This window comes from Bos grunniens, chromosome 2 (genome assembly GCF_055505025.1).
Source record: "Bos grunniens cultivar Pamir isolate PY7600 chromosome 2, Bosgru_T2T1.0, whole genome shotgun sequence".
NCBI lineage: Eukaryota > Metazoa > Chordata > Mammalia > Artiodactyla > Bovidae > Bos > Bos grunniens.
The window spans coordinates 22,522,098-22,594,186 of NC_141166.1; the positions used below are offsets into that span (position 1 = coordinate 22,522,098).

General features: G+C 38.7%; 1 long non-coding RNA gene across 1 annotated transcript; it reads left to right on the plus strand.

Moving 5' to 3' along the window:
* Positions 1 to 23,181: 23,181 nt before the first annotated feature.
* LOC147377753 (uncharacterized) lies at positions 23,182 to 47,225 on the plus strand. Its single transcript, XR_015150829.1, has 2 exons — positions 23,182 to 23,946; positions 46,602 to 47,225. It is a non-coding gene; the product is annotated as an uncharacterized LOC147377753 (long non-coding RNA).
* Positions 47,226 to 72,089: the final 24,864 nt, after the last annotated feature.

The following is a 72,089-nucleotide window of genomic DNA, read 5'->3' on the forward strand; positions in this document are numbered from 1 at the left end:
TTTTAAGCCAACTTTTTCACTCTCCTCTTTCACTTTCATCAAGAGGCTCTTTAGTTCTTCTTCACTTTCTGCCATAAGGGTGGTGTCATCTGCATATCTGAGGGTATTGATATTTCTCCCGGCAATCTTGATTCCCCCTTGTGCTTCATCCAGCCCGGCGTTTTTTATGATGTACTCTGCATATAAGTTAAATAAGCAGGGTGACAATATACAGCCTTGTACTCCTTTTCCTATTTGGAATCAGTCTGTTATTCCATGTCCAGTTCTAACTGTTGCTTCCTGACCTGCATACAGGTTTCTCAAGAGGCAGGTCAGGTGGTGTGGTATTCCCATCTCTTTCAGAATTGTCCACAGTGAATTGTGATCCATACAGTTAAAGGCTTTGGCGTAGTCAATAAAGCAGAAGTAGATGTTTTTCTGGAACTCTCTTGCTTTTTTGATGATCCAGTGGATGTTGGCAATTTGATCTCTGGTTCCTCTGCCTTTTCTAAAACCAGCTTGACCATCTGGAAGTTCACGGTTCACGTATTGCTGAAGCCTGGCTTGGAAAATTTTGAGCATTATTTTACTAGCGTGTGAAATGAGCGCAATTGTGCGGTAGTTTGAGCATTCTTGGCATTGCCTTTCTTTGGCATCGGAATGAAAACTGACGTTTTCCAGTCCTGTGGCCACTGCTGAGTTTTCCAAATTTGCTGGCATATTGAGTGCAGCACTTTCACAGCATCATCTTTTAGGATTTGAAATAGCTCAACTGGAATTCCATCACCTCCACTAGCTTTGTTCATAGTGATGCTTCCTAAGGCCCACTTGACTTCACATTCCAAGATGTCTGGCTCTAGGTGAGTGATCACACCATCGTGGTTATCTGGGTCATAGGACTTTTTTTGTATAGTTCTTCTGTGTATTATTGCCACCTCTTCTTAATATCTTTTGCTTCTGTTAAGTCCATACAATTTCTGTCCTTTATCGAGCCCATCTTTGCATGAAATATTCCCTTGGTATGTTTAATTTTCTTGAAGATATCTCTAGTCTTTCCTATCCTGTTGTTTTCCTCTATTTCTTTGCATTGAATGCTGAGGAAGGCTTTCTTATCTCTCCTTACTATTCTTTGGAACTCTGCATTCAAATGTGTATATCTTTCCTTTTTTCCTTTGCTTTTCACTTCCCTTCTTTCACAACTATTTGTAAGGCCTCCTCAGACAGACATTTTGCTTTTTTGCATTTCTTTTTCCTTGGGATGGTCTTGATCCCTGTCTTCTGTACAATGTCACGAACCTCCATCCATAGTTCATCAGGCACTCTATCAGATCTAGTCCCTTAAATCTATTTCTCACTTCCACTGTATAGTCATAAGGGATTTGATTTAGGTCATATCTGAATGGTCTAGGGGTTTTCCCCACTTTCTTCAATTTCAGTCTGAATTTGGCAATAAAGAGTTCATGATCCGAGCCACAGTCAGCTCCCAGTCTTGGTTTTGCTGACTGTATAGAGCTTCTCCATTGCAAATAGATGTAGAAACAGGGGAAACAGTGTCAGACTTTATTTCCTTTGGCTCCAAAATCACTGTAAGATGGTGACTGCAGCCATGAAATTAAAAGATGCTTGCTCCTTGGAAGAAAAGTTATGAACAACCTAGACAGCATATTAAAAAGCAGAGACATTACTTTGCCAACAAATCTCCGAATAGTCAAAGTTATGGTTTTCTAGTAGTTATGTTATGGATGTGAGAGTTTGAACTTAAAGAAAGCTGAGCGCTGAAGAACTGATGCTTTTGAACTGTGGTATTGGAGAAGACTCTTGAGAGTCTCTTGGACTGCAAGGTGATCAGTCAATGTTAAAGAAAATCAGCCCTGACTATTCATTGGAAGGACTCATGCTGGAGCTGAAGCTCTAATACCTTGGCTACCTGATGTGAAGAACTGACTCATTGGAAAGGTTCTGATGCTGGGAAAGTTTGAAGGCAGGAGGAGAACAGGCTGACAGAGGATGAAATAGTTGGATGGCATCACTGATTCAATGAATATGAGTTTGAGTAAGCTCCAGGATTTGGTGGTGGACAGGGAAGCCTGGCATGCTCTGTACATGGGGTCGCAAAGATTCGGACACGACTGAGTGACTGAACTGAATTGATTCTATTATTTTTGATATGATGGTAAATGGTATTGTTTCCTTAATTCCTTTCTCTGATTTTTTAGTGTATATAACTATAACATATTTCTCTGTATTAATTTTGTATCTGCAACTTTACTTAATTCATTAATAAAATATGATAGTTCCGGTAACATCTTTGCTTGCTTTTGTGTGCAGTAACATGTCATCTGCAAATAGTAATAGGTTGTGTTTTCTTTTTCAATTGGGATTCTTTCTATTCCTGTTTCTTCTGGTTGCTATAGACTCCCCAAACTATGCTGAATAAACGTGGTCAGGGTGGGCATCTTTGTATTATTTCTGATCTTAGAGGAAGTATTTTCAGCTTTTCACCATTGAGTAAGATGTTAGCTGTGTTTGTCATATATTTCATTTATTATGCTGAGGTATGTTCTCTTTGTGCCTGCTTCCTGGAGAATTTTTATCATAAATGGGTGTTGAATTCTATGAAAATCTTTTTCTGCATCTATTGGGAGAATTATATGATTTTTTTTTTCTGAATTTTGTCAGTGTTGTGTATCACCTTCATTGTTTTGTACATATTGATAAATCTTTGTACCCCTGGGATAAATCCCACTTGATCACGGTATAAGTAAGATCCTTTTAATATATTGTTCAAGTTGGTTTGCTAGTATTTTGTTGAAGATTTTGCATCTATATTCATCAGTAGTATTGGTTTGTAATTTTCCTTTTAGTTATTTCTTAGTCTTGTTATCAGGGTGATGCTGGCCTCATAGATGAAATTTGAAAGTGTTCCTTCTTCTTCAGAATTTTAGACTAGTTTCAGAAGGATAGATGTTAACTCTTCTTTAGTTGTTTGGTAGAAATCACCTGTGAAGCCATCTGGTCCTGGACTTCTGTTAGTTGGGAGTTTTACATTATTGGTTCAATTTCATTACTGGTAACTGGTCTGTTTATATTTTCTAAATCTTCTTGGTTTAGTCTTAGGAAAGTGTACCTTTCTAACAATTTGCCCATTTCTTCTAGGTTGTCCATTTTTTTAGAGTATAGGTGTTGACTCTAATTTCTTTTTCATTTCTGATTTTATTGATTTGAGCCTTCTTTTTTCTTCATGTGTCTTGCTAAAGGTTTATCAATTTTATTTTTCAAAGAATCAGCTTTTAGTTTCATTGAACTTTTTATTTCTACCTATATTTATATTTGAAATGATAAGAAACGTACCTCCAGATTTTTTAAGACCAGAAATTTCCCACAATTTCAAAAAAGAAATTAAGAAAAATATAATTTAATATTTACTTAAAGAAAAGATTGAAAAATAGCTATCCCTGTATAGTTCAAGGATATACAACTTCATGGTGGCCTTTATTTCATTAAACACAGATATAAAGGTGCAAAATTATATACAAATAGAATATGGTAATGATAAGTCAAATAAATGGTATTGTAAAGAAGAATAGGGATTTGAAGGAGAGAATTAATGTGGGCTACACAGTTAAATGGGCTTCCACGGCTCAGACGGTAAAGAATCTGGCTGCAATGCAGGAGACCAGGGTTTCATCTCTGAGTCAGGAAGATCCCCTGGAGAAGGGAATGGCAACCCACTCCAGTATTCTTGCCTGGATGAGCCTATGGCCAGAAGAGTCTGATGGGCTATAGTCCATGGTGTCACAAAGAGTCAGACACAACCGAGTGACTAACATATGCACACACACACACACACACACACAGAGTTAAATAAAATATTGCTGAATCAATGAATGTGAGCCAGACTGGCTGGGTGGATGGGGTTTAGAATGCACTTGAATGAAATGAAATCAGGCTTTTCAGGCAAGAACAAATCTGAAAGGCAGGGCCTGACTGGGAATTTGACAAAAGCAAATTAGTTGGAGTAGCAGTTTTATGTATCTGAGGAAAGAGACAAAGATCAGCGTAAACTTTATACTGAACATACAGACTCCTGTGATATAGCCACAATTCCATTTAATTTTACATTCTACTATCCCTTTACAATTCTATAGAGGATTTCTATAGAAATTTGTCATCTGGCTGAGCTGAGATGACAAAGCTAAAAAAATCTCATGAAACCTTAAGTCACTGAACAGAATCCTGATTCAGAAGTCAGAATGTTCAGAAACATTTAGTACACAAAACTCCAAATTTGATTGAAAGAAATCCTCTTTCCTTTTCACATTGGGAATTGTAGACAGGAGGTAAAGGGAGGGGATGTGGTCTTCATTGCTCCAGCCTTCCCCGTCTTACTAAGTGTGTTTTCTGGTTCCAAGCCCTGATCCAGCATCAGAAGTGGGTGGGAACCAGCGGGGAATAGAGACAAGAGATGAGTCTCATCTGATTCATGGTTGCTGGATGGATCAGGTTATCTTGGCTTGGCAGGTGTTCCAAGATGCCTCTTACCTTGGAAATATCTACCTGGGATATTCAGAGACTCCCACAGGAAACATGTGACTGGTACCATGTTGCAGACTATCACTTCTACCTTGAGCCTAGTGACTGACCACCCCTCACAGATTCTGGTTACATGTCTGATTACATCACTCCTCCAGTTGTTCATAGGATACTCATTTTTAGAGTTATCAATAACTCAGAATGGTTCATAACTTTGCTTTCACAAGCCTAGGTTTCCACGGACCAAAAGGAATTCCAGGGATCTGTGTTAAGGGTCCGTTATTAGGTAAGATATGTATTTGGAATATGTCATAATATCTGACATATTTGGGCTTCCCTTGTGGCTCAGGTGTTGTAGAATCCACCTGCAATGCAGGAGACTTGAGTTCGATCTCTGGGTTGGGAAGATCACCTGGCAAAGGGAAAGGCTACCCACTCCAGTATTCTGGCCTAGAGAGTTCCACAGACTGTATAGTCCTCAGGGTCGCAAATGCTGGACACAACTGAGTGACTTTCACTCACTCACTCTCTCACTGACATACTTAAAACACATCTTACATGGCTTTATTTTAAATGTCAATGTTCTTAGATATTATTGTTGCATCTAAATCTTTGAAAGTAGGAAAAATAATTCTTGAAAATGCATGGGTTCATTATAGTGATCTGAAGAGCTCTATGCCTACATATTGAGGAACATTGCAAACCTTAGGAGAACGTCTTAGTGCTTTTGCCTAATGGATTCGCTTGTATAGGACACAAGTTCTTAAGTATTTTGGTGCCATGGACTCTGCAGTATGGTAAAGCCTACAGACTCAGAAAAAAATGTTTTAAAATGCACAAAATAAAATACAAATGATTGCAAAAGGAAATCAATTTTATTGAAATGCAGTTATCAAATTATTAAGAAGTGACATAATAATGTATGCATTTCTTTGTTACATAACAACAGATAGTGGCAGGTCCAGGAATATTATATTGAAATAGTGGTAGGTATAAACAGTATTTCAAAGTGTTTCTAAAACTGAAATGTGATTGATAATATTTGTATTTTCTGTTGGTGACACAGACAAAAGTATTGCAAATGTTGCTATGGCTTGTTTCATAAATTAATAGTTAAGTAAAGTGTTAAGTTTCAGTAAAAGAATAGGGAAAATAAAGGTTTCCGAATTCTTTCCCCAATTAAAAGCAATCTATTTGCATTTTGTCACCACCTCGTTCAGTGAAATATTTCCAGTTGCTCTATTGAGGATGGTTAGCCTGTAGAATTCAATGAAAGATGCACCCTTTCCTTGAATCACTCCCTCTGTTGATTCGTAACATCACTGCTTTCTTTCTGGGAGATTGTTACATATTTTTTATGGCACTCAATTGGTCCCTGGCTTCCCTCATCAGCATGGGCTTTCCAGGTGGCACTAGTGGTAAAAGAATCTGCCTGCGGTTCAAGAGAATTGCAGGAGACGCAGGTTCAATCCCTCAGTTGTGGAGATTTCCTGGATTAGGAAATGGCAACCCACTCCAGTATTCTTGCCTGAAAAATTTCATGGACAGAGGAGCTTGGTGGGCTACAGTCCCTCGTCAGCAAGGTGGGGTCCCTAGCTATTGAAAAATATCATTTCGCAGAAAGGTAGTTTTTTTTTCTCAGAATTTTCTTGTACTTTGGGTACTCATTCACACTGGATGTGACTTTTAAAACAGCAGGAAGGATTCTATCAGAACCAACAGTTTCCCTCTTGCCTAATAAGATGATGACGGCATCACAAATAAAACACCCCCCCTTCTTCTGGAAACGCAGTCCTCCTGAGGGATTTCCACTTTGCCTCTTCAGCAGTGTGAAATGACCCAGGAAAAGACTTAATAAGTGGATGTCAGCCACAGAGTAAGCAGAAAAAAATGATAAATGGATCACTGGGCCACCCTATCTCAGTGCAGTTTGGCTGAGGACTATGCATTTGATTCTATAGTTTTTCTGTGTTAACTATGGTCAGGGATTCCCAGGTAGTTTCAGCCTGAGGCTATTACTTCTAATCATTGAGACTGATGAAAGGTCGTGGTATTTTTACAGCTTAGCTGTGACATGCAATATATCACTTTGCTTCCGTCAAAGAAAATATTATACACTTCATTGACAAAAGGTTGGGTACTTAGTTTTTCCTCCCCACACTGTCTACAATGTATTTGCTTGGATTTACCAATAATTTTACATTTAAAATGTTTCAGAAAATTACCTGGTGCTAAAATGAGATTATTCAAGTATAAGACAAATGTTTCAGGATCATTAGGAAATTAATTTCATGAAATGATTGACACAGAAGAGGTGTTACATATAGCCTTGCACCTTTGAACACAACACCATAGATTCCTTGTGAAAAACTGCTTTTCATGTTAAAATAGCAGAATTTTTTAGAGTAAAAATCAACTGTTTAGAAAGTTGTACATTCAAAACATTTCATGGTGATTATTTTTTTCCTGCTTATGCTTAACATATTGCTAGCAATGACTATTTGTGTAAGAGCTGGCACCCTAGTCATCAGTGCTTGGAAATTTTTTTTAATTAGCAAGATATTTCATTACTATTTGGACAAATAAAGAAAATCTGTAATAGAATATCTTATTTATGATAAAGAAAATGTACAATAAAACTGAAGAAATCAGTACCAAAAAGTATTCAGAGGGAAATTCAGTGTGCCAAATTCTATGTAAATTAAACTATCCAGTGATATAGAAAATATGTGAACTAAGCCCGTAAACTAAGAATTCACTCAAAGTCTTAAAGATTTCAAGTAAAACTGACAATAAGGATAAAAGTAAAGGTAAATATATTCTTTAAAAGAAGTAGTTTAATAAACCTTAGAATTATTTATTTATGAAAATATAGACACCTTAAATTTTAATATAAAAAATCAGCTGTAAGTAAAAACATAATAATTTATTTAATAAGAAATAGAATGCTATAATGGAAGCGTCTAGTACCTGTTAAATGGCACCCCACTCCAGTACTCTTGCCTGGAAAATCCCATGGATAGAAGAGCCTGGTGGGCTGCAGTCCATGGGGTCGCTGAGGGTCGGACACGACTGAACGACTTCACTTTCACTTTTCACTTTCATGCATTGGAGAAGGAAATGGCAACCCACTCCAGTGTTCTTGCCTGGAGAATCCCAGGGACGGGGGAGCCTGGTGGGCTGCTGTCTATGGGGTTGCACAGAGTCGGACACGACTGAAGCGACTTAGCAGCAGAAGTACCTGTTAGAAGGGTGGACTTGGATGGGCTGCTGGCTAGAATCTCCTGAGTCAATCTGGAGGAACTACAGAAGCTCATGGAAGACATGGGTAAGGAAGACTAGCAAAAATTGAGAAAAAAAAACAAAAACACAAAACATCTTGAGAACACAGACTACCAAGAAACGACATGGAGGGGAGGGCCTTGATGTGTTTGTAGCCAGAGCACAGGGTAATAGGAGGCTGGTCAGGGAGAAAAGGTTGGAGGAAAATTTTCAGTTCTGCTTTTACCTTCCAATGGATTGCCTTGACATAATTCCCATCTGTTTCTCTGCCGTGAGAGATGTCAGGACAGCCCAGGCCACTGGAGATATTGAGCAGCAGGACTGCAATTGATGAAGAGTCTGACTTACTGCAACCCTTGGACATTTGCCTCCTCAGTCCTCTTTCTCCAAACCCTCAAACAGGATTTATAAACCAAACAGGATGCCTCTTTCCAAACTGCTTATTCAAAATAGCTTAAAAACAAATCTATGACTAGAAGACTTGTATGGAAGAGTTAACATGATTCTTGGGGGCCTGGGTCTCTCTGCTCTGGGGCCCATCCCCTCTCTATATATAAAATGGAGAAGCATAGCTTCCTAAAACAAAGGCTTAGCCTTTGAGCTTATCCTAATATGTGTTGGTAGAAAGAACAATTGGTACTCTTAGCTGCTTGTGTTCCAAAACTCCTAAGAGTTAGTGCATAAATAAACTGTGGTACATCCAGATGATGGAATATTATTCAGCACTAAAAATAAATGAGCTATCAGGCCATGAAAAGACATGGAGAAAACATACATACATATTACTAAGTGAAAAAAAAAATCCGAAAAGCCTTCATATTATATTGTTGCTGTTCAGTCACTAAGTCATGTCTGACTCTTTGTAACCCCATGGAGTGCAGCATGCCAGGCTTCCCTGTCCTTCACTATGTCCCAGAGTTTGCTCAAATTCATGTCTATTGAGTTGTGATGCTATCCAACCATCTCATCCTCTGTCGCCCCCTTCTCTTCTTGCCCTCAATCTATCCCAGCATCAGGGTCTTTTGTAATGAATTGACTCTGCGCATCAGGTGGCCAAAGTAATGGAGTTTCAGCTCCAGCATCAGTCCTTCCAGTGAATATACAGGGTTGATTTCCTTTAGGATTGACTGGTTTGATCTCCTTGCAGTGCAAGGGACTCTCAAGAGTCTTCTCCAACACCACGTAATTGCAGTTGCATAACATTTTGAGACAGGCAAAGCTTGGAGAAGTGGTAATCAAGGTTGGGCTAGGGAAGGGATGAATAGATGGAGCACAGTGGAATTTTAGGGTAATGAAACTATTCTGCACAATACTACAGAATACAAAGCACAAATAAATATATGTGTAAAGAAATCAAGTACAATAAAATGCTAATTATAGAATTCAGTTGGTGGGCATTTGAATGGTCATTCTGAAATTCTTTCAACTTTTTTGTATTTTGGCAAACTTTCACCATGAAGTGTTGCAGAGAGAGAGAGAGAACTAACAGAAAAGGACAGAAAAACTACTCCTACCTTATTTTGTGTGGCCCTTGTAATAGGTTGGAATCAAAGACATGAACCAAATATGAAGAACTAAGATGTATGGTTATTCATTTTGTGTGTGTGTGTTTAATGATTTTTTTATTTTATTTTTTTAAATTTTATTTTATTTTTAAACTTTACATAATTGTATTAGTTTTGTTATTCATTTTTATTAAGCTATTAGCTTTTAATAAGTAAACTCTATTTTTTAGAGTAGCTTTGAGCTCATAGCCAGATTAAGCCTGAAGTGCAAAGCGATCTTATATACACAAACTTCCCTGTGATGAATGTCTCAGACCAGAGAAATACCTTTGTTAAAACTGATGAATCTACAATGACACATCTCTATGATCAGGGCCATAGTTTACACTGGGATTCACTTTTGGTGTTGTATGTGTCACTATACAATTGCCAGAACACTAAAAGTGTACAATTAACATTTTACGGGTTATCACACATGTATTTATTTGTGATTCTTATTTTTTAACGCATTTCAAATTAAGTTAGTACATGTCATTGTGTACATAGTATTGTTGTTGTTGTTTAGTTGCTAAGTTGTGTCCAACTCTTTGCAACCCAGTGGACTGCAGCCTGCTAGACTTCTCTGGCAGTGGGATTTCTCAAGCAAGAGCACCAGAGTGGGTTGCCATTTCCTTCTTCATCATTAGTATATACGTCATTAACTAGACTTCAGTGCTTATTTATGGTTATTCTTTTTCTTTTTTGGTAATATTTATGTACAATGAAATATCAAATCTTACGTGATCATCTGATGACCATTTAGTAAACAGCACATGACCGTATCTCCAGAGAGTTCACTAATATTCTTTCTCAGTATATCTTCATCCTCATGCCCACCATAAATTAGTTTTATTTGTTTGAGACAACACTGAGTAAAGATGGAATATTTGAGTGTGTAAATTTTTGTGTAAGTCATTGACTCAGCACTCAATTTGTGAGATTCAGCCATGTTAGAATATCTATTAGTGGTTTATTCTTCTTTATTGTCTAGAATCACAGTATAGAAATCCAGTGTAGAAACATAATGAAAACTGTTAGCCGCTCAGTCAGGTCCAACTCTTTGTGATTCCATGGACTGTAGCCCGCCAGGGAAGAATACTAGTGTGGGTAGCCAGTCCCTTCTGCAGGGGATCTTCCCAACCCAAGAAACAAATCCGGGTCCCCTGCATTGCATGCAGATTCTTTACCACCTGAGCCATAGAAACAGATTATAATTTATTCATTCTTTCTCCTGAGCTCGATATGTAGGCTATTTCCTTTTTTGAGTTATTATTAATAAAGTTGCAGTGAGCAATTTTGTGCAAGTCTTTTTTGGATGTATGTTCCTTTGGAATCACTGGGTTGTAATCTGTTTCTGAAGAAGGTAGAAAAGATTTTTCTAAAATTTTTCTAAAATTGTAGCATGTTACCATACCATCACAGTATATTAAAGTTACAATTGCTACACATTCTTGGCGGCATTTAACATTATCTATCTTTTTGATTTTAGATATTTTAGTGGATATATGGTTGTATTATATTTAAATTTGAGTTTTCCTGATGTCTAATGAAATTCAGTGCTTTTTAATATACTTATTGTCCACTTGTGCATATTATCCTTTGTGAAGCATATGTTTTAATTTTTCCCTTTTTCTATTGGGTAGCTATCTTTTTATGATTGTCTTATAGGAGTTGTGTGTATATGTGTGTGTGTGTGTGTGTATAATATATTCTTATTACCAGGCCTAAGTCAGTCATATGAATTGTAAATATTTTCTCATAGTCTACAGCTCGCTTTTCCTTTACTTAAAAATGTCTTTGGATGAGCTGAAGATATCAATTTTTATGAAACATTGTTTATAATATTTTCCTTTTTTAGAGTTTTAGAGAAACTTTTGCCTATTTTCAAATCACAAAAAAAATCTTATGTTTTCCCTTAAAAGCTTTATAGTTTTAGCTTTTATGTTTAGGTCTGGGATGTATCTCCATTAATCCAAACATCCATTAATATGTGTGGTGAGCTAGAAAGAAGGTGAACGTGGCATCACTCAGTCGTGTCTGACTTTGTGCGACCCCATGGACTGAAACCTACCATGCTCCTCCATCCATGGGATTTTCCAGCTAAGAGTACTGGTGTAGGTTGCAATTTCCTCCTCCAGAGGATCTTCCCAACCCAGGGATTGAACCCAGGTCTTCCATATTGTAGGCAGACGCTTTACAGTCTGAGCTACCAGGGAAGTCATGTTTATTTTTTGATTTGAATACCTAGTTGTTCCAGTACCATTTGTTGAAAAACTTTTCCTTTTCTTGCTAGCATGCCTTTTCACCTTTGTTAAATATTAAATGATCACATAGTATGACTATTTCTGGGCTCTCTATTTTATTGATCTAATTATTGACCTTTTGCTAGTACATATGGTCTAAATTACTATGTTCTTATAGTAACTCTTTTTCTTTTATTTTTTTATTGTTTGGCTTGTATGAAGAATTATTTTTTTAATTTTATTTTACTTTTAAACTTTACAATATTGTATTAGTTCTTAAACACAGAATAACAGACTTTTAAGTTGACTTTTAGTCAAAATAGACATGTGGAAAAGTAATATGACAACCAAGTTCACTTAATATAAATAATTTTTATAATTTAAAAGTTGGATGGCAAATAAAATGAACAAAAGGTGTTAGTCAATAAATCAGAAAAAATTACACACATATAACCAATATTTATGACTACTTTAAATTATAGTAAAAATGATTCAGATAGCACTTCACTAGTCTATAATAGCAGCCTTTTAAGTGATTGTATTAGGAGCTGATAGACTCAGATCAGATCAGTTGCTCAGTCATGTCCGACTCTTTGCGAACCCACGATTCACAGCACGCCAGGCCTCCCTGTCCATCACCAACTCCCGGACTTCACTCAGACTCACATCCATCGAGTCAGTGATGCCATCCAGCCATCTCATCCTCTGTCGTCCCCTTCTCTTCCTGCCCCCAATCCCTCCCAGCATCAGGGTCTTTTCCAATGAGTCAACTCTTCGCATGAGGTGGCCAAAGTACTGGAGTTTCAGCTTTAGTATCATTCTTTCCAAAGAAATCCCAGGGCTGATCTCCTTCAGAATGGACTGGTTGGATCTCCTTGCAGTCCAAGGGACTCTCAAGAGTCTTCTCCAAAACCAAAGTTCAAAAGCACCAATTCTTCGGTGCTCAGCCTTCTTCACAGTTCAACTCTCACATCCATACATGACCACAGGAAAAACCATAGCCTTGACTAGATCAACCTTTGTTGGCAAAGTAATGTCTCTGCTTTTGAATATGCTATCTAGGTTGGTCATAACTTTCCTTCCAAGGAGTAAGCGTCTTTTAATTTCATGGCTGCAGTCACCATCTGTAGTGATTTTGGCGCCCCCCAAAATAAAGTTTGACACTGTTTCCACTGTTTCCTCATCTATTTCCCATGAAGTGGTGGGACCGGATGCCATGATCTTCCTTTTCTGAATGTTGAGCTTTAAGCCAAGTTTTGCACTCTCCACTTTCACTTTCATCAAGAGGCTTTTGAGTTCCTCTTCTCTTTCTGCCATAAGGGTGGTGTCATCTGCATATCTGAGGTTATTGATATTTCTCCCAGCAATCTTGATTCCAGCCGGTGTTTCTTCCAGTCCAGTGTTTCTCATGATGTACTCTGCATATAAGTTAAATAAACAGTATGACAATATACAGCCTTGACGAACTCCTTTTCCTATTTGGAACCAGTCTGTTGTTCCATGTCCAGTTCTAACTGTTGCTTCCTGATCTGCATACAAATTTCTCAAGAGGCAGATCAGGTGGTCTGGTATTCCCATCTCTTTCAGAATTTTCCACAGTTTATTGTGATCCACACAGTCAAAGGCTTTGGCATAGTCAATAAAGCAGAAATAGATGTTTTTCTGGAACTCTCTTGCTTTTTCTATGATCCAGTGGATTTTGGCAATTTGATCTCTGATTCCTCTGCCTTTTCTAAAACCAGCTTGAACATCAGGAAGTTCACATATTGCTGAAGCCTGGCTTGGAGAATTTTGAGCATTACTTTACTAGCGTGTGAGATGAGTGCAATTGTGCAGTAGTTTGAGCATTCTTTGGCCTTGCCTTTCTTTGGGATTGGAATGAAAACTGACCTTTTCCAGTTCTGTGGCCACTGCTGAGTTTTCCAAATTTGCTGGCATATTGAGTGCAGCCCTTTCACAGCATCATCTTCCAGGATTTGAAATAGCTCAACTGGAATTCCATCACCTCCACTAGCTTTGTTCGTAGTGATGCTTTCTAAGGCCCATTTGACTTCACATTCCAGGATGTCTGGCTCTAGGTCCATGATCACACCATCGTGATTATTTGGGTTGTGAAGATCTTTTTTGTACAGTTCTTCTGTGTATTTCTTGCCATCTCTTCTTACTATCTTCTGCTTCTGTTAGGTCCGTACCATTTCTGTCCTTTATCGAGCTCATCTTTGCATGAAATGTTCCTTTGGTATCTCTGATTTTCTTGAAGAGATCCCTGGTCTTTCCCATTCTGTTGTTTTCCTCTATTTCTTTGCATTGATCGCTGAAGAAGTCTTTCTTATCTCTTCTTGCTATTCTTTGGAACTCTGCATTCAGATGTTTATATCTTTCCTTTTCTCCTTTGCTTTTTGCTTCCCTTCTTTTCACAGCTATTTGTAAGACCTCCCCAGACAGTCATTTTGCTTTTTTGCATTTCTTTTCTATGGGAATGGTCTTGATCCCTGTCTCCTGTACAATGTCATGAACCTCAGTCCATAGTTCATCAGGCACTCTATCTATCAGATCTAGTCCCTTAAATCTATTTCTCATTTCTACTGTATAATTATAAGGGATTTGATTTAGGTCATACCTGAATGGTCTAGTGGTTTTCCCTACTTTCTTCAATTTCAGTCTGAATTTGGCAATAAGGAGTTCATGGTCTGAGGCACAGTCAGCTCCTGGTCTTGCTTTTGCTGACTGTATAGAGCTTCTCCATCTTTGGCTGCAAAGAATATAATCAATCTGATTTCGGTGTTGACCATCTGGTGATGTCCATGTATAGAGTCTTCTCTTGTGTTGTTGGAAGAGGGTGTTTGTTATGAGCAGTGCATTTTCTTGGCAAAACTCTATTAGTCTTTGCCCTGCTTCATTCCGTATTCCAAGGTCAAATTTGCCTGTTACTCCAGGTGTTTCTTGACTTCCTACTTTTGCATTCCAGTCCCCTATACTGAAAAGGACATCTAGCTGATAGTCTAGCTGATAGACTACCTATATCTAATTTGGCCAATGGTCATTTATCTGGATACAGTATTGGAATATGTATATAAGACTGAAAAAATAATTTTGTCTTTTGACCCAGTAACTTACCTTTTGGATCCCTTGCTAGAGGTGGAAAGCAATTAATATACTCAAATATTAATACTCAAGAAATTTTCTTACAATTTTGGTACATGAAGTAATTTCAAATTTTATTATGTAATGAAAAACCTCAGGCTTTTGAGATATGTTCATAAATATAGGGAAATAATTAATATATGAAAAAAGGCAGGATTATACATGTATGTATAATGCAATCCTGGTTTTCTAAAATAAAACGTTTACACATGCAGGGCAAAAACAGTACTGGAAAGGAATATTTCAACAATTTGACTATTATTTATTTAACACCAGTACTTCTAAACAGTAAGATTTAAAGTAAGCTTTGTTATCTCCTTTATACTTTTCTGTCCCTTCTGTATTTTATAATGGGTATTTATTTTTATAATTTAGTAAGATAAATCCTCTTTTAAAAAGTTAATAAGGAGTAACACAATACTGTGAAATACACATTCTCAGAATATGTCTGAAATATAGAATGAGTAATTACTTACAGGTGAGAGAACTGCAGTGCATTGGAAATAGAAAGATCCAGCATTAGAGGGCTTTGCAAGGAAGAGCTTAGTTGAATACATAGGCTCTTGTCTCTTTGTCTGGGCTCTTCTACTCTTCAACAGTGTATCTTTGGATAATTTCCAGATGACTAGACTATTCAATCAGCTGGGATGGTCATACCCAGTAACAAATGGTTAACAGTTCCTCAAAACTCCTTACTCTTCTATTTGATGGCACAGAAGAGCAAAAGCTAATGATATCCATACCTACAAATTTGTTTCACCTTCAGGTAACAGTTTTACTGTGTGTGGGGCATTGTTGCATATGTGTATATTTATTTACTGCTTACTCTATATGAGGCATTTATGTAAGAGCTTAGGGGCTTATGAGCACAGGTAGAACCAATAAATAGAACTTTTTCAAGAATGACCATGGTGAGGTGCTTCAGCAGCCCCAGGAGGTGCTTCCAGTCTGCATGTCTGCTCTCAGAGCATCAGTTCACCAGCTGGATCTGAAATTTTAGCCGCCTCTTATTGCCAAGTGTGATGTAGTATATGCCATTGAAGAGAATTAGAAATAGCATTTAATTAAATGCAAATTGTTTCAGCAAGGTCTTCCCTGGTGACTCAGCGGTGAAAAATCCACCTGGGATGCAGAAGATGCAGGAGTCTCAGGTTCAATCCTTGGGTCAGGAAGATCCCTGGAGTAGGAAATGGCAACCCATTCCAGTATTCTTGCCTAGAGAATCCACGTGGACAGAGGAGCCTGGCAGACTACAGTGCATGGGGTTACAAAGAGTTTGACATGACTGAAGCGACAGAGCACACACACACAAATTGTTTTATCAATAAGCATTCACTTAAAATGCCCTATAAACAAAGCATATTTGACTCATTTCCCATCAATTCACAGAGCGCCTTGGTGGATAACCCATATTTTTCAAATTAGTGACCTGGACATATAATTAGGAGGGTGGAAAGTGCATAAATATATCAGAGACTTCCTTGTAACTGGGCTGATTTCTATCAGATAGATGCTTCTTTATTCTAGAAACCTAATTGGTATGCCTGTTTTATAAGCATAAGCATGTGCATTTTAACTATAAAATAAATAAATATTTTGGGAAAAAGTGCCCAGGGGTAGCACGGATTTTCCTGGCAAGAATACTGGAATGGGTTGTCGTTTCCTCCTCCAGGGAAACTTCCAAACCCAGTGATGTCTCCTGCTTTGCAGGTGGATTCCTTATAGCTAAGCCAGCACGGAAGCCCTGACAAGGTAAGTGAAACAAAATTTGGCTAACCTCTTCTCATTGCATGGAAGGTACTAAATTGTAGTAAGACTAGACTGAGGAGAAAACTATTGCAAAATAAGAAAATCAACTTGATCTTAGTTTTAGTGATTGGCTAACAATGAGAAACAGAAAACAAAGATCATGGCATCTGGTCCCATCACTTCATGGCAAATAGATGGAGAAGCAGTGGAAACAGTGGCAGACTTTATTTTTTTGGCTCCAAAATCATTGTAGATGGTAGTGACTGCAGCCATGAAATAAAAAGATGCTTACTCCTTGGAAGAAAAGTTATGACCAATATAAACAGCATATTAAAAAGCAGAGACATTACTTTGTCAACAAAGGTCTGTCTAGTCAAGGCTATGGTTTTTCCAGTAGTCATGTATGGATGTGCATGCAGAAGAATTGATTCTTTTGAACTGTGGTGTTGGAGAAAACTCTTGAGAGTCCCTTGGACTGCAAGGAGATCCAACCAGTCCATCCTAAAGGAAATCAGTCCTGAATGTTCATTGGAAGGACTGATTCTGAAGCTGAAACTCCAATACTTTGGCCACCTGATGCAAAGAGCTGACTCATTTGAAAAGACCCTGATGCTGGGAAAGATGGAAGGCAGGAGGATAAGGGGATGACAGAGGATGAGATGGTTGGATAGCATCACAGGCTCAATGGACATGAGTTTGAGTAAACTCCGGGAGTTGGTGATGGACAGGGAGGCCTGGTGTGTCGCAAAGAGTGGGACATGACCAAGCAACTGAACTGACCTGAACAATGAGAATATCATGAACAGTACAAAGTATATAATACTAGTGAGATCTCATTTATAGTTTAGCAAACAACTTCCAGTGAAAACAATTCGTTTATTTTCTAACGCAGAATGGAATATATTAGGCAACGTATCCTTGAATGACTGTGTTTCTCAAATCTTCTCATGCAAAGTATCATGTATTAAATCCTGTATTAAACCCATGTGGCTTGAACAGTCAGATCCCACTCATCAGTTGGAGAACCTGGAGTTATCACTTTCCTTGAAATGTTCACATGCTCATTTGGTGCTGAGATCTTGGCAAAATCCAAAGCAGTGACCTTCAACACTGACACTCTTTTATGTTTTCATCCTATTTTCACCCTGGGGTTGACTTGTTCACTCCTCTCTCATCCCCTGCTAGAGCATCCCCTGCTCTCCTGATTTTGCAGACAGCATCTCTTTCCCACTTGGTCATACCATCTGTCTCCACATTACAGTTTACTCTGCATGAATACCAGGTAGCAGACGTGATTTTGCCCAATAGCAAGTACAGTGGAAAGTCTTTCACAGGCGCCCCACAATCTGTGAACATATGATCAGTCTAGGATAACACATTGTGCTAAAAATATACCAGAGAACTGTTCATGTGGTGATAAACAAGGAACCTGACTCAAGGCAGGATACGTGCATATGCCACGAGCCTCTGAAATGTGTTTCCATGTGCCCCCAGATGAGGATGGTTTGTCAAAGGGAGACAGCAGGATAAACTAATGTTTGTTTCTTTATTGTAAATGTTAACATGCATTTATCAGTGTCGGCATCATGTGTTTGGCCTAAAACTCAAACTGCAAGTTAAATGAGTGGGAATCTAGAAGTACTTGTCATGATGTGGTTGGTTGATAAACAGAAATTTGTATAATTTCCATGATAACTTCTGAAACTGCCCCTTGACCTTAGAGGGGATATCCCAGTAGGTCTGAAAGAACACCTTTCAGAGAAAGGATTGTGTCTCCTATGGTTTATGCTGCATCGTTCAACCTTTATTTATCTATGCGTGCATGCTGCATGTTAAGCTGCTCCAGTTGTGTCTGACTCTGCAACCCCATGGACTGTAGCCTGCCAGGATCATCTATCCACGGAATTCTCCTGGCCAGAATACAGGAGTGGGTTGCCATGCTTTCCTCCAGTGGATCTTTCTGACCCAGGGATTGAACCCAAGTGTCCTCCACTTCAGGCACCACCTGGGAAGCCCTTATTTATCTACTGTTCAGTCGCCAAGTCGTGTCTCACTCTTTGCAACTCATAGACTGCAGCATGCCAGGCTTCCCTGTCCCTCACCATCTCCTGGAATGGAAGTTCATATGCATTGAATCGGTGATGCCATCCATCGTTTTTTATCTATTTTGTCTCTTTAGTAGAACTTGACATTATTCCCCATATGTTAACTGCATAGAGATCTTTTGCAGAGTGATTGACAGTTTATGTAGAGAAGACTTGCACAGATTTTTAATTTCATTTTATTACTGGATACCAAGGACTGCTTTTTTGAAACTTAGAACTTGTAACTTGCTTTAATTAATCTAGTAATCAATATCTATTTTTATTTTTACAGCAACAATGGTCCTTATCTCATGTCATGCTGCTTCCCTACCTCTGATTTCCGTTTCTGGTTTCTTGGAGAGGATAAGGAGGGGCAATTTGCTTTCTTCTTAAGTTGGTCAAATGACCATGTCTGGGTTCAAATTGCACAATGTGGACCGGGATCCAAATTCTGGGTCTGCACTCAGTGCAGCCATTTCAATGCTTACACGAATCATAAAGCTTTCGGACCCCGGATGGTGCACCTACTCTCCTGTAAGCACTGGAACAGTGAGATGTAGTAGAGGGGTGGTACCCTGGGGCTCAGAAGGCTGCTCTTCACACTTGGCCTTCTCCTCTGTAACTGTGTGGCTTTGAACCACTGATTAAAATTCTTTGTGTCTTCCTGTAAAATTTGGAAAATAATATGTATTTCATTGAGCTAGTTTGCATTAAAATGCCTGGTTCGTAAACTTTCTTATTAGAATTTGTGATCTGTGGATGTGCCGGAGCTGATGGGTGTTTGTGAACCATTTCACACTGTATGCAAAATTAATTATGTTTGTGGACTTTCCCAGGAAAAGGGTCCATAGTTTCACCAATATCTCAGGGCATCCTGTGGCCCTAAACAGTTTGGGAACCATTGATAAGATGCCCCTTATAATTTTTCTATGAATTTCACTTTCAGAAAAAAAAAAAAAAACATTAAATCTTTAAAGTGATAATTGCCCCGGTTTACATGTGCTTTGGACATTTGCTTCCTTTTATTCTTGCTTTTTTTGTTTTGTCCAATAGCTGCTGCCCAGAGAAATATGGACTCAAATAGTAATTCAGATGGTAGAAAATCTGCCTGCAATGAAGGAGATCTGGGTTCCATCCCTGGGTGGGAAAGATCCCCTGGAGAAAGGAATATCTATCCACCTCAGTATTCTTGCCTGGAGAATTCCATCGACAGAGGAGCCTGATGAGCTACAGTCCATGGGGTCGCAAAGAGTTGGGTATGACTGAGGTACTAATACTTTTACTTTTTGCTTTCAAAGAAATACAAGTGCCTTCTGTGGACATTGTATGTACAGCATCACCCCCAGGAGACTGCAATGTGGTCAGTCAGATTCCTTTAACAAATTATTTGGCTCTCATGTCAGCATATAATCTGTTTTACCAATTGACAGTAACCCTTTATTTGCCTGACTAATGAAGCACAAACGACAGCTGAGGACTTTCCTCTTTCACACCCCACCTCCTAAGAAAGGGGTGACAGAGAGGCACATAGTAAGATAGAAGTCTGACCAATTTCTGGGATACACACTATTTTAATGACTTTCTTTTTAAATTATATTTGGCCTTTAATCAGCTATTTCAACATATAGAAGAACGGGAACACTATGGATCTGTTATTTTTACAGGACTAAATATAAGATTTCAAATAATTATGCTGTAGTCACTAGAGTGAAGGCTGTGTTGATCCAACTAAGGGACCCAAAGAACAGTAGTTTTGCAAAATAGAACTTTGCTTTTTATCTTCTATGGCATAGGGAAGGAAGGACTTCCTGTTTCCAGAAGTCATCACCTGAAGGGTAGGGTGGTTCTGACATCCTCAATGCATAGCTTTCAAAGGAGCATTCTCATTCTCATTTTCAGCAAGCAGCAAAAAAAAGTGAGGAGCAATTCCAGAGCAAATGTTTTCTAAGCAAATGAGGCAGAAGTTCCATATTTCACTTCCACTCATCCTCCATTGAAGGGGTTTAATAACCTGTGTATATGTTAGTTTCTCAGTTGTGCCCGGCTCTTCGTGACCCCATGGACTATAGCCCGCCAGGCTCCTCTGTCCACGGGATTCTCCAGGCAAGAATACTGGAGTGGGTTGAAATTTCCTATTCCAGAGGTTCTTCCCAACCCAAGGATTGAACTAGAGTCTCTTGCATTGTAGGCAGACTTCACCATCTGAGCCACCAGAGAAGTCCAGGTGGCTACACCTAAATACCCCAAACAGGAAGATGTGGTATACTTGAGTAGTTGTGCACTCAGGTATGGCCTGTTATTCTGGAAGAGAAGAACAATTTTTTCTTAACAAGTAGCAGTTTCTGTTGTATGGGTAGAATTAGGATTTAGACACATGCATCAAAGCTAGGCAAAACCAGCAGCTTTGGGGATCCGATGAATGAATTCTTTGTTTCTCTTTCTTCTGGAGGCACTCAATAATGTTGAGTACTTTCAATTCAAAATAGTCTCATTGTCTGAGAATAATGGGAGAACCACCAAAGGAAATGAACTGAACAGAGGTTTGGGTTTCAGCAGGATAGACAAAACAGGATGATCAGGATCCAGAGATAAGTCAGACCTGTTTGGACAAGATAGGTGATCATGAAGGATCCAAGCACAAGGTAATAGAGAGCATAAGATAGGGCACTGGCAACAGGCAGCAGGGATACAGGCGTGAAGACCAAGGCTGAGGTGTACATTGCTGTAGCTCCTTTAGGATCTCAGAAGGGCACACCAGGACTGGAGCTGAGAACTAGAGCAACTGGCAGAAACTCAGTTGAGGAAAGTCATGCCCAGCTACTGAACCCTGACTCACGGCCACCAAGAATAAAACACGAGTTCATTTACTGCAATCAGGATGAAAAGAAAACCTAGATCAGCTACAGAGGATTATAATAAGGTATGATCCAGCTAAACATGTAAGTTCTTGTTAAGCATTATTCCTAGAGGCTTCAAGAAGTCCCACAGGCTAAGGTAAGTTATGTCTCCAGGTCTCATTGAAATAAACACAGCTGCAGATTTAAGGAGCTATGAGAGGCCAAGGAGTTAAACCATCTCAGGTTCTTGAATAAAACAATAACATTGAATCTTTGGATTGTTTTGAAGAGTGAATGATTGCTTTTTAGACAGGAAGGCAAAGGTTATAAATTAGAAAATGAATCAAAAGTGAAAAAGATTTCTAAGCAAAAAATGGTGTTGAAATAACTAGATACATGCAAAAATGAAGCTAGACATAGAGTTTACACCTTTCATAAAAAGTAACTCAAAAATGGATCACAGATCGAAATTGAAAAAGCAAAGCCATAAAACTCCTGGAAGAGAGATAAAGAGAAAACCTAGATGAACTTGGATACGGCGATAACTTTTTATATACAACACCAAGAGCATGATTCAGGAGATAGATAATGGATAAATTGGACTTCATCTAAATTAAAAACTCTGTTCTGTAAAAGATAACCTCAAAGAGTGAGAAAGGAAGACACAGACTTGGGGAAAATACTTGCAAAAGACATATTTGATAAAGGACTGTTTCCCAAAATATACAAAGACTTCTTAAAACTCCACAAGAAAATTAAAAATCTGATTTTAAAAACGGCGAAAGACCTTAATATACCTCATCAAAGAAGATATATAGATAGCAAATATGAAGAGCTGTCCCGTGTTGCATGTCACCAGGAAAACGCAAATTTAAAAAACAGTGAGGTAGCTCTGGATACTTTTTAGAATAGCCAAAATCCAAAACACTGACAACAGCGAATACTAGTGAAGCTGTAGAGAAAAGAAACTTTCACTTATTGCTGGTGGGAACGTAAAATGGCAGTTTGGCAGTTTCTTACAGAACTAAACAAACTCTTACTATATGATCCAGAAATTGGGCTTTTTGGTATTTACCCAAATTAATTAAAAAAAAAACAAACAAACTTAAGTCCCCATGAAAACTGCACACGGATATTTATAGCAGCCTTATTCATTCTTGCCAAACTTGAAAGTAACCAAGGACTTCCTTGGTGGTTCAGTGGTTAAGGATCTATCTTCCAAAGAAGAGGATGTGAGTTCAGTCTCTGATCAGGGAACTAAGATCCCATATGCTATGGGATATCTAAGCCTGTGAGCCTCAACTACATCCTTGAGCCCATGCATTCTGGAACCTGCAAACTACAACAAAAGGTCTCATGTGCAGCAACTAAAACCTGACACATTCAGAAATTAATAAATACATAAATACCAAAAAAGGAAACTACCCAAGAAGGTGAGTAGGTGATCAAATAAATAAATAATGGTATATGAATATGATGGAATATTATTGCTGTTTTTCAGTTGCTAAGTCATGTCCAGCTCTTTGTGACCCCAAAGGACTGCAGCACACCAGGTTTCCTTGCCCTTCACTCTCTCCCAGAGATTGCTCAAGTTCATGTTCATTGAGTTGGTGACGCTATCTATGGAATTTGATAAGGTGATGCTACCTATGGAATATTATTCAGTACTAAAAATATGAGCTCTCAAGCCACAAAGAGATATGGAGGAAACAATTACTACCAACTGAAAGAAGTTGATCTGGGAAGGCTACATAATGTATATTCCACTGACATGCCATTCTAGAAAAAGTAAAACTATAGACACATTAAAAAGATGAGAGGCTTCCAGGGTTAGCGCAGGGAAGAATTAATAGGCAAGGAACAGGATTTTTAGGGGAATTAAAATATTCTGTATGATACCATCATGGTGGGTCCATGTCATTATACATTTCTCCAAACCCGTAGAATGTACAAAGTCAGTAGGAAGCTATCATGTAAACTCTGGCCTCTGAGTGATTATATGGTATTAACATAGGTTCATCAGTTGTATCAAATGTAACACTCTGCTTTGGAACTTGATAATTGGAGATAATTGGGGAAGTTTTCACTGTTGAAGTTAAAACAAGTTAAAAAAAATAAAGTGATCCAGGGAAAAACAAACAAACCAAAAACCCATGTAAAGAGGGTGATGAGGAGCCCCAGCCAGAAACTTCCTCAGATTGACTACCCAACCACCTGCTGGCTCCCAGTCACCTTCCACCAGGAGTTCTCTTTCACTGCTGTTTGGAATAGAAAGTCAGTGTACAGTCATCTTCTTACACTTCTGTTAGCAAAGGAAGCAGAGTCATTTGCTTACCTATTTCTAAACCCTAGAGACTATAGATAAAGAGACTGGAAAGAAACACACCTGACTTCTTCTCCCTTCTCTGTTCATACCTGTGAAGGTGGTCCCTGGTGACTCCTGCCTTCTGATATTCACATGCATGCAAGCTTAGTCCGCTTCAGTCATGTATGACTCTTTGTGACCATATGGACGGTAGCCCACCAGGCTCCTCTCTGTGGGATTCTCCAGGTAAGAATTTTGGAGTGGGTTGCCATGCCCTTCATCACATTTAAATGTATTCCTCCTCCCTTGAACAGAGGCTAGTCCTGGGAATGCTGCAAGTGAATCAAACACGACTGGAGTGCAGGATGAAACTCTCAAGGTTAGGTCTCAGAAAGACTGTGGCACCTGTCCTCAGCTTCCTTTCTCATTCCCTTGCTGCTTTGTTAGGGGGGAAACAGCTGCAGGGCCTTGATTTGCCCTGTGGGGAGGAACAGGTGGCAAGGGCCTGATCTCTGTCACCAATGGCCAAGAGCCGAGAGAACAGGCTTGGAGTGGACCCTTCCGACAGTCCCTGCTGGCATTCAAACAGGCATCCTATGAAGCCACACCCAGACCCTGACCCTCAGAAACTGAAATGGGAAGTGTTCACTATTTTAAGCCACCAAGTTTTGGGAAATGTTTCTTCACGGTGATAAATTACTAACACACACTTGAAAGGTGTACATCAATGATTCTCAAGCAAGGCAGAGAGAGAAATGCCCTGTTTATAAAAAGGTGCAAAGGCAAAGAAGGCTGGTGGCCTAGCAAAATCCACAACCATCTCCTCCAGGGCAGGGATGTAGCTGATAAGCTGGGGATCTTAATAAGTCCAGATCCACCACATCATCAGGAAAGAGAGGCTAAAGGAAAAGCTTTGTGAGGTTCCTGTTTTTATCCATTGTTATCTTGTTTCTCCTCTTAAAGCTCATGTGAAGTGTAGGAGAATATAAGCAGTTTAATATTTTGAACCGACTCTCAAAAGATCAAAAAGGTGGAGGACAGAGACAGAAACAAACAGAATTTGTGTAAGGAAAACAGAGAGCTGGAGAAAAAAGGGAAAGTGAAAGAGGAGATCATAATCTGGGTAAATGTTGCCCTGTTTTAGCAAGCTTAAATGCTTCATAAATTGTTTCTGCCAAACCCTAAACTCAAGGCTATTAACTTAGGGTACGTAAGGCACTTCAAAGGTTTTTGAATTCTTTAACATTTTCCACAAAAATCCAATGCTTACATACCCACCTGTTTTTTTGGGACTGGTGACCCCTCAAAAGTTTAAGAACCACTTTTCTAGAGTTACTTAGGTCAAATGATTAGGGGCATTTTGATTTCATCTTGTTCTTAATAGTTTTTTACTTCCTTAAAAGTCTTCCTTAAGAGGTATGACCTAAGGGAAATCTTATAAAAGCCAGATTAAAAATGTACGTTTAAATGTGTGTTTAAACAATGCTTGATCTGTCTCTCTGTTGCTCTCTTACATTATAAACTTGAATCAAACAGAAATCATATCTTTCTTGGATACCTTCTTTTATCAGACTCATTAGAAAAGACCCTGATGCTGGGAAAGATTGAAGGCAGGAGAAGAAGGGGACGACAGAAGAGGGGATTGTTGGATGGCATCACAAAGCCAAGGGATGTGAGACTGAGCAAACTCTGGGAGATGGTGAAGGACAGGAAAGCCTGGCATTCTGCAGTCCATATCGTCGCATAGAGTCAGACATGACTGAGAAAGTGAAAAACAGTAACCCCAAACTAGGTCACATGCAGGATGGAGCGTAACAAAATGTGATTGGTTTCCACTGATGAAATGTCTAATCAAGTTCTTCCAGGAATTAATGGAAGTACTAGAAATAAAAATTGTGTTTTCTATTCCACTGCCTAGTTAATAAATTCTGACAGACACATGTAATTATCTTAGATGCAGGAAGACAAAACAATGGATGAGAGGAAACAATTGATAAGACGGTATTGATTTAAATCAGGAGGCTAATCTCATATGATGGATGTATTGTACATAAAAGCAAGAGGTGAATATGATCATTCTTTTATTCTAATGGAAAGGTATCTATTTAAGAGGAGGGACAAGTATGGTGATTTAAGTCATGTCTTCTGTGCATGTTGCATGTAATGTTGCTACTCCTAATCTAGCTTTTGTTCCACTGGCCTGAACATCTTCCAAGCTGACCTGACAAGGCCCAGAACAAATAGGACTATTGGTACTATTTCACTACCAGATTGATGCTAGTCTCCTTTCTCCTAGAGTAATTAAAGGACACATTTGTTGGTGATTATCAAGTAAGTAATATGAAAATTAACCAGCATTATTACTTTAAGATTCCTGAAGAAGATAATAAGAAAGGAAATAAACACCTGGATGGTGTTTCCTTGTATGGGAATTTTAATTAAAATCCAAGGAAACAAATTGGATACTAATGATTTTCTATGAGTGAATTTTTTTTAAAGTAACTTTTATAAATGAAAGAGTTGTGCCACTTTGTTTCGGTAGGATGAGTTAAAGTTGAAAGGCTTGGAGCTAAGAGAGACCTAGAGAGATCATGAGGTATCAGATTTGGAATCCTGATCTATCTATGTCCATAACATGATTCTGGATGTCAGCAACAGGAATTCAGTTTGATCACGGTTCCAGTGATTCTCTAAGCATTCTACCTGTAAAATTTGACACAGAGAAATGACAGGGAAATGGAGAAATCAGGATGATTTTGTTTTCTTAATCTTCTGCATGCCAGTAGCTAAGGTTGACTACTAAAAGAATCATGGTAAAAAGGAAGATCCTGTTTGCACAATGAGCTTTACGAAAGGAAGAGCGCCTGTAGCTCGGCTCTGAGGTTTTGACACAAAGTACATCCCGTTGGAAAGAAACAGGCTTTCTTACTTCTGACAAGAATTCACTGTGACTCAGCTGGAGCTGAGAGGACCAAAGAAGACACGGGGCTTCTTGGTATCTTGCATATGTGAGGATGACCTTTGTCGTTGTTCGGGTGCTCTGTCATGTCCGACTCTTTGTGACCCCATGGACCCCAGCACATCAGACTTCCTTATTCTTCACTATCTCCCAGAGTTTGCTCAAACTCAGCATCCCCTGGGTTTGTGATGCCATCCAACCATCTCATCCTCTGTCATCCCCTTCTCATGCCCTCAGTCTTTCCCCTGGGAGACGGCACTCCTGGCAGAAGAGCAGTGAGCACGATGTCACCTCCAGCCACATCCTGGCAAAACACAACCTTTACGTGGATGGCAGGCAGTGGATGTCCAGCTTGGAAAAGCAAGAGGGGCCTTTCTCTCAAGCATATGTGAAACTCTCCAGGGAGTGGAAGAAGCGGGGCAGGCAAGGATGAGATCTCAGGAGATGATCTCACAGAGAGCCCCAATAACTGGCAGTTTGTGCTGTCTCAAGGCAGAAGAGCTGGGCTCTGAGACCCCCTCACTTATTTGTCAAGTCAGGAGCCTCCTGGCACTTGGTTAGCAGGTGCACCAGCTCATCAAGGTGACTTGAGGGGCTCAGAATAGAGCCTTACTGGGGTTTGCTATGTCCTCTGACCCAGAAACAGCTGGGGTTGACCTCAGAGAGAGTAATATGGGTGCTGAGGGCCTGTGAGTCTGTGGTCAGGGACAGGTGAACATATGTGACCGCAGTGTGAGTGCCAATACGACCTCATTTATATTTGCAGAGCGGTGAGCCTGGATGGATTCCATATCAGTCAAAGAGTTTCAGAGCTGGAAGAGACCTTTTGGGTCACATAGTGAGAATTTTCCTGTTCCTTTTTGTAGCAAAGATCCCAAGGCACTAAGTAAAATACGTGATTTATCAAAGCCAGATAGCTCAGTATTCGCAAAGCCAGGATTAAAATTCATGTTTTCTGATTTTAGCCCAGCTTTTTTTTTTTCAATTATACATGATACATTATTATATAAGACACATTATAATATGGAAGCATTTATAATTTGAGGATTTTGTGTGAAAATGCTATGTTCTCCATACAGTATGATGAGCTTTGGCACCAGGGACTTATGAATCCTATATTTTGTCTATCTGTTCATATTTTATATTATTTAATATTATCCTGAATATGAACTATTTTAATATCCATCTATATATATCTGTCTAGCACCCTCATCCTATAACACCAGCAACTTGAGTTTTGCATTTTCCCGTTGTCATATCAGAAGAAAGAATACAATATTCCCTTGTTCCCCTAGGTCTGGCTTTCCTGGAATAAATCCATTTTACTTTCCTGGAAAATTGGGCAGCCCATCTCTGACCATCTGGCCCATTGATTTCTTGAGATCTGATAGAAATTGTTGCACAGTTCATCAACTTTTACTTCCTTCAAAAGCAGAAGGTGACATACTGATTATGTAATTTTATCTGGAAGATAGAGAGAAAAAATGATGCTATAGGTTGATCATGGAAAGGCTATAATGCAGGGATGATTTCAAGTATTTATGCCAATGGGATGCTTCATGAGCATAGGTGCTCTGTGCAGGGAAGAGTGATGGCAGACCTGAGGCCAAGGAGGAAAGGGCATGGAGGCAGGAAGGGCAAGAGTCATCCTACTGAGTAACCCTGACTGCAGAAATACATTCCTCTCAAGGTGTATCTGGTTTTTCCCTTCCCCAGTTATCAAATGGGCAGAGAGGGTGCTCTCTGTACTGTCCAGACTATCCTTAGGCTGCATGCAAAGCAAATATACAGAATCACAAAAAGTAGGTTTCAGATAAAGGACAATTATTCAAATGCCAGATCTGTCACTGGCTCTATGACATTATCATTAAGATATGTTTTATATATAATGTTGTTATTCAGTCACTAAGTCCTGTCCTACTCTTTGCGACCCCATAAACGGCAGCACACCAGCCTTCTCTGCCTTTCACTATCTCCCAGGGTTTGTTCAAACTCATGTCCATTGAATCAGTGATGCCATCCAACCATTTCATCCTCTGTCGTCCCCTTCTCCTCCTGCCCTCAATCTTTCCCAGCATCAGGGTCTTCTCCAATGAGTTGGCTCTTTGCATCAAGTGTCCAAAGTATTGGAGCTTCAGCTTCAGCATCAGTCCTTCCAATGAATATTCAAGGTTGATTTCCTTTAGAATTGACTGGTTTGATCTCCTTGCAGTCCAAAGGACTCTCAAGAATCTGCCGCAGCACCACAGTTCAAAAGTGTCCATTCTTTGGTGCACAGCCTTGTTTACGGTCCATACACACAAACTCTGCCAGAACATTTCACACCATACACATTGCACACATGTTTATAGGTAGAACTACATATTTGACTTGTGAAAACCTGGGAACCATTTGAATATTTGAAATTAGAATATAGTATCATATGATATTGCTTATGTGTGGAATCTTCTTTCTTTCCAGAGTCACCCTTTTTTGTACTGGGGTGCTGGATTCATCTTTTTCTTTTACTTCTTTTCCCCCTTTTAGGTTGTCACATCTAAGGTCTTCTTTTTATTATTAAAGTATGGAGAAAAAAATTCTGCCCCTAATAATCATCTTTGTTGAATCAACAAAAATTTAGATCCTCAGTACATTTTATTAGGATAGATTGTTCTATAATATTTCATAGAAATGATTACAATTAAATAAAATGTTGGAGCTTGAAATAGACACATTTAGTTATCTGAAAAATATGATTTTGTGGCACACTTTGATTCTACACCATGGCAGATAAATAACACTGTAAATGTATTAAAATGTCTACTGTTGCTTTAGAAATTATGAAATTTTTTAAAAATACCATTAGAAGAAAATAAAGATATATATTCAAGAAGTAAATATCACAAGGAGAATGAGAGAGTTTAAAAGGTTCTCACTTCTTAGTTCAGCCAAAGAGACTCAAGTTTGTGGAGAGGTGGCCATTCTCCAGCATTCTGGCAAGAATACCTTGGACAGCGAATACCAGTGTAGGGCAGGCACTTTTTATTAGAATGAGAACCAACTGAAAAGGTCTCAGAGAAGTCCTGGGGTGTTGGGATGGTTTATGGTAACCTCCAAAGAAATTGAGAAGGTTCCACTTATTCGGGTTATAGGCTGGTCTGGTATTTAAGTTGTGCTTAAATCAGGTGCTTGTGCTTAGTCACTCAATCATGTTTGACTCTCTGCAACCCCATGGCTCCTCTGTCTCTGGGGATTCTCCAGGCAAGAATATTGGAATGGGTTGTCATTGTCTCCTCCAGGGGATCCTCCCAACCCAGGGATTTAACCCAGGTCTCCTACATTGCAGGCAGATTTTTTACCATCTGAGCCACCAGGGAAGCCCAACCAGGTGCTTTGCTTGATAATTTACATTTAAGTGATTCAGACAAGTAATAAATAATAAAATAAATAAATGAATTTAGAGTATGATTAATCCTCTAAAGGAAATAAATATAATGATATGATAGAGTGATTTGTTTGATTAACAAGTGCTTCTTTCAATGAGATAATAATCTTTCCGAGGAGGAAGAGGTATTGGAGCTAAGACTTGAAGGAGAAGTTAGTCATGGGAAGAGTGAGGGAAAGATCATTTCAGAAAAAAGGATAATACACATTACATACTGTATTGTTAGGTGAGTGTACTCAAGCACTTTTTTTTGTTTTTACACTTTCAGTTCTGGGCAGTTTGAAATCATGGTAAACTTTCTATTGATCCCTTGGTAAGAAGTCTAATATCTCCTTGAAGGTACACTTCCAGATATAGAATTACTGGATTATCCCTCACTAAACTGCTTATCCCTTACTTTACTGTATAATCCCTTATTAGAGCCGAATCCTATTCTCTGAGCAGCCAGCCCAGCACCTGGACATTGTAAGGGTGCAGGGCTGGTTGACTAAATAAATTAATGAATGGAAATTCATAGGGATGTTACCCATCTGATAAAGATTGGTGGCTTGTGGAAAACTCAAGGACTCTGAGAAGGTGTATTTAGGCTGCCATGGTCCACTGCTAGAAGTGCGTGTCATCCAACCACAGATCAAAACCCAAAGGTATCATTATGCTAATTCTCTTTAATAAATCTCACTCAAGATACATTATTGTATAGAAAAATAGCTTGGCAAAACCCATACCAAATGTTAATGACAAATATCACTGGGTTAGGAGATGTTTTTGGTGATTTATATAAACTTTTTCATTGGAACATAATTGCCATACAATATAGTGTTCGTGTCTTCTGTATGATGAAGTGAATCAGCTATATGTTTACATATATCCCCTCCTTCTTGGGCTTCCCTTTACCCCCACCACCCATCCTGCCCCTCCCATACTGCCCCTCTAGGTCATTATGGAGAACCAAGCGGAGCTCCCTGTGCTATACAGCAGCTTCCCACTAGCTACCTATTTTTATCCATTCCTGATTTTGTATATTTATGCATATATTAAACTTTAAAAGATATCACTTCTGTGTTAGAAAATGATCTGTGTATTGAGTGTCTCACTAATTCCTGAAACTACTTATGGAAAAACTTCTCCTGATTTCCCCTTATTCTCTCCATTTCTGAATAATTGATTACTCTTAGGAGTTTCCACTGTACATGTAACATGCAATTCTGAGATGACAATGACTAAGTTTATTGTAGCCGTGCATTGGTTTGTGTCCCTCATTAAATTACGAAACTTTTCAGTCCAAGGTGTAGGTTTTATTGTGTTTTTACTCCAGTGTATACCGCAAGGCCAGGAATCACTGAGGTCTCAATAAATCAAAATGAGAATAATGAAAATAAAATTCTCTATAGAATCAGATTACTTATATTTATGCTCTTCACTGAGCCCCTCACTATATGCACTGTTCTTTATCCCCAGTATTGCAACAACCTTCTACCTATTTTCACTGACTCTTCCTCCTCCAGCCTAATTACCATTTGTAACTCTTTAGTATTTTTGTACAATATGGGAGGGCTTTAGAGTTGGAAACTTGAATTTTAGCTGTAACATTTATTGACCTTGTGATCATTAGCAAATTTATTAACCTCTATGAGTCAGAAGACTATGACTTAAGTGGGAATTTAACTCTAAACTGTACTTACCAAAGTGAAAGACAAATATATATTGGTTCTGTGATCAGATTATTCCAATTCTTACTTTAAATACTTTATAATTCTCATTGTTGCCTAATTTTTTATCATTTTCATTTTCTATGTCAAAACTCATGATAAAACTTCTAAAGTTCTCTGTCATAATTTTCATCTGAGTGAGAGCCTTCTTCATGAGAAGCCCTGTCCTTCAGTTCTGCCTAAAACCAAATGGATAAATCTATCTAATTTTAGGATTTAACTGGCAGACCCACCTGAGCAATAGACTAAAACTATGTCTCCAATCTGATCTTTTACCAGTAATGAAAGTGATTTTGGTCCTTTTAAAAATTTTTTCACCTTTTTCAGAAATGAGGTAAGGTATTAGTATTATTTATTTAAAGCTTTTTGAAGACTCCAACAAGAGCTGGTGGGTTTTTCATTTACCTGGACTGATGATACATATTTAGATACTTTATCTTCCCATAGATAATAATTATTTGAAGCACTGTTTAAAACCAACAAGCAGATTTCCAAGTCCAATTCAGACCTATGAATCAGATTTTCTGTTGTTAGTTGCTCAGTTGTGTCTGACTCTTCGTTACCCTGTGGACTGTAGCCCCCTGGGCTCATCTGTCCATGGAATTATCAAGCCAAGAGTATTGGAGTGAGTAGCCATTTGCTTCTCCAAGATTCCAGGGAATCTTCCTAACCCAGGGATCAAACCAGGGTCTCTCACATTGCAGGAAGATACTTTACCATCTAAGCCAACAAAGAATTAGATTTTCTAGGAGAGGCCACGTAGTCTGTTATTTAGAATATACTCTAGGACAGCCCTGTTTTCAGGGAAGGTTTTGAAAACACTGGCATATATAATATGCACACCAGAATAAATCAATAAAGATTCCTATAAGGAAAAAGAAAGGAAAATGCCAAGAACTGTGAAGGGTCTCAGAATGTATCCTATTTGCCAGCTAACAAGTCCACCTTCTTGGGAGCTGGCAGAAAACACAAGACTACTGGGTCAGAGACAAAAGCCATTTATTACTCAGTGCAATAGCAGTGGCAAAAGTATCAGAATTTTCTTCTGCTGGTTCCTACAATTTGCAAAGGGAGCTATGGGTTGCCTGCATAGGCAGTAGAATATATTGCAGAAGAATTCTGAGCTTGCTCCAGTAGACGTTGTCTCTGTCTTCCTAAGCTGTAGGTTCCCCATCCAAGGATCGAACCCAGGCCCTCAAGAGCAAAAGTGTGAAGTCCTAACCACTGGATCACTAGGGAATTCTGAACCCTCTGCTCTTAAGATGTGTAGAAACACATGACACCCACAGAGAATTGTCTGTGGGCAGACTATGATCAAGTTGCACTGTTATCCTTCAAGCAAGAGGAATAGTTTAAATAAAAGTTTAGAGAGAGGAAAGGATGGAAAATATAAGTACAACAGCCACAAATGCTTGAGTTTGCAGGGGTCTGGGGAAGATATACATCATGTTTAAGTTCAGAAATTGAATAATTTTTGTACAGAGCTTCTGATGACTGAATTTGGTTCCTACTGCTCTGACCTCCAACAATAAAAAAAACTACCATAGAAGTTAAGGCCAAGGTAAGCTACCTGCGAAGTCCATGACCAAAATAAGTCTCTATGCTCAGGCTTGAAGGATTTGTAGATCTGCATTAATTGCCTGGCAACTCAGTGCATCAGATGCAGTATGCCTGGAGTTAAACTATTATATAAAGCTTCAGAAATAAAATGATGAATGATGGGATGATATCAGAAAATGAGTAAGACCAATAGCAATAGAAATATGTAATTGCAATGTTTACCAAATTAAATGTATTAACTCTTAGAAAATAATCATTTTTAAATAGCTCCATGATAAAAAACAGATGCCTGGGCCTTTGATATTTCATTTTATTTTCTAGCAAAGAAACAATAGTGTAGATAAATTATCTAAATGTGTTTTGATATCTAATACTCTGAAGTGTTTTTTTGTTTTTTTTTTTTTACTTAGAAACCTAAATGCTTCCAGTTTTGTTTCATTGGTAACTTTCTTTTTCATCTCTGTTTACTTCACATTTTATCTTGCCACTACTCTGTGCCAAAAGTATTGCACATACACATTAATACATACCATCTGGAACATCCTTCTTGAGAAGAGAAGAATGTGAGGGCTGATGGATTCAATACAGCCTCCATCCAACATCTATAACACCCTCTCCCTGCAAAGAGACTTGTGGGGTATAGCAGGTCTCCTTAGATTTAATCTGAGTGCCACTCACCATCTGCCTTTTTCACAATGAAGGACTAGTCAGATTCAGAAGGGTTCTTGGATATTTCAGGAAGTGGTGAGATTTCCACCAGACTTTGGAAGCTGAGTAGCATTGGAACTGAAGGGAAGCTTTGTCACAATCTGTGAAATGGGAAGGAAGATGTAATAGCAAAGAAGCACTGCTCAGCCATAGAGAAGTGATATTGACTGAATTTTTCTATCACTAGCAAAGGCTTAAATACAATTGGATATATCCTGTGAAGGACATAATATCTCAATTAGGTGTATATATACATACATCTCTTCATGTATTTAATTATCTTTTAAAAAGATAGCTCTTGCAAGGTCTGTTATAAATACAATTGTACTCCAAAGCACAGGTTAAGAAGGAAATACAGGTTTGTATATTCCTGATAATGACAAAAGTAGTAGATTAAGAGCAGGGCCATATGGATTAAACTTAGTAGCCGAGAAAATCTTGTGTTAATAGAGGAATTGGCATTATAAAAATGAAAATCTTTGTCCAACATTGAGGAAGGACTACAAGACTAACAAATGTTTTATTCATCAGAGAAATCTATACTCCAATTAATATTTGTATAATTTTTCTTTAATAATTTTACAAATGGTTAAACAGATTATCTTTAGTGAGTAATTTTCAGAAGTAAGAAAATATAAAAGAAAGTCTTTATTTTTTCCCCACATATTTACTTGGATGTAGTTTCATAAAGTAACTGAATATGCACATTATTTTGACAAATTTAGACTGAAAAAAATATGTTCTGAAGTCTAAACCTAGGCCCCTGACCAGTGCTGATTGATGAAGAGGGCTATTTTACAGTCAAAATTATAGGCTCATTCTGTGGAACCTAGTTTTTAGTCATTTTACCTGTCTTCGATTAGGATTTAAGTTTTGGCAGGAAGATCCTTTTATTCATATGCACAAGCACTCAAACATTCCATTACTGATGAGGCAAGTATGAAAATAGTATAATTGGGACTCTTATTGGGGAAACGCTTAATTCCATGTCATAGATGGTCCCATCTCCGATCTTAAAAGGGCTGAGAAGAAACTGTCGGATTGACAAAATGGGAAAAGGCCAAGGAAGGAGCTCATATTGAGGCAAAAGATTATTTCTCAAGATGAAAGAGTGTACTCAATCAGTTGCTTTCTTGCTCTCACAACTCTGTGCATTTCATCTGTAGTAGCAGTTGGCACTATTTAAAGTACCACAAACAAGCATCATGAAGCTTTTCTCATCGAAATTTTATTGCTTGGCTGGCTCATCCCCAGGAAACAAAGACTATTCGCATGAGTTAGCCATTACATTGACATTTGAATTTGAGAGGCAAGAGCCAGCTCAGTGTCTCTACTGTGCAGTAAAAGAATTGCAATGAGGCTATAAACACCCTCCTGCTAATGTCTGATTTGAGTAGATGTGTTATTAATATTTAGATGGAGTACTCGTTTCTCTCTGCCTGTTCTTCCTCCTTCTCCTCCTGCCCCTTCTTCTTATCCTCTTCCTTCTCCTTTTCTTCCTCTTTTTTTTTTTTTTTTCTTTTCTATTTTGCACAGAAATCTACTGGGAAGCTAGGTATTCAAAACAATAGCGATCCAATCAGAGAATGCCAGTCTAAATTGACTTCAATAGTGAGAACCTTGGAGAAGGCAATGGCACCCCACTCCAGTACTCTTGCCTGGAAAATCCCATGGATGGAGGAGCCTGGTAGGCTGCAGTCCATGGGGTCTCTAAGAGTCGGACACGACTGAGCGACTTCACTTTCACTTTTCATTTTCATGCACTGGAGAAGGAAATGGCAACCCACTCCAGTGTTCTTGCCTGGAGAATCCCGGGGATGGGGGAGCCTGGTGGGCTGCCGTCTACGGGTCACACAGAGTCGGACACGACTGAAGTGACTTAGCAGTGAGAACCTACATATAGATAGTGGTAATGTCCCATCATGCCAACTCCTTCCTCTTTCTCCTCCTCCTCACGTCTCCCTCCTCCTACAGCTTCTCTTCCTTCTTCTATGTCTTTCCTTCTCCTTCATATTCTTTCACAACAGCACTGAGGTGTAATAGTTACAGAGATTATTCAAAAGAGAGAAGAGAAATGTGATTAGGGGAATCCGACCGGTTAAATTTAATTTTGATTCTGATTGCGTGACCCCAGGTCAGTTTTACTTAACATCTGTAACCTGCAGGGGCTGAGAATACTTATATCAGCATATTATGGAAGATTTAATTGAATGCTTTTTTATAAATAAAGATCTTACTATGACCCTAACCATAGGAATGTGGATTATATGTTAACTATCATCATGTCCTAATATTTCCTTCTGTTCTGTTTTTGTTTTTTATCCTGTCTCCACTGCCTTCTTAACATGAGCTTGGTCTAACTTGGTTGTTTCTTCAGTTTAATGGGAAAAATAACTTCACCAATATTGTCATATCTTTTAGAATAAGAAGAGAGATTTATTTTAAGGTTGGCATGAGAGAGATGCATTTCTTCCCTAATTTAAAGTTCTCTATTACACATAAATCTGAAATCTCTCTTTTTGTCTAGTAACTACTATAATATGATAGACTGAAATATATATCAGGAAACAGACATGGCATAAATACATTCAGTGTTTTCAAAGATGACAGCTTTAAATGTGGAACTTGTGGAAGACATGAAATGAAGGAAATATGAAACTATTAAGATGGAAGAAAGCAGGAAACATTTGGAGTTAATTCCATTTTGGACTTATTCCACCGGAGTTCAGCATAATGCAAGTCTTGAGAAAACATGACTGCTCTCCTCTGCCCTTGGTCTTTCAGTCTTTGTACTTTTGCATCATAGAATTATGTTAATGCCACATATATTTTAAAAGATCATATCTCAGGCCAGTTAGTAATATTACTTATTCTTTGAGAGGTTTAAAAACAGGAAAAGAGAAAAACAACTTAATTTTAGACTCTAGACACATCTGGAGGGGGTTGTTTAAAGCTTCAAAACATAAGAGAGCATTAAAGGGTGTTGTGCTGGCAGGATGCATTTCGATGAACTAACTCAGAACAGGAAAATGCTTTTGTAAAACACTTAAGAATGGTTCTTCCATAAAAAATTGTTTGATCTAGAGTCAAAAATGTGCCTACTAGGAAATGGGTGAAGCCAATAAAGGGTGACTATTGGGGATGGAAATTTATTTGGTGATTATTACAGATAAGGTATTGATGATTTTATTTTAAACTATTGCTTTCTTTATGAAAAAAACAAATTGATAAAATCAGTTAGACACTGGATGGAGAAGTGTGACCTGTACGAATCCATCATTTGAATTCCATAGACTTGCATATACAAAACAAGGATCATTTCAAATCGGAAACTGATGGCTCAGATGGTAAAGAGTCTGCCTGCAATGTGGCAGACCCAGGTTCGATCCCTGAGTCAGGAAGATCCCCTGGAGAAGGGAATGACAACCCATTCCAGTATCCTTCTGCGAAAATCCCATGGACAGAGGAGCCTGGCTGGCTACAGTCAATGGGGTGGCAAAGAGCCGGACATGACTGAGCAACTAACACATACACAGAAAGATTCAAATCACAGTGAGAAAGAACACCCCCAGAAGATGAATACACACTGTACTTGCTAAAATTTGTTACTCTCTGAGTTTTACAAATGTTCAGGAAAAGATTTCTTAACAAAATTTGTAATATGTTCCAAATGACCTCATTTTAGAATGTTTTAAAAACATATCATTTTTATCTGAAAAGCAACTAATTGTTTGCTTATCTTTAAAAAGTATCTAGAAATTATAGTCAAGATTAAGAAAAAATTATGGAGTTACTTTATAGCAGATAGCATATAAAATCATATCAGCTATTAAAAAAAATTGAACAATTGGGGCCAAATTTCATTTGGGACCAAATATTCTTAAATTACCCAAGTAAGACTATTCATAATAAATAAATTTATCTTTTTGTTATGCTAGGACAGTGACAAACTATATGGAAATTTCATACAATAAGCAACTAATGTCTTAATGTGAACATTTTTCAAATGTGATAAATGTCAGTATAATAAATACTTCCAGAACTTTCTAGAAGTAATCAATTATCTTTTATATTGGGTATTATGGATATGCTTGTGTGTGTGTGTGTGTGTGTGTGTGTGCATGCTTAAATGTATGAAATTTGTGTAAGATAAAACTGGCTAAATGCAAGTCTAAGATTTAAGGGTTTAACTTCCTTTGCTTTGTCTGCTGTGTTTTTGTTTTTAGGTTGATAAGCATAGACAAATTGATGATCTTTGGTCTGCTTATAAGTAATGTAGTGTAAATATATTTTTCCAGTTTTATGAAGGGATTTTTCATGTGTTTTGAAAGTGGGCTTCAGGACAAAAATATAATCTTTTAATTAAAGACAAGCAACTGGATTTGGCTGTAACTGTAGGATATAAGATATACTTAATTGTGCCTATTAAGCTATAATCTCATTGCTCTATCTGACCGTAAATCTACCCTGGATTCTCTTGTGAGCCTCTAAATCCCTACTGTCACTACAAACTCTCATTTATATAACTTAAATGATTTTTCTATAGAAGAAATCACAGTGATTTTTAAAACTTTATTGGTAGAATTAATATTATCTTATTTTGTATAGTTTTCTTATCTCTGAACTAAAAAAAATTGACTCCCAATCAATGGAATCTTTATGACATTTTTAGTCAAGTACTTATAAAATGTTAATTTCCCAAACTTGATCACTGACACATCTGCTATCATTAGAGTTCCTTTTGTTGAAAGATTAATAGGCACAAAAGGTGACATTGAATATATGAGTGTTTGACCATTAGGAAATCATAATATTTTACAATGTTTTTCTCCACCTATTTGTCAACTATATATAATTGATTATCCTCTGTAACATTTTATTCTGTTTGTGAAATCCTATCCTTAACCATCTTTCTCTTTCAAGGGCATATCATAAATTTTGAAATCGATGGCATTGCTTGTCTGGCACACATAAAATTGATAGCCTTCCTTTCTTATATTAGCATAATCTGCCAATTTATTACAAACAAGTGAATGACATGCTTGCGATTAGAACTGGTCATGACAGGTCACTTGAAAACGTATTGATGGTGTGTGAGACATGCTTTTTAATTAAAATGTAGGACTGGGTTGCCAGCCAAACACGATTTTCTCTTTACTCATCACATTTATTGAGTCATGTATTTGCTTATTTATATTATTTTAAATTAACATGGATGAGTCAGGGTAGGCTTCAGAAGGCTTGTCCCAGAGGGAGATAAAAAAACCCCCACAAAATAGCACAATCTTTTTTTCAGGGTGAGCAACAGTGCATTGCCTAGAAAAATACTGTAAAAAAATATGAACACTAAAAATGTTAACTTGGATGAGATAAACTTTTACCAGCATTACCAATCCTTTCATTCCTCGCCACTAATGCCAACTCAGTTGTTTTAAATGAGATCAATTCTCTCACTTTCACCTGCTTTTCTTTCACAAAGTTAGGACCTTAAGCAAGAGATTTCCAGCCCCAATTGCACAATATCCTGGGGGTTATTGTGATCTCAAAGGATGTTGTGAAATTATCAAGGCAAAATTAATTGCAATGCGAGTTGGTTTTTTTCTACTGAAATGTGTACCATAAAGCAGCCCTGAGAGGAGGTTTGGTGGATGAAGAGGGAGGTTAGGAATCCAGCAAACGATTACAGGGTGTCAGAACTGCAGGACTCGGGTAGCTGGCAGCGACTCCTACTTTCATCCCACAGACATCTGCGGTGAGGGCACGAGATGAAAAGCCATGCATCTTCTCTGTAATTTATATTACCACAACATTCCACCGTGGCCATGCTATTCAGCCCCAGAGCGCTCACACGTACTTCTGTTTGTTCAGAAGGGTGCCCAAAAGACAGAAGTATACACTCTTCTTACTGTGAAAGAGGGTCGTGCTGTGAGTTAAGATCTGTTTTTTGTTTGTTTGCTTGCTTTGTTTGGCTTGTTGATTTCAGAATACAGTATCTGACTTCTCGACACCTCCTTTTACTTTTGGGGCTTCCCTGGTGGCTCAGACAGTAAAGAAATCTGCCTGCCAATGCAGGACACCCCGGGTTGAAACCTGGGTGGGAAAGATCCCTTGGTGAAGGGAATGGCAACCCACATTGGTATTCTTGTCTGGAAAATCCCATGGACAGAGGAGTCTGGCAAACAACAGTCCATGGGGTCACAAAGAATCAGACATGACTGAGAGACTAACACTTTCAGTTTTTTATTTTTACTTTTAGACTTGACAGACCTGGGCTTAAATTTTTCTCAGTAACATGCATTGGATATGTTAAAGAATGCTTTCCTCATGCATAGAGTGGGCCAGCACCTACCTAGTATGAGAAAAGAGTTTTAAACACTGTGACAAATGCTGCCTGGAGAGAAGAAACTCAACAAAGAACAGTCTGTAATGGTTTATTGATTATAATATCTCACAAAGAGCTGCCATTTCCACTTGCCTTTGCCATCCTAAGTCTATCTTCTCTCTGTTTTTATGACACATTCTAGGTCATTCACAAAGGGAATCACTCATTTATCAGCTCTAACCACATATTTCATGAGGTTGCTTTGTTTTCATAGAAAGTAAAACCTGGAAAATGTCCTTTAGGTTCAACTGGTTCGACTTCCCCATTTTATGGCTGAAAGGAACTAAGTTTTCCAATTAATTTTTCGGGAAAATTACTGAAAACAAGTGAGAGTAACCTCCCACTCTCTAGAGCAGACCCACTCTCAGGCCTTTGCTTGATCATCCATTACTTCTTTACATAATCATGTTTTTGTTTCAAAGACCGATCAGAACACTTACGAATAAGTGAAAGCGGAACTTTGTGCAAACGTAGAAATCCTTGTTTAATTGCTGTAGCTAAATTTGAAATTTGCCTTCTTGTAGTCAGTTACTGTGAAGAGTTGATTTCGTACAGCAATAACACAAAATGTGTTTTGACACCACAGTCAGTGAGCTGTAAATTTGCAGCTTTAAACTGGGTGCTAAGCAGACAAATAGAATTGAATCACAAACAAGACAAAAAGTAGATCCAGTTGTAAATAAGGGAGACAAAAAAAAAAAGGAAAAAAAAAAAAACCCTAATGTTTCAGTTTTCCACCGATACCATCCATCTCTGGCTTGTTTTAGATTTTGGGAGTGACTGTCCCTTGAAAATAATTTCAAAACAATGTTTTTAAACAGAGGAGAATGTATTCAGTCTTCAGTTATGATTAGCTAAGCATGATTTGTTGATGTTTTATGGAATGATAAAGGGTAGATCAGAGCTATTTAAAGGTAATAATGTTGCTCAGGTGGCTACCATGGCTGTCATATTGATCTTTATCAAAACCCTCTGTGTCTCTGTGTCCTGTGTCTTCTTCTTATGAAGAGCAACTTCCTTGTGCTCAGTGATTATGTTGCATCATGTTTATTATTGACATAGGTTCAATATGCCCCACAGTAATCCATTTATAAGATGTCACAGTAAAATGAAATCAGTACACAAGGCTCAGTTCAGGAAGGACAGATAAGGTGTGGTCAGGAACGTCAATTTCATTCTTCCTGAAATTTTGCTACGTGAGTTATTCAGGCTGAGTGAGTTTCTATCATAAGATTCCTTGGGTAGCTTTGCATCATTTCCAACAACCGCCCAGCTCTTCTGCTCATTTTCCTTCAATTTCTAAATTTCTAAATTCATAGATCTGAATGTAGGCTTATGAATTGTGGCTTATGCACTATGGTTTATGACTAAGTATGTAATGATTTTTGACTTTTTTTTTTCCATTTGCACAAAATCAAATTACAGTGGTTCTCTCTTCAACTTCTCACTGAGAAACTATCTTATATGCATTCTATAAAAATCCTGAACTTTAGAAGTACTGACATTTTGCTAAAGTATACTTTAGACCAAACTAACATGACTTCAAACTTAGTCTCTAGTTTTGCAATAAACTGACAGCTGTAAAAAATATTAGCAAATTATGTGGAATATTGCTAAAATCATTGGGTTCAGTGTTTGTTTAGAAGACAGCCTGGAAGATGAGTTGTCTTTGAAAGACTCTTATGTAATATTGTATTTGTAATATGTAATTACATCCTGTAATATTGTTTTTCCTAGGCGCCTATAAATTTTTCCTTGTGAATTTCAATCTTCCCTACCCGATATCATCAAACATTCTTTCTTGAGGAAAGATTGAGTAGCAGGGGAGGAAAATGGACTTCGACACCAAAATGACCTGGATCTGATACTAAGCTCTGGTCAGACTACTTTTGTGACTTTGGACAAGTTATTTAGCCTCTTTAAATTTCAGTTGCCTAATCTGTGAGGTGGAGATTTGATTCTTCTAGTTTAGGGCTGCTGTAATGTCAAGTAAAAATGATATTTGTGCAGCACCCAGGGAGAGACTCCAAAATCAGTAGTAACATCAACCCTGTTATATTATTCAAAATCTACAGCACTGAAGACTTATGAACTTTTTACCATTTCTGGCCCCCAATATTTGTCAGTCTTTTATTAAATTCTAATTTATTGAACAACTCCACATGCAACTATGGCTGTAGAAGGATACAAGCAAGAATTAAGACAGATATGTTTCCTCTTCGTATTGTATTAATAGTAGAAAAGTAGTTTTTAAATTTTATTTATATTTTAAATAAGGATATAACATGATAAGCATTAGTCCAGGCATGTCACAAATAAGAACTTATTTAAGTCTCATAATAACTCTGTGTTCAGTCCAGTTAGTGGCTCAGCTGTGTCCGACTCCTTGCAACTGCATGAACCACAGCACGCCAGGCTTCCCTATCCATTACCAGCGGCTGGAGTCTACACAAACCCAAGTCCATTGAGTTGGTGACGCCATCCAACCATCTCGTCCTCGGTCATCCCTTTCTCCTGCCTTCAATCTTTCCCAGCATCAGGGTCTTCACTCTGGCTGGTAAGGACTCTCAGCCCCACAAGAACTTTGGACATTATTCAATGCATTCAGTTCAATTCAGTTCAGTCGCTCAGTTGTGTCCAACTCTTTGCGACCCCATCCAACCATCTCATCCTCTGTTGTCCCCTTCTCCTCCTGCCCTCAATCTTTCCCAGCAACAGGGTCTTTTCCAATGAGTCAACTCTTTGCATCAGGTGGCCCAAGTATTGGAGTTTCAGCTTCAACATCAGTCCTTCCAATGAACACCCAGGACTGATCTCCTTTAGGATGGACTGGTTGGATCTCCTTGCAGTCCAAGGGACGCTCAAGAGTCTTCTCCAACACCACAGTTCAAAAGCATCAATTCTTCGGCACTCAGCTTTCTTCACAGTCCAACTCTCACATCCATACATGACACCTGGAAAAACCATAGCCTTGACTAGACGGACCTTTGTTGACAAAGTAATGTCTCTGCTTTTTAATATGCTGTCTAGGTTGGTCATAACTTTCCTTCCAAGGAGTAAGTGTCTTTTAATTTCATGGCTGCAGTCACCATCTGCAGTGATTTTGGAGCCCCCAAAAATAAAGTCTGATAAGCCAACTTTTTCACTCTCTACTTTCACTTTCATCAAGAGGCTCTTTGTTCCTCATCACTTTCTTCCATAAGGGTGGTGTCATCTGCATATTTGAGGTTATTGATATTTCTCCCGGCAGTCTTGATTCCAGCTGTGCTTCTTCCAGGCCAGCGTTTCTCATGATGTACTCTGCTTATAAGTTAAATAAGCAGGGTGACAGTATACAGCCTTGATATATTTGGAACCAGTCTGTTGTTTCATGTCCAGTTCTAACTGTTGCTTCCTGACCTGCATACAGGTTTCTCAAGAGGCAGGTCAGGTAGTCTGGTATTCCCAGCTCCTTCAGAATTTTCCAGTTTATTGTGATCCAGACAGTCAAAGGCTTTGGCATAGTCAATAAAGCAGAAATAGATGTTTTTCTGGAACTCTCTTGCTTTTTTGATGATCCAGCAGATGTTGGTAATTTGATCTCCAGTTCCTCTGCCTTTTCTAAAACCAGCTTGAACATCTGGAAGTTCACAGTTCACATATTGCTGAAGCCTGGCTTGGAGAATTTTGAGCATTACTTTGCTAGTGTGTGAGATGAGTGCAATTTTGTGGTAGTTTGAGCATTCTTTGGCATTGCCTTTCTTTGGGATTGGAATGAAGACTGACCTTTTCCAGTCCTGTGGCCACTGCTGAGTTTTCCAAATTGGCTGGCATATTGAGTGCAGCACTTTCACAGCATCATCTTTTAGGATTTGAAATAGTTCCACTGGAATCTCATCACCTCCACTAGCTTTGTTCGTAGTGATGCTTCCTAAGGCCCACTTGACTTCACATTCCAGGATGTCTGGCTCTAGGTGAGTGATCACACCACTGTGATTATCTGGAAGGAGTAACCAGAGGAGTTTAGTAACATGTCCAAGGCTACAGAGGCAGTGGTGGTAGCAAAATAGACTGGCTTCTGAGTCCTTACTGTTAATCACTTGTACAACCATGCTGTTTCTCCATTAAGAGAAATATTTTAAAAGAAGTAATCGAATCTGCTTAGTTCAAGTTGTACTAAGTGATATGACAGTGATGCACAAGGGGCTATAAAATGAGAACATCAAAATCTATCAACAAATCACTTTTTAAGACCTTGTTTTACATTATACGTCATGGAGTCCATGATTCCTTGAGTTTCCTTAACTGAACTCTTCTGACCATTGAAAGGGGCCTCCCTTGTGGCTCAGTTGGTAAAGAATCTGCCTGCAAATGTGGAAGACCTGGCTTCGATCCCTGGGTTGAGGAGATCCCTGGAGAAGGGAAAGGCTACCCACTCCAGTATTCTGGCCGGGAGAATTCCATGGACTGTATAGTCCATGGGGTCGCACTGGGGACCACTGAAAACTCATAATTAATTGGGAATTGAACAGCTACTTCTCTGACAACTTACTTGCTAGATTTTCTGCAAAGAAAAATAAGTTGCCTAAGTAATTATTTTTAAATATTATAATGTTAACACTAACATTAGATATAACAGTAACACTAAATGTTACATTAATTTACAAAAACATGGTCCATTAATTTACAAAAACATGGTTGTTTGCTATTCAAACTCAGAATCTCATTTATAGCAACATTCTCTTTGTAACTTGATGTTACAACACTTCCAAGCAGCTACCGAAAAAGGCTAATCAGGTGAACTGTAACCATTGCTAACATATTCCATAGTACAGCCTTGCTCTAGTCTGATGGAACCAGTGTCAAGAAAGAAATGTTGCTCTATATCGAATTACAGGGCTTACCTGATGGCTCAGTGGTAAAAAAATCTGCCTGCCAATGCAGGACATGCAGGTTTGATCCCCGGTCAGGGAAGATCCCCTGGAGAAGGAAATGATAACCCACTCCAGTATTCTTGCCTAGAGATACCCATGGACAGAGAAATAGTCAGAGGAATTTTTTTCATTATCTTCTGTGTTTAAATAGTTATTTTGTTATTGCTACACTATAGGTGGCTTTAGCAGGATTGAAAATTGATCTTTGCCAGAAAGTAAACACCTGGACAACAAAAAATCCTGTCTGTTGGGTACATTGCCCTTTTGTACTATGTCTAAAGCAGTACCAGGCACATAGTAGATGCTCAGTAAATATCAGTGAAATGTTGAATTTGAAGAGATACCTTTTTGGTTACATCAATACTAGTCAATCAAATAAGTCTCACTGGACTGCAGCATAATGTGGTTAAACGTCAGCCTTTACATCAGGATTCTAGTTCCAGCCTTGCCACCAACTTGGCTTGTGATCTGGAGTGAATCACTTCATTTCCCTGTTTCTCTCCCTACCCAGCTGTGAAATATCTATTTTACATCTTAAAGTACAGAGGAAAACACCCTTTTGATATTTTCTTCTCAATTTTAGCTTGCCAGAGGCTTATGACTTTATTTTTGACTGCAATTAATTTCTTTGTCTTGTGGTGGTGGGAAGAGAAATACAATGATACACAGGCAAAACCAAATGTACCAAAGGAATGCATGTATATTCCTTTTGGAAAAGGCACTTGAAGATTTCACATGGTGAGCAAAAAACCCCAACTGATTAACTCTGCCCTTGATTAGAACACTGACTCACCATATGACTAAACACACATCAGATACTTGTCTTGGGCCAACCCTGCTTGACTCATAATCTATGGTTTAAGATGATCTGGCTACTTTGATCTTCTCCTTGTGAGAATTTCAAAGAAGATAATACCCCCTGTGCAGAACTAACAGAACCAACTTGACTGCCACAGAGGATGTATGCAACACCCATTATTCTGATTCATCGGAGAAGAAGGTACAACAATAGCAATAAGATCTAAAATATCACTTTCAAATTTGCACCTAGGACTGAAGAAGCCAACAGAAGTTATACTCAATTATGTAGCTTTGAAGAAATAATCATCTGAAAGTATAATATAAACTTTAAGAATATAGTCCACATTCCCATAGCATTAGACACACAAAAAATGAGATGTCAAAATGAAATCACTTCTTGTCCATTTTATAACCATTTTCCACTTCTGATTTTATATTGTTACAGACTGCAATCTTTAGAAGCAGGAACGGAGCAATAGCACACCAATATCCTTTGGTGTGAAGGATATTTATCAAGTATCAGCCCAGGGCAAGAAAGGCTCCGGCAGAACAACTGGGCAAAGAAAGAATTCAAACCTTGAGGCTACCCCAACAAAGCTTTGGCCAAGCACGCGAGAGCCCTGAAGTACATGTGGTCTGGCAGACTTGTCCCTCAGTGAGTCTTAAATGACTGGATTTCGGCAGTTCCTGATGTCAGTTCCTGGATATGGGCTACCACAGGAATGATGTGACCTCAGGTGGGGACTCTCTGTTCTCAGGAAGACCTTGAAGATGGAGACCACTCGTGGTCTCTACCACTATCTGCATGCCATAGTACTTCTCTGAAGAGAATGTGGGAGGCGAGTCTTCCATATTATGCGTATAATAATCTTTAAGGAGGAAAAGGCAGAATATGGCCAAATGACTGACTCAAATAATCGTTTGAGAATAAAAATCCTATTAAATAATAAGAAGCCAGAAAGTGAGTGTGAAGCTCACTTTCTGTAACAGACTGATCTCTTGAGGGCAAGGATTATAATTCTGAACTCTGTTTTCTTCTAAAATATATTAAAGAATCATTGAACACTTACATAGTAATAAATGGTTCTTCTAATTGTTCATTTTTCCAGGATAAAGATATGACCCTATGGCTCCCTCAATACAATTTTCTATAGATGAAAAACTTAGCTTTCATTGTGACCCTGTGGACTGTAGCCCACCAAGCGCCTCTGTCCATGGGATTCTCTAGGCAAGAATACTGGAGTGGGTTGCCATTTCCTTCTCCAGGGGATCTTCCCGATCCAGGGATCGAACCCAGGTCTCCCGCATTGCAGGCAGACACTTCAACCTCTGAGCCACGAGGGAAGTCCGTGTATACATTAAATACATACAAATATAAATACATGTCTGTATATGAAATTACTCATTTCAATGCTAACAAGGTAATGCTCAAAATCCTTTAAGTTAGGGTTCACCAGTATGTGGACTGAGAAATTTCAGATGCACAAATTAGATTTAGAAAAGGCAGAGGAACTGGAGATCAAATTGTCAGCATCCATTGGCTCATAGAAAAAGCAAGGGAATTCCAGAAAAACATCTACTTCTTCTTTACTGGCTATGCTAAAGCCTTTGACTGTGTGGATCACAACAAACTGTGGAAAATTCTTGAAGGGAACAGAATACCAGACCACCTTACCTGCCTCCTGCAAAACCTGTATGCAGGTCAAGAAGCAACAGTTAGAACTGGATATGGAACAGCTGACTGGTTCCAAATTGGGAAAGGAGTACATCAAGGCTGTATATTGTCATTCTGCTTATTTAACTTCTATGCAGAGTTCATTTCAGTTCAGTTGCTCAGTCGTGTCCGATTCTTTGCGACCCCATGGATCACAGCACGCCAGGCCTCCCTGTCCATCACCAACACCCAGAGTTCACTCAGACTCACGTCCAATGAGTCAGTGATGCTGTCCAGCCATCTCATCCTCTGGTGTCCCCTTCTCTTCCTGCCTCCAATCCCTCCCAGCATCAGTGTCTTTTCCAGTGAGTCAACTCTTCGCATGAGGTGGCCAAAGTACTGGAGTTTCAGCTTCAGCATCATTCCTTCCAAAGAAATCCCAGGGCTGATCTCCTTTAGAATGGACTGGTTGGATCTCTTAGCAGTCCAAGGGACTCTTAAGACTCTTCTCCAGCACCAAGTTCAAAAGCATCAATTCTTTGGCGCTCAGCTTTCTTCACTGTCCAACTCTCACATCCGTACATGACCACAGGAAAAACCATACCCTTGACTAGACAGACCTTCGTTGGCAAAGTAATGTCTCTGCTTTTTAATATGCTGTTAAGGTTGGTCATAACTTTCCTTCCAAGGAGGAAGCGTCTTTTAATTTCATGGCTGCAGTCACCATCTGCAGTGATTTTGGAGCCCCCAAAAATAAAGTCTGACACTGTTTCCACTGTTTCCCCATCTATTTCCCATGAAGTAATGGGATCGGATGCCATGATCTTCCTTTTCTGAATGTTGAGCTTTAAGCCAACTTTTGCATTCTCCACTTTCACTTTCATCAAGAGGCTTTTTAGTTCCTCTTCACTTTCTGCCATAAGGGTGGTGTCATCTGCATATCTGAGGTTATTGGTATTTCTCCCGGCAATCTTGATTCCAGCTTGTGTTTCTTCCAGCCCAGCGTTTCTCATGATGTACTCTGCATATAAGTTAAATAAGCAGGGTGACAATATACAGCCTTGACGTACTCCTTTTCCTGTTTGGAACCAGTCTGTTGTTTCATGTCCAGTTCTAACTGTTGCTTCCTGACCTGCATACAGATTTCTCAAGAGGCAGATCAGGTGGTCTGGTATTCCCATTTCTTTCAGAATTTTCCACAGTTTATTGTAATCCACACGGTCAAAAGCTTTGGCATAGTCAATAAAGCAGAAATAGATGTTTTTCTGGAACTCTCTTGCTTTTTCCATGATCCAGTGGATGTTGGCAATTTGATCTCTGGTTCCTCTGCCTTTTCTAAAACCAGCTTGAACAAGAGGAAGTCACGGTTCACATATTGCTGAAGCCTGGCTTGGAGAATTTTGAGCATTACTTTACAAGCGTGTGAGATGAATGCAGTTGTGCGGTAGTTTGAGCATTCTTTGGCATTGCCTTTCTTTGGGATTGGAATGAAAACTGACCTTTTCCAGTCCTGTGGCCACTGCTGAGTTTTCCAAATTTGCTGGCAAATTGAGTGCAGCACTTTCACAGCACCATCTTTCAGGATTTGAAATAGCTCAACTGGGATTCCATCACCTCCACTAGCTTTGTTCGTAGTGATGCTTTCTAAGGCCCACTTGACTTCACATTCCAGGATGTCTGGCTCTAGATGAGTGATCCCACCTTTGTGATTATTTGGGTCGTGAAGATCTTTTTTGTACAGTTCTTCTCTGTATTCTTGCCACCTCTTCTTAATATCTTCTGCTTCTGTTGGGTCCATACCATTTCTGTCCTTTATAGAGACCATCTTTGCATGAAATGTTCCCTTTGTGTCTTTAATTTTCTTGAAGAGATCTCTAGTCCTTTCCATTCTGTTGTTTTCCTCTATTTCTTTGTGTTGGTCGCTGAGGAAGGCTTTCTTATCTCTTCTTGCTATTCTTTGGAACTCTGCATTCAGATGCTTATATCTTTCCTTTTCTCCTTTGCTTTTCATTTCTCTTCTTTTCACAGCTATTTGTAAGGCCTCCCCAGACAGCCATTTTGCTTTTTTGCATTTTTTTTTCCATGGGGATATTCTTGATCCCTGTCTCTAGTACAATGTCACGAACCTCTGTCCATAGTTCATCAAGCACTCTATCTATCAGATCTAGGCCCTTAAATCTATTTCTCACTTCCACTGTATAATCATAAGGGATTTGATTTAGGTCATACCTGAATGGTCTAGTGGTTTTCCCTACTTTCTGCAATTTAAGTCTGAGTTTGGTAATAAGGAGTTCATGATCTGAACCATAGTCAGCTCCTGGTCTTGTTTTTATTGACTGTATAGAGCTTCTCTATCTTTGGCTGCAAAGAATATAATCAATCTGATTTCGGTGTTGACCATCTGGTGATATCTGTGCAGACTACCTTATGCAAAATGATGGGCTGGAAGAAGCACAAGCTGGAATCAAGATTGCTGGGAGAAATATCAATAACCTCAGATATGCAGATGACACCACCCTTATGACAGAAAGTGAAGAAGAACTAAAGAACCTCTTGATGAAGATGACAGAAGAGAGTGGAAAACCTGGCTTAAACTCAAAATTCAAAAAACTAAGATTGTGGCATCCAGTCCCATTACTTCATGACAAATAGGTGGGGAAAATTTGGAAACAATGTCAGACTTTATTTTCTTGGGTTTCAAAATCACTGCGGATGGGGACTGCAAGGAGTCATAAAGAGACAAGACAGTGGCTGAACACTGAACTTAAATACTATTTAAGCTTAATTTAATACAAATTTAAATACTCCTATTTTTGAGAAAATGTATCTGTAATTTAATTTGGAAATTATAAAAATGTAAAGATCAAGAAAATGCTTGGATAATTGGCTGTGAACAATTATGTTCTCAATTCCATATATTGGAAAATAAAAAGTGGGTTAGTCACTCAAGTCTTGTCTGACTCTTTAAGACCCCATGGGCTGTAGCCTGCCAAGCTCCTCTGTCCATGGAATTCTCCAGACAAAAATACCTGGATAGGTAGCCATCCCCTTCTCCAGAGGATCTTCTTGATCCAGGGATCGAACCCATCTCCTCATTGCAGGTGGATTCTTTACCATCTAAGCCACCAGGGAAGCTCATATGATGATAGTTACTAAAGCTCAAAAAAGAATACGCTTTCTGTGTCAAATTGGATACTTAAAATGGTTGCGTTATGTCAGTGGGGGAAAAATATATATGTATTTGTGTGTGTGTGTGTGTGAGTGTGTATGTATGTGCTCAGTCACTTAGTCATGTCTGGCTCTTTCGACCTCGTGGACTGTAGCCCACCAGGCTCCTCTCTCCATGGGATTTCCCAAGCAAGAATACTGGAGTGGGTTGCCATCTCCTTCTCCAGGGGACCTTGTGACCCAGGGATTGAACTTGCATCTCTTGCTTCTCCTGCATGGGCAGGCAGGTTCTTAACTACTGAGCCACCTTGGAAGCCCACAAAATACACACATAATTTTCTCAAAGTGAAATAGTCTTGCACTTATCTTGTTTTCCAACATCTCAGTCATTTTAACAAAACATGTCACACTTCATAACAAGCGTTCATTTCCAAAATCCTAACAGAATATCAGGACCATTCTAGGGATAAAAGAAAATTAAAAATTCAATGCAGCTCATCAATGTTAAAGTTGTTCCATTGACAATCTTTAAATATGGAACAATGACAAAAGTTCTAAATGAAATTAGTGCAGAATAAATTGTTTTCTATGAAAACATATTGTATGCAAATAGGTACAAAATCAGAAATAAATAATTATGATTCATTCCTATATGTATTAAAAGTATTTACATTCCTTTATATAGAGTTTTGCTTTTTCAGCTGTATTCAAAAACAAACAAAAAAATGTCCATAATAGTCAAAGTTTAAATTGGAATGTGTCAAACCAGTCTCCTATTAAACTCCAGAATTAGGTGTTTGTATCTACTCGATCACTGCAGGTTTGAACGGCACTACAGTGTTGACTCCAAACCTATAAGTTTGCCCAGATGAGAAGAATGCAGACTTTCTGCAGTTATTTTCTGCCCAAGAGTAAGGTATCTTGACTCCACATTCCCAATTCCTCTTTCAGACTTATCTGTCAGGTGACACTTTGGTTTTCTTTAAGACTGTTTTAAGTATAATTTTTAATTAAGAATATATTTATGTTTTGGTTTTAATTATGACTTTGCATAATGGACAAACTTTGGATCTCATATACTCAGTGACCTAATTATATACTCTCATTTTAGATAATTTTCAGTTAAATGATGATGTATTATTTTGCCAGAATAGCAAGAATACTTATCTAACATAGATCTCAGAATGCTGTACTCTGACACTTTTAACTTGGGGATACTCATAATGTACTTTTGTCATTACTAACGATGCACATGAAAGCTTTATTTTTCTTTTTCAAATGGCTGTGTGTGCGACAGAGCCAGAGAAAGGGAGTAAGACAGAGTTACTTTGAAATTTTTTTTAACCTAATTTAGTTGAAAATTGCAAAATAACACTTCATGCCAAATGTTGATACTACTTTGACCATTAAATGACTCTTTTATTCACTTGGTGGTGTTTATAGGGTTTAACTTCAGGATATAATGGAAATTAACTCTCCTTTCCTTGTTTTTATGGTGTTAAATTGAAATCAATCATCACTCATATGCTTCCTAAAATTTTTAGAATAACTCTATTATTTTTACGTTTTTTTAACTCTCAAATGGTATGGTTCATGTTCTGGAATCTCTTATGTTCATTTTTTAAAGTCAGTTATGCCAAATTTTAGAAATACAAAACACTGGTGGCACAGAATTATATGTGAGATAAAACAAAGAAACAAAAAAATACCAGTTTTTTTTTTCAATGCCTGAAGACAGAAGAACGTGTCATGCAAATTCTTTCTTATTTGGATATGAACAAACTGCATGCTTCATGCACTATCTTTTATAAGATGCATAAAAATGTTTTATGACAAGTATAAATTTATTATCAATATAGTTTGGGCATCATGTATTTATGATTAAATCATAAGATATTATGTACTGGGTCTCTGTACTACTTGACTCTGTATTTCATTAAAAGTGTCTTAAGTTATTGTTGGGAAGTTTCCCTTGAGAATGTTACACTGATGGAAATTTCAGCTATATGTGTTCTCTATTCTATTGTTGATGTGTCTCCCCAGAAAGCTACCATTTCACTTTAAATTCTCTGTTCCACTTGACAGATTACTTCTTTGTAACTCAGAAACAGCTTAAAGTCTGGTTCATGTTTTACTGAAATAAACAACATACCAACTTTTATCATATATTATGAAATTCAAGAATTGATGTTTTTTGCCCTGTAGCATTTCTTTCTCACCCACTCATGTTCCCTTCAACATCCTCCCTTAACTTTCCAAATTATAGATGGCAACAGATCAATGAAAATAGGACTGTTTATATAGCAACACTCCTTCAGGCATAATCATCGTTCAGTTACTAATTCACATAAAATAACAGGTCCAAGAAAGAACTGAGACCAGGCCACCACAAGGCAATAATAAAGGCAGAATAATCTGAGAGATGTGAAAAGGGTCAGAGGGTGTGAAATTTATGGAGAAGAAACAAAACACATGTTGAAATCAGATGACATTTTTAAATGATTATGTTTTACTTACTGGGCTTCCCTGGTGGCTCAGATGGTAAAGAATCTGCCTGCAGTACGGGAGACCTGGGTTCAATTTCTGGATCTGGAAATCCCCTGGATAAGAGAATGGCTACCCACTCACTCCAGTATTCTTGCCTGGAGAACTCTATGGACAGGGGAGCCTGCAGTCTACAGATCACAAAGAACTGGACATGACTTAGTGACAGAACAATAACAACTGCATGAAGAGAAAGAAGAGGATGTTCAAGAACCCTGAGCCTGCCAAGACACTGGGAGAAATAACATAACTAGTAAATACCCGTTTCAGCAATTGTTGTAATAATATATAAATAAAACACAATAAACAAAATAGGCATTCATTATTTCCCCCAACAGAATTGTTCACAGTTGAAACAGATGCTTCTTTGTAACCTAATTTTACTCTTAGAACATCATGAACACCTTGACTGATTTTCTAATGATACTTTAATGTAGCTTGAAGGATGCATTATTTAATAGGGCAAAAAATATTATTGAATATTTTGCATGTTAGCAATTTCTGTATTCTAAAGCTGCTTCACTGAACACACATATACATATTGTTTTTCAGTCACTAAGTTGTGTCTGACTCTTTGTGACCCTATGGACTGCAGCACGACAGGCTTCCCTGTCCTTCTTTATCTCTGGAGTTTGCTCAAATTCATGTCCATTGAGTCAATAATTCTATCCAACCAACTCATCCTGTCATCCCCTTCTCCTCCTGCCCTCAATCTTCCAGCATCAGGGTCTTTTCCAATGAGTCAGCTCTTTGCATCAGGTGGCCAAAGTATTGGAGCTTCGGCTTCAGCATCAGTAGTTCCAATAAATATTCAGGGTTGATTTCTTTAGAATTGACTGGTTTAATCTCCTTGCAGTCCAAGGGACTCTCAAGAGTCTTCTCCATCACCACAATTCAGAGGCATCAATTCCTGAATGCTCAGCTTGCAACAGGGTCCAACTCTTACATCCATACATGACTAGTGGAAAAACCATAGCTTTGACTATATGGAACTTTGTTGACAAAGTGATGTCTCTGCTTTTTAAATGCTGTCCAGGTTAGTCATAGCTTTTCTTCCAAGGAACAAGTGTCTTCTAATTTTGTGGCTGCTGTCACTCTCCTCAGTGGTTTTGGAGCCCCCAAAAATAATATCTGTCACTGCTTTCACTTTTCCCCATCTATTTGCCATGAAGCGATGGGACAGAATTCCATCTTAGTCTTGTGAATGTTGAGTTTTAAGCCAGCTTTTTCACTTTCCTCTTTCACCTTCATCAACAAGCTCTTAGTTCCCCTTTGCTTTCTGCCATTAGAGTGTTATTATCTGCATATCTGAGGTTGTCGATATTTCTCCAGGCAATTTTGATTCCAACTTCTGACTTATCCAGCCCAGCATTTACATGATGTACTCGGCATAGAAGTTAAATGGGCAGGGTGACAATATGCAGCCCTTTCCCAATTTTGAACTAGTCCGTTGTTTCATGTCCAGTTCTAACTGTTGTTTCTTGACCTTCATACAGGTTTCTCAGGATAAAAGTAAGGTGGTCTGTTATTCCCATCTCTTTAAGAACAGCTCCCATATGACACAGGCTTCCCTAGTGGCTCAGACAATAAAGAATCCACCTTCTTTATAGTGTGGAGGACCTGGGTTCAGTCCCTGGGTTGGGAAGATTACCTCGAGGAGGGAATGGCAACTCACTCGAGTATTCGTGCCTGAAGAATCCTCATGAACAGAGGATCTTGGTGGGTTACAGTCCATGGGGTTGCAAAGAGTCGGACACAACTGAGCAACTAAGCACAGCACCGTATGATATAATACTGCTGCTGCATAGCTAAGTCGTGTCCGTCTCTGTGCGACCCCATAGACGGCAGCCTACCAGGCTCCCGCATCTCTGGGATTCTCCAGGCAAGAACACTGGAGTGGGTTGCTATTTCCTTCTCCAATGCATGAAAGTGAAAAGTGAAAGTAAAGTCACTCAGTTGTGTCTGACTCTTTTCAGTCCCATGGACTGCAGCCTACCACGCTCCTCCATGCATGAGATTTTCCCGGCAAGAGTACTGGTGTGGGGTGCCATTGCCTTCTCTGTGATATAATACTATGTGTCTTTAATAGAATTTTCAAAAGATATTGTATATTACCACTTTATAAACAAATGACAGATAACAGCATAAGAAATTGCATTAAAGTTCCAATCAGCTAACCCCCATGAAGCATCAACTCCTCCTTACACAATTTGTGGTCTATGGCCCCCAGTCCCAACAGAAATAATACCATGGTTAGCCAAGTACAATGAGAAGGGAGCATGAAACATGAAACCAAAGCCACTGGTTTGCTTAGGGATTTGACGGTTTAATTTACTGTCATGTATCTCAGTTACAAGGCTCCCACACATGAAATGAAAGTGGATTAATGCACCTCTTCAGAATACTGTGATTATGAGATCATCCAATTCACAATTCAAAGTCTTCAACATAATCTTAGTTTCTTGGGCAATTTATTCAGTACATAATACATCTATGGATGCTTTACTTCAAATCAGTTAGTTAGGATAGGTTTTAAAATTCCATGTTGTATAATGAATTTGCATCTAACTATAGGGGACTTGGTCCAACTCTTAAGAAAAGCATAAAAGCTTCTCCATTATCTTGGTTATAATTATGTTAATCCCCTTTCCAAAATAAGTCTTTCTTCCCAGTACCTCCTTATGAAGACAAGTTATGTTTAGGTAACTGAAAGAGTTGACTCATTGAAAAAGACTCTGATGCTGGGAGGGATTGGGGGCAGAAGGAGAAGGGAACGACAGAGGATGAGATGGCTGGATGGCATCACCGATTCGATGGATGTGAGTTTAAGTGAACTCCAGGAGTTGGTGATGACAGGGAGGCCTGGTGTGCTGCAATTCATGGGGTCACAAAGAGTCAGACACGACTGAGCGACTGAACTGAACTGAACTGAAGTCCTTATATTTGGCCCATTTCCTTTGACTCTCTCTTCTACTATGGAACTATTCTGGAAAGAGCATGGGAACCTTGGGGTTTAAATCCAAACAGGCTTTTCATTTGTAAAAGATGGAAATAACTCCCTCCCTCCAGGATTGTTGTAATGATCAAATGTTTTCACATCTTAAAACAGCCATTATCACTCAGTACTTTAGCTAACATTTATCGAACTTTTACAATATTCTAGTCCTGTTCAAATCACTTTACATGTGTCATTGTATTCAACCCCCAATAAGCCTAGGATATATATATGTACTATTATTATCCCCATCTTCAGATGGGGGAACTTTGGCACACAATTATTATGAAAGGGGTCAGAAAAAAGAACAAAGGCAGTCTGATACCAGCGCCAGTGATGTAGGTTGTCATTGGCACATACAGAGGGGAGGCAATCAGCTGTCAGGAAAATGGAGATCAGTTTCGAGAAGAGACATCAGCCTGAGTAGATAGACACAGCCTAGCTATGAAGGGGCAAGAAAGGGCATGTACTTATAAATGGGGCAGTGAAGCTGCCACATAGCATGGATGCCCCTGTGTTCTTAATTAGTCCAGTCAGATGGACACACAACTTACCATGAATTCAGTGCTTCATTGTGAGACTAGAATATAATTTTCAGGCCAAAGGTGAGGAAATAGGCTAGGAGTGGAGTCCCAGCTTTGGCAGAAAGAAGCAAAGATTGCAAGTCAAGTATAAATTGAGGCCAAAGAAAATGTGTAAAGAACAAAATTTGGGTGGAGGAAGAAGTGGGATTCAGCTACTGCTAGCGAGATGCCAGGAAGAGATTTTTCTGGGACTTAAGAACTGAATCCTTGCTTTGACTTAAGTACTCTTCTTCACATGTGCTGATGATCACAGAAGCTTCAGTAGGAAAGCCATGACTTTCTTCATAGTCAAACGCTTGTGTTCTAGGAGGACATCTTCCAGGTTCAAGGGAAGAAAATGCTAGACTCTGGCCTGTTGTTAATGGTCACAATGATTTGTATATGATGGAGAACAAATATCTTCTTGACAGCACTAAGGAGCTAGGGTCCCAGAACAAGGTGCCACAGACTGAGTGGCTTAAACAACAGAAATATATTTTCTCACAGTCTTGGAGGCTAGAAATCTAAGCTCCAGGAGTTCGCCAGGTTGGTTTCTCCTGAAGCCTCTCTCTTAGGTTTATGAATGGCCTCCTTTTCCCTGTTCTTCACATTGTCTTCCTACCATGTGTGTCTCCTAATTTCTTCTTCTTATAAAGACACCAGTCATCTTGGGAGAAAGTATAACCTAATGACCTCATTATAAATGTTTTAAAATTAGTTTTTATTATAGTATAGAAGGAGATCAGCCGTGGGATTTCTTTGGAAGGAATGATGCTAAAGCTGAAACTCCAGTAGTTTGGCCACATCATGCAAAGAGTTGACTCATTGGAAAAGACTCTGATGCTGGGAGGGATTGGGGGCAGGAGGAAAAGGGGATGACAGAGGATGAGATGGCTGGATGACATCATTGACTCGATGGACTTGAGTCTGAGTGAACTCCGGGAGTTGGTGATGGACAGGGAAGCCTGGTGTGCTGCGATTCATGGGGTTGCAAAGAGTCGGACATGACTGAGCGACTGAACTGAACTGACTGACTGAGTTGCTCCTATGGAATATAGTACAGGAGAAGGGGCAGTGGAGGATGAAATGATTAGATGGCATCACTGACTCAATGGACATGAGTTTAAGCAAACTGTGGGAGATAGTGAGGGACAGGGGTCCTTGGTGTGTTGCAGTCCATGAAGTCACAAAGAGTCAGACATGACTTAATGACTGAACAACAACAAAATAGTCACTTTACAATGCTGTGTTATTTTCTACTGTACAGCAAAGTGAATCAGCTGTACATGTGCATACATCCCTTCTCTTTTGTATTTCCTTCCCATTTAGGTTACCAAGAGCACTGAGTAGAGTTCCCTGTGCTAAACAGTAGATGCTCATTAGTTACGTAGGCCCCAGTCTCCAAATCCATCCCATCACCCTGCTTCCCCTCTTGGTATCTATATGCTTGTTTTCTACGTTTGTGTCTCTATTTCTGCTTTGCAAATAAGTTAATCTCTGTCATTTTTCTAGATTACACATATAAATGATATTACATATTTATATATTTGTTTTTCTCCTTGCTTCATTATAGATTAATGAAGGTTCTTTAAAGGTTCTGTCTCCAAATATTGTCATATTTTGAAGTGCTCGGAGCTAGGATACTGACATGAACATTTTAGAGGGACAGTATTCAGCTAATAAAAACATACCATTCAAGTGTGTTGATGAGTAGCTAAGAGAGACATTTTTTATACGATTGATTTGCAAACCCCTGAGACTCTGACAGGATTAGGCCACATAAATAGCATTAATCATATAATCATCTCTTCTATAGATAAGAATTTATAGTCTTAAATCATTTACCTTTATAACATTTTTTATCAAGATGGTTTCCAATGCAATTGCAAATACCACTCAGGATAGAAGACAATGTATTTCTGAGATTATTCACTTTAGACAAAACATTTTTAATCTATTGTGGAGCCAACTTTATAGGATGCACAAATATAGACGTAGCGAGGCATGCATATTTTAAGAAAATTTCCAACAGGAGATTTCATTCTCCATCCGCTTATCCTTAGATACTTCTGTTCTGAGGTCAGAGAAATCAGGTGGAAAGGATCAAAGGCAAAGAAAATCATTGAAAATAAAGATGCATTTGTGTTAGTGGCCCCGAAAATTTAAGTCCTGAGCAGCATAGGTGAATGGCAGCATCACTGTGGAGCCTGCTTGTTGAAACTTAAGTCTCTTCCATTAAAGAACAAGTAACTTCTACCTTTCAAAGAAGATTTCCTAAAAAGAGAGAAGAAACCTTCAGTGTTTGGGCTGAGGGACAGGACATAAGGTATCTCAAAATAAGTTTTGAAAAATTTACCACATTTTGGTTTTCATCAATTCCAAGTATAACTTACCAGGCATTCTCTTCAGCTTATGTTTAAGCCCATGTGTATCTCAATGGAAATCCAATCCATATGTTTCTGATTCATTTACACTTAGCTCATCAAAATATTGTTTTGCAAGAGCTATTTGAAGTCCAAAAAAGCTTTGAAAGCTTTTTTTCTTAGAAACAGGAAATCGGTTTTTGCCAAGTGTAAACAAACACATTCCCCTACTCCCTGTGCTCATATTTTAATTGGAAATTTAGAAGACAGAAGGTTAGAGAACTCTCTAAACCTGTCCAAAAACAAATTCATCCTTTACATGGTATGGCACTGAAATGTACTCCTGTTTCCATTATCTTCATTTTTTAAGTGCCTTGTTTTGGTAAATTTCTCTATCAGCAGTCTACTGGCTTAGATTAAAATTTTTCCATCTGACTTTAATTTTAATTGAATAATATTTTTATATCAATTTTCCTAAAGTAAATCATTTTTTCTAGGAGAATATTGTGCTTACTCATTAGCCTGATAGAATTTCAATAAAAATTGTACCCACTTAGGTTCTTCTCCTAAATTTGTGAGTCAGATTAGAAAAATAACCCTGCTTTGGGTGCTTGTCTTAGGTAAGTGACCACAGTGATGCCACTCTTCGTCATATTATTGTTCTTGCTTATATTCTGTAGAGGTTCAGTCAAAGCATGGTGAACATCTATCTCCAAGACATACGCCTGTTATGATGGGACCCAGGAAATAAAACTCATATAAGGGCACTGAGAACCATCAGTCTATTCTAAGAGCCCTGAATTGTGCACATCAGCTCTGTCATTATTTGGCATTTAGAAATACAATTTCTGAACTTCACCAATCATAATTTGGAAAAAGGCCACTCTCTGTCTTTCTTTATGAATATTTAAGATAAGCCTAGAAATCAGTCCACCTGAATGCACCAGTACGAGGGACTGGCCACGTGAGCTGATGACTCAACCCGGGTGCTGATGCAGTAAGTGAGTAATTGAGAGCCAGAGTAAGAGCACCAGAGACCAAGTGCAGACTCTGACCCAGAAAAGTGTCCAGAGACAAAGTCGAAGATTGAGTGCAGAACCTGAATCAATAGATGAAGTTCACTGTAAGCAATCATATTCAAAAGGCAGGAGTGGAAAGTGGAAGGCGGGAAAGGAGGATGAATTGAAGAGACATGACTTATGACTTTGTCCATGAACAGTCTAGGATGAAAGGAGGACCATTCCTTTACTGGTGGAGGCCAAGTGACACGCAGATGGATTACCGTTGTTTACAAATTGGGCAAATAATCCATGTAGGTCCTATGCTTTCATTTTCTCCTAAGTGAGCCAAATGCAGCTTCTCCTATCTGCTCCATGAGAATCTCCTATGTTGAATGTTGTAGGAGTTTTAGGGAGGGGCCACGGTATGTGTGTGTGTGTGTGTGTGTGTGTGTGTGTGTGCTCAGTTGTCTCTGACTATTTGAGACCCTATGGACTGTAGCTCACCAGCTCCCTATGGGATTCTCCAGACAAGAATACTGAAGTGGATTGTCATTCTCTTCTCCAGGGGATCTTCCTGACCTAGGGATGGAACCTAGGTCTCCTGCATTTCAGGTGGATTCTTTACCATCTTAGCCACCATGGAAGCCTTGGAGAGTGTGGTGCTTGTGTATAACTCAGCACCCTGGCCAAGGCTCAAATCAAAACCTGGTAATCAGATATTCTGAGGACTTAGGGATTTAAATAGAAACATACTGATGCCATAGAAACCCCATACCATGCATAAGATCCAAATTTTACATATGATTAACCTGACACTTAAAAAAATAGCTGATGCATTGTTGTTTTGTAGTTGCCCAGTAGTGTCTGACTCTTTTTGACCCCAAGGACTGCAGCGCTCCAGGTCTCCCTGTCCCTCACCATCTCCCAGAGTTTGCCCAAGTTCATGTTCATTTCATTGGTGTTGCCATCCAGCCCTCTCATCCTCTGATGCTCTCTTCTCCTTCTGCCCTCAATCTTTCCCAGCATCAGGAATTTTTCCAATGAGTCATCCGTTCTCATCAACTACTGGACCTTCAGCTTCAGTATCAGTCCTTCCAGTGAATATTCAGGTTTGATCTCCCTTAAGATTGACTGGTTTGATCTCCTTGTTGTCCAAGGGACTTTCAGGAGTCTTCTCCAGCACCACAGTTTGAAGGCATCAATTCTTTGGCTTTCTGCCTTTATGGTCCAGCTTTCACAGCTGTGCATGACCACAGGGGAGACCATAGTCTCGACTATACTGACCTTTGTCAGTAGAGTAATGGGTGTGCTTTCCAACACAGTCTAGGTTTGTGATTGCTTTCCTGCCAAGAAGCAATTGTCTTATGATTTCTTGGCTGCACTCACTGTCCACTGTGACTTTGATGCCCAAGAAGAAGAAAAAATCTGTCACTAATTCCACCTTTTCCCCTTCTAATTTCCATGTAGTAATGGGGCTGGATGCCATGATCATAGTTTTTTTTTTTTAGTGTTTAGTCTTAAGCCAGCTCTTTCACTCTCCTCCTTCACCCTCATCAAGAGGCTCTTCAGTTCCTCTTCACTTTCTGCCATTAGAGTGGTAATATCTGCATATCTGAGGTTGTTGATGTTTCTCCTGCCTATCTTGATTCTGGCTTGTTATTCACCCTTTGCTGGCTGTTCAGTCCCTCAGTCATGTCTGACTCTTTGCAACCCCATGGACTATGGCACACCAGGCTTCCCTGTCCTTCACCATCTCCCAGAGTTTGCTCAAACTCGTGTCCATTGAGTTGGTGATGCCATCCAACCATCTCATCCTCTGTTGTCCCCTTCTCTTCCTGCCTTCAAATTTTCCCGGCATCAGAGTCCTTTCCAATGAGTTGGCTCTTCACATCAGGTTGCTGAAATATTGAACTTCAGCTTCACCATCAGTCTTTTCAATGGATATTCAGAGTTGATTTCCTTTCAGATAGACTGATTTGACCTCCTTGCCATCCAAGGGCCTCTCAAAAGTCTTCTCCAACACCACAGCTCAAAACCATTAATTCTTTGGTGCTCAGCCTTGTTTATGCTCCAACTCTTATATCCATACATGACTACTGGAAAAACTATAGCTTGACATTATGGACTTTTGTTGGCCAAGTAATGTCTCTGCTTTTTAATACACTGTCTTGGTTGGTTATAACTGTTTTTCCAAGGAGCAAGCATCTTTTAATTTCATGGCTGTAGTCACCATCCACAGTGGTTTTGGAGCTCAAGAAAATAATGCTTGTCACTGTTTCCATCATTTCCCTATCAATTTGCCATTAAGTGATGGGACTAGATGTCTTTATCTTTGTTTTTTGAATGTTGAGTTTTAGCCAGTTTCCTCACTCTTGTCTTTCACCTTTGAGAGTCCTATAAAGACATACACTTAGGGAAAAAAGACGTGAAATAGTGAATGGTGATAGAATTATTTGATTTTACTAAATATACTTACCAAATGAAAGCTGTTCTTAATCTTCATTGCCAAAGTAGCTGAAGAAAGCAATGCTTTGTGGAATTGTGACACATCAAGAAGGCATGGCCCCATGACTGGGTTCAGGGTACACCCAGATGCTCAGACCAAGCCAGAGCTTTACTAATTCCAAGGGTTGGAAGGACCTTAGATGTCATGATATTGAATACTGCTCCAGTACTTGATCACCACCCCCTACATTATGTAGACTTTATTTAGGTAATTTCACTGGGACTGGAAACCACTGATGTTGGTCACTCTGAGGAAACCAAAATGTTAGGCAGATCTTTCTTGTTTTGATTAAATAATATCTCACTCTGACTACTCTTCACTGATCCTGGGTTTATCTTTTTTCTTAGGTCTCAGCAGAGCAATGCCCCCCTCCCTCCCAAAAAAGAACATTAGTTCGTTGTTGTTGCGGTTTTCCCTTTGCTTATGTTCAGCTTTTCAGATTTTGGACATGCTGTTCCAAGTCTTTCCTCTCTGCCCAATTCCTTCAATATTTCCTCATGTTTCCAGATTGCTTCTAGTCTTCTCATCTGGCCACCCTCCTGGGTTAGACATACTCTATTTGCTCCTGTAATCTTCCTAACTATCCATAGTACTCCCCCAATTTATATAACTTCCAAGAATTCTTCCCACACCAGGAATGGCTTTGGATTGGGCCACAGTTTCTTCTAATCTCATAATCCGAGTTCTGTGCAACAGAATTCCAGGACTGACCCGGTCTCTACTGATTCCTAAAAAGAAACGATGTGTCACATTTTCACCACCATAATTTTCTTGCCCCATATGTAATATATGCAAGCGTATGTGCTAAGTCACTTCAACTGTGCCTGACTCTTTGTGACCCTATGGACTAGAACCCGCCAGGCTCCTCTGTCCATGAGATTCTCTAGGCAAGAATACTGGAATGGGTTGCCATGATCTCCTCCAGGGGATCTTCCCAATCCAGAGATTAAACCCATCTCTCTTATGTCTCCCACATGGGCAGGTGGTTTCTTTACCATTAGAGCCACCTGCTCAGCATTAAAGTTCTATGACTCACCAGTCACACTAAGGAAATCAACGTTGCTCAGTTGTGTCCAACTCATTGTGACCATATGGGCTGTTGTCCACCAAGCTTCTCTGTCTATGGGGATTCTCCAGGCAACAATACTGGAGTGGGTTGCCATTCCCTTCTTCAGGGGATCTTCCCGACCCAGGGATTGAACCCGGGTGTCCCATGTTGCAGGCAGACTCTTTACCCTTGAGCCACCAGGGAAGCCCACATGGAGGAAACCCCCCCTTGCAATGGTACTTCAAAGACTCATCTTACTGCTTAGACCCCCATGTCACCTTGAGAGTTGAGACAAAGTTTAATTATAAATCCATTAGATATTAACCTTAAATTGAGCTCAGACTAAGATGAATGGTGAAGCAATAATTATACCCTTAAATTACTCTATGTCCAGATGTGTTTCTCCCATCTTTAATGTGTTTTGGGCAAGTTGTCAATAGGTCAGAATATCTTCCCATTATCACCTTTTCAAATTAATCATGTCAGACTCTTACTTTCTTTTTTATACAGAATTGGGAGGTGAGATTCTATGCAACAGTATGTACAAAACAGGATTTTATTAGCCTCTTAGAATCTAGCAAATGTCATGTGTGGGTGCTTGCAATTTTTCGATTGGTTGTATGGCTTATTTTGTCTTCTTTTGTTCTATGACTGTGTTCAGAGAATATTCTCTATGGAAGCCTGATAAAATGCCAAATTCAGAAGTTATTATGTAGCATTTTTGGTCATTTGTTGAAGTAAAGAAATTTATAATACTTTAATTTTATTATTTAAAAGTATAAATAAAAAATTTCCACTGCTCCTTCTATATCTCTTCTTTTCATTTCATCTGTGTTTTTTTTTTTTTTTTTTTGCTGTTGTTATTATTAAATTATTCACTCTCCCTTGCATGCAGATAGTTCAATTTGTCATGAGAAGTTTTCCTTGGAAAGTGATGTGTTTCTTTTAACAATGACCATATCATCATTTACTCCAAGGACCATTGGCTCAAATGACAGAGTGACCTTAAGAGTAACTTAAGAGTAACTTAGGATTGGTCTCATTGTAAATTCTGTTTTCTGTAAAATTTACAAGATATGATTGAGCGTTTCTATGAAACACACTTCTATTTTAAAATCAAGTATCTTTTCTTAAAAGAATTCTTGAAACAGATTAATGGTGACTTCATAACACTCATGACTGGGGCCAAAATAAAGACAAATGTCTCACTTAAATAAAATTTGAATGGATCCTAAAAAATTACAGAAAGGACCAAGACTCAATCTGGAAAGGATTTAAAAAGACTTGGTTTATGTTTAAGAAAAATGATCATTATCAGTGCCTTTCATCTCTCTCTCATTTTCTCCCTCACTCTCTTTCTTCACTTATGCATTTGGCTTCTTCCACCCCTTCCCAAGAAGCCAAAAAAACCAAGAAGATATAGGGAAAAATACTAAAGTGTACCACAGATGTTAAAAAAGAAACAGTGTTTTGCATTTTAGACAAGATTCTATTCAAGCCCTTTGAAAACATGCATTTTAAGTCTGGCTCGTCTCCAAGAAGTGAGGGAAGATTAAAGTAATATATATACTGAGTGTAAAATATGGAGCTAAGGAAAGGGTGACACTTGGATGTGATCAGATATTGGCCTTTGACATCTGACCTTAAATTTCCTGCTTAAAACCGAAAACCTCTGTGTTCTTCATGGAGAAAAAAAAAAAGTAAGGGAGTTCCTTCACTCAAATAAAAAACCTGTGTTTTGTTAAATGTTTCCTGGGGCTTCAACTTCTCTGGAGATATACAGGTTTGAGATTTGTTTGTTTATTTGTTTCCAAAATATATTATTGTGGGTGTTGCATTTTATATAAAACTTAAATATGTGACAAAGTCATTAGATCTCGAAATTGCACACGTTCTATAAAATTTGTCTTGATTCCACTAAGCCTTACATTAATAAGACATCATTTAAATCTGCCAGTGCAAAAAGGAGGAAGTAGGCAGAAATTGGCTATTTTGAAAGGGTTGGGAAAGGGTAAGAAATTGAACAGTGAGTGGCTTTGCTTTGAGATGGCAGATTGAACATACACAGTTAGTTAAACTCTCCCCAAACTTTCTAAAATGATACAAAAATATATTAACCACAAAAGATATAAAACTGCAAGTATAAAAAGAGGGGAAAGGAGACAATAGAACTGGTTTTTTGGTGTTTGAAAGCAGATGGATGAATGATAAATGCCCAGGGAAAAAGAATACTAAGTCAATAAGAAGGACAGATTCTAAGGAGTCTTCAAAAGATCAGGTGACTTTGGAACTAGAAAAGAAGGTGTGTTTAAAAATATGTGGGTCAATTTATATTTAAGAAATAGGATCCCTCTTCCCTTGCTGATCCCCTCTCTCACTCTAAGTGTTGGCATATATGCCTTTACTTAATGACAGAACATTTCTGGAAAAGGGTCTCAGCTTTTAAAAATTTAAGAGACTTGATTAGATTCACTTCAAAAGTCAAGAATGGTCATGGTGGTTTAGTTGCTAAGTCATGTCAAGTCTTCTGACACCATTGTCTGTAGCCCACCAGTCTCCCCTGTTCGTGGGATTTCCCAGGCAAGAATTCTGGAGTGGGTTGCCATTTCCTTCTCCAGGGTATCTTCCCCACCCAACGATTGAACCCACATCTCCTACACTGAAGGCAGTCTCCTGAATTATAGACAGATTCTTTACTGCTGAGCCACCAAGGAAGCCCTATAATCAAGGATATATTTCCCCAACTCGGGGTCCTAAATACACTTCCCCAGCTTAAGATCCTTAAATGCCACATTAGGTAACAAATTCATAGGTTCCAAGAATTAGGGCATGATGTCTTTGGGGGGATTGTTATTCTTCCTACCACAAGGGCTAAGAAAAGGATTATTTTTAGAAGGATGTAGTAATCCAGAAAAGGAATCCTATTTGCCTAAAATAATCTGCAAAGAGAGGGGGCAAAAGGACTGACTTAGTAAATATTTTAAATGTTGTGTAGACATTATGAGGTGATTGACTGACTATAGAAAATATGAGGGACAGAATGTTCAAATATAATGCACAGACTTCCTTGTTGGTTCGGTAATTGGTAGAGCTATTCATTAATAATTAAGATCAAAGGGAAAAGAACAAGATTGAGGAAAGATGAATATATTGATAGTTTGGGGCATAAAAATGAGTAAGGGTCCAGGAAAACTTTTTGGTAAAAGCCTCAAGAAAAGTCTCAGTTTGTAGATTTTGGAATTTTTAGCCAAGGTATATGAAGTCATGTTATTAGATAAAATCATCCATGGGCGATGTGTAGAGAAAGAATGGAAGTACTTAGAGCAGAACTCAGAAATACATTTATATTTAAAAGATAGGCATAGTCAAGGATAGTGTGAAAAAATTAAAGAGTTGAAGAATGTTAAGATGGAAATTCAGGAAACCAAGAGTAAGGAGGATGGTAAAATCCTGGCGAATGTTCATTCTTAGAGGGCTAATGTGCATGTTCTGTAACATCAGGTATGTTATTTATCTTAGAAAGAGAATTTGAAATTCAATCAAGTTAAACAACATAAACATAAATCATATGTTTGCCTACAGATTGCCCACAGAGTTGGGAAATAGCGTTTATTAATTAGTCTCAGAAATTGTAAGTTTTTTATACCTATTTATTTGTCTGATATAGAAAGGGCCTTTTCTAGTCTTCTTACTGATTTTCTAAATTGTTTTGTAAAAAGTTTTCTTCTATAGTCTTCTCTCATATTTAAAACAGACACAGGAATAGATTTGTGCTAAGGACATAAAAAAAATGTGCAAATTGTACCAGAGATTTGTCTGTAAGAATTCAAATCTGTAGACTGAAAGACACAGTGGAAAATTTCTATCTTCTGGCATGCATACTTGTCATTTTGTCTCTTCCAAATGAGCCAAATTTTAAATTTCTCTCCATAAATTATGTGCCAAATCACATTAGGATGCATCTACTTACTTCCTCTATTTCTGAAACCAACTGGATAATCTTCCATATAATGATCATTCTTCAGGGCCAAGACTGTGTTGAGAACCATATTGACTACTTCATGAAACTGGGTCTGTTGTGATGCCTAAGGCTGCTGATACCTGTTGGGACTAAACTTGATGTAGTATTTCTTTTCAATTGACTTACATACATGATCAAGTATAGGTAGAGAGACATTGCTGTCAAAGCCATCTAGTATGTATTATCTAATCATATTTTCTCTTATAACAGTGAAAATTAAATTGAGAGTTGAACAGACTATGTTGAAACATCTCAAACAATTATTTTTTCCCAAATTATGAATGGCATTATTTCTAAAAATATTCTGATGCAGAAGCCCAGCCTAGTAGTAAGTTAATGTATGAGTTCTCATTTTAGCAATTAAACTATTTTAAGTGACAGACATAAAATGTGTTAGATTTTTGTCAAAAGACTGTTCCTATCTAAAAAAGTACTTTACATTCTTTTTTTCAATGAGAAAAGAAAATTCTACTTATCTGAAACTCTTCTGTAAAGTTACATGGATTCTCTAGAGAAACTAACAACCCTGATATTTAAAATTTGTAAACCACATGGTTAATACTGAAATACTTCAGATAAAGTAGTCAGCAATGGCAATTGCCTTGATATAGGTCTAAATGGTAATGCACCTGTATATGTTTCCATTAGATGTATTCTTGAATTTGTCACTGAATCCAAAAATCTTCCTGGGATTTTGATAACTACTCATCGGCTATTATCAAGTGCTTGGTATCTTTTTATGCTACCAACAATTCATAAACATTTGTTATCTTTGACGCAAGTTCCTTATCCACATTTGACAGTTTCCAAAATGAAAAGAATGCTTGGATATTACAATGTATAGTTTCTTCTACATTGGGATTACCAACTTCTGTGTGAGGTTGCTGTTGCTGTTCAGTCACTAAGCCATATCCCACTCTTTGTAACTTCATGGACTGTAACACATGAGGCTCCTCTGTCCTCTACTCTCTCCCAGAATTTGCTCAAATTCATATCCATTGAATCGGTGATGCCATCTAATTATCTCATCCCTCTGCTGCCCCCTTCTCCTTTAACCTTCAATCTTTCCCAACATCAAAATCTTTTCCAATGAGTCAGCTCTTCACATCAGGTAGCCAAAGTAGTGGAGCTTCAGCTTCAGCATCAGTCCTTCCAGTGAATATTCAAGACTAATTTCCTTTCGGATGGACTGGTTTGATCTCCTTGCAGTCCAAGACTCTCAAGAGTCTTCTCCAGCACCACAGTTTGAAAGCATCTATTCTTCAGTGCTCAGCCTTCTTCAGATGTGGTCCAACTATCACATCAGTACATGACTACTGGAAACATCATAGCTTTGACTGTAGGGACTTTTATTAGCAAAATAGTATCTCTGTTTTTTAATACCCAGTCTAGATTTGTCATAGTATTCCTCCCAAGGAGCAAGCATCTTTTAACTTCATGGATGCAGTCACCATGCATCCATTGATTTTGGAGACCAAGAAAAAGAAAATCTGTCACTGTTTCCCCTTTTTCCACTGCTCCCCCTTCTATTTGCCATGAAGTGGTGGGACCAGATGCCACATTTTTCACACGTTGAGTTTTAAGCCAGCTTTCCCGCTCTCCTCTTTCACCTGCATCAAGAGGCCCTTTAGTTCCTCTTCAATTCTGCCATTAGAATGGTATCATCGGCATATCTGTGGTTGTTGATATTTCTCCTGGCAATCTTGATTCCAGCTTGTGAGTCTTCCCCTCAGCATTTCAAATGATGTATTCTACATATCAGTTAAATAAACAGAGTGACAATATACAACCTTGACATCATTCCCAATTTTGAACCAGATTTTTGTCTCATGTCCCGTTCTAACTATTGCTTTTTTACCTGCATATGAGTTTCTCAGGAGACAGGTAAGGTGGTTTGGTACTCCCATCTCTTTAAGAATTTTCCACAGTTTGTTGTGATCCACTCAGTCAAAGGCTTTAGCATAGTAATTGAAGGAAAAGTAGATATTTTTTCTGGAACTCTCTTGCTTTCTCCATGATCCAATGAATGTTAACAATTTGAATTTTTGTTCCTCTGTCTTTTCTAAATCCAGTTTGTACATCTGAAAGTTCTTGGCTCGTGTACGGCTTGAGTATAGCTTGAACGATTTTGAGCATAACCTTGCCAGCATGTGAAATAGTGCAACTCTATCATAGTTTGAACATACTTTGCATTACCCTTCTGAGGGATTGGAATGAAAACTGACTTTTTCTGGTCCTGTGGCCACTGCTGAGTTTTCTAAATTTACTGACATTTTGAATGCAGCACTTTATCAGAATTGTATTTTAGGATTTTAAACAGCTCAGCTGGAATTCCATCACCTCCACTAGCTTTGTTCATACTAATGCTTCCTAAGGTCCTCTTGACTTCACACTCCAGGATGTCTGGCTCTATGTGAGTTACCACCTGGTTATCCAGGTCATTAAGATCCTTCTTGTATTGTGTTTGTATATTCCTGCCACCTCTTCTTAATCTCTTCTGCTTCTTTCAGGTCCTTATCATTTCCTTCCTTTATCATGCCCACCCTTGCACAAATTCTCTTGATATCTCCACTTTTCTTGAAGAGATCTTGTCTTTCCCATTCTATTTTTTCCCTCTATTTCTTTCCATTGTTCATTTAAGAAGGCCTTCTTATATCTCCTTGCTGTTCTCTGGAACCCTACATTCAGTTGGGTATATCTTTTCTCCCATGCCTTTCACTTTTCTTCTTTCTTCAGCTGTTTGTAAAACCTCCTCAGACAACCACTTTGTCCTCTTGCATTTCTTTTTCTTTGTGATGGTTTTGGTTACTACCTGCTGTACAATGTTGTGAACCTCCATCCTAATTCTTCAGGAACTCTGTCTACTAGATTTAATCCCTTGAATCTATCCATCACCTCTACTTTATAATCGTAAAGGATTTCATTTAGTTCATACCTGAATGGTATAGTGGTCAGCAAACAGGAAGTAGGATACTGCTATGTATAAAATAGATAACTAGTGAGAATCTACTGAACAGCAAGATCAGATCAGATCAGATCAGTCACTCAGTCGTGTCTGACTCTTTGCGACCCCATGAATTGCAGCACACCAGGCCTCCCTGTCATCACCAACTCCTGGAGTGCACTCAAACTCACATCCATCGAGTCGGTGATGCCATCCAGCCATCTCATCCTCTGTCGTCCCCTTCTCCTCCTGCCCCCAATCCCTCCCAGCATCAGAGTCTTTTCCAATGAGTCAACTCTTCGCATGAGGTGGCCAAAGTACTGGAGTTTCAGCTTTAGTATCATTCTTTCCAAAGAAATCCCAGGGCTGATGTCTTTCAGAATGGACTGGTTGGATCTCCTTGCAGTCCAAGGGACTCTCAAGAGTCTTCTCCAACACCACAGTTCAAAAGCATCAATTCTTCGGTGCTCAGCCTTCTTCACAGTCCAACTCTCACATCCATACATGACCACAGGAAAAACCATAGCCTTGACTAGATGAACCTTTGTTGGCAAAGTAATGTCTCTGCTTTTGAATATGCTATCTAGGTTGGTCATAACTTTCCTTCCAAGGAGTAAGCGTCTTTTAATTTCATGGCTGCAGTCACCATCTGCAGTGATTTTGGAGCCCCCCCAAATAAAGTCTGACACTGTTTCCACTGTTTCCCCATCTATTTCCCATGAAGTGATGGGACCGGATGCCATGATCTTCATTTTCTGAATGTTGAGCTTTAAGCCAACTTTTTCACTCTCCACTTTCACTTTCATCAAGAGGCTTTTGAGTTCCTCTTCACTTTCTGCCATAAGGGTGGTATCATCTGCATATCTGAGGTTATTGATATTTCTCCTGGCAATCTTGATTCCAGCTTGTGTTTCTTCCAGCCTAGCATTTCTCATGATGTACTCTGCATATAAGTTAAATAAATAAGTTGACAATATACAGCCTTGATGAACTCCTTTTCCTATTTGGAACCAGTCTGTTGTTCCATGTCCAGTTCTAACTGTTGCTTCCTGACCTGCATACAAATTTCTCAAGAGGCAGGTCAGGTGTTCTGGTATTCCCAGCTCCTTCAGAATTTTCCACAGTT